The sequence below is a fragment of the Heloderma suspectum genome, chromosome 1, assembly GCF_057233095.1.
Source record: "Heloderma suspectum isolate Gila_16-S chromosome 1, 16-S_ref, whole genome shotgun sequence".
In the NCBI taxonomy this organism is placed as follows: domain Eukaryota; kingdom Metazoa; phylum Chordata; class Lepidosauria; order Squamata; family Helodermatidae; genus Heloderma; species Heloderma suspectum.
In genome coordinates, this window is record NC_139458.1 from 94015955 (window position 1) to 94077263 (window position 61309).

The 61309-nt window shown below is 44.2% G+C and overlaps 1 protein-coding gene across 1 annotated transcript; it reads left to right on the forward strand.

Annotated features, from left to right (window-relative positions):
• The first annotated feature begins 9505 nt into the window (after positions 1-9505).
• SLC1A2 (solute carrier family 1 member 2) lies at positions 9506-58069 on the forward strand. Its single transcript, XM_084851462.1, has 9 exons — positions 9506-9635; positions 22157-22309; positions 24357-24607; positions 41846-42008; positions 43737-43863; positions 47184-47417; positions 51831-52025; positions 52758-52892; positions 57799-58069. Exons 1-9 carry the CDS (start codon positions 9506-9508, stop codon positions 58067-58069), a joined length of 1659 nt encoding a protein of 552 aa, XP_084707588.1.
• The last annotated feature ends 3240 nt before the right edge of the window (positions 58070-61309 follow it).

Here is a 61309-nt window from a genome sequence, read left to right on the forward strand (position 1 = left end):
GGGGTGTATTCCAAATTCCTCATAATCCACTGTAGTTTTGTCATAATAGATCTATTCTCACACTGCAGAAGCTTTTCAGGGTGCACCTTTTCAAGCAATTCCAAATGCTGTTACTCATAAGAACATAAGGAGAGCTATGCTGGATCAGATCAAAAGCCAATGTAATCCAGCATTCTGTTCCCACCATGGCCAACTAGATGCCTCAATGGGAAGCACTGACAGGAGCACAACAGAACCCTTCTGCTTGTTCCCCCAGCAGGAGGCATGCTACATCTGATACTGGAGGTAATGTATAGCCACTATGACTAGTTGCCATAATGAAAAGGCCCTTTATGATTTTGTCCCATGAATACATTTCCTTTTTCAGAAAATCCAAGAAGGATAAAAATAACACACACATAGGTACCCTATTTTGCTTGTCCAGCTCTTTTGACATATCCTTTGGGAGTCTTTGATGCTTCCTTTCGATACACACACACACACACACACACACACACACATATGGAGAGATTGAGAGGGTGGTGGTGGGGAGACATTTAGTTACCAGTGTGTGAAGGGTGGGTTTCTATTGGGTTGAAAGTGTGAGCAAGGAACAAACACTAAGAAAGTAGTTTGCTGTTGAAATATAGAAGAGACTAGGGAAAACATGCTTCACATTGGGTGAAAAAGACTGGATCATTTTTAAGGCTTCCCCTCTGTAAAAAGCCCTTTCAGTTCCAACAGATGGCATACACTCATCAAATCAGGCTGTGCTGTGATCATATATACTGCTCCAAGAAACAGCTGTCAGAAAGGAGAAAGCTGCACATACTGAGCTTTAGGACCAAAAATAATGTGTGGCAAGAGATTCTGTTATGCTACATTTGATTTCTATAATCCTTTTAACATCTCACAAAAAGGTGGTGCATCCTCAGAAATGATGGGCTCCCCCCCACCCCAGTGTGTGTGTGTTTGCTTTCATATTCAAAAGGCTCTTAATGAGATTGCTCCTTGTATGTAATGAAAGCAGACTGTGCATAATGAGTCTGGAAGAGAGCTGCTACCATGGCAAGAAATCACTGTGATGATAACGTCCTTCCCTTACTTTTAGGTGGGGGAATTAAATATGTAGGCAGGCAGGAAAAGAAAGAAAGAAAGAAAGAAACGTTGAGAAATGAAGAAGTGTTGAGACATGGAGATATAGGATGAGGGCAAGAGAAGTGAGATTGAGGATACAATCCTATATCCACTTACCAGAGAGTAAATGCCATTGAATTTAAGATTTGTATAGAATTGCACTGTTATAATGTTCCAGTGAAAGCCCATATTGGGCAAAATGGTTAAAGCCAATACACTGGAGTGATTGTTCCTGTGTGTCCACTTCACATCTGTGCATTAGTCCTAACATAGAGCTGAGACAAATGGGCGATCAATCCTGTCAGGAATAATTTCTTCTCATCCCCACTTGCCCTGTAATGCAGACTATCTGAGACTACTCATGCTTCCTTGATTCCTCTGGCTCTAGTTTTTCAGGAGCCCTAATATAAGGAAACAGGAACACTGTGCTGCGTTGATAGAACGCTCTATGAAGCCAGTTAGAGCTTCATTATTGTGCCTCAAGCAGTTATGTCTTCTGTTACTTTCTTTGCCTTGCTTTGCCCCTTCCTGGGCCTGTATTCTGCCTGGTTTGTTTGACTGTTTATGCATTGCATAATTTATTTGTGCTCAGGACAAACTAGTACAACATAACATGGCAGTTAGGCATGTTTTGTTGTTTATTTGGTCAGTCGTTTCCAACTCTTTGTGATTTCATGGACCAGCCCATGCCAGGGCTTCCTGTCAGCCGTTGCCACCCCCAGCTCCCCCAAGGTTGAGTCCGTCACCTCCAGAATATCATCCATCCACCTTGCCCTTGGTCAGCCCCTCTTCCTTTTGCCTTCCACTTTCCCTAGCATCAGCATCTTCTCCAGGGTATCCTGTCTTCTCATGATGTGGCCAAAGTACTTCAGTTTTGCTTTTAATATCATTCCCTCAAGTGAGCAGTCTGGCTTTATTTCCTGGAGTATGGACCGGTTTGATCTTCTTGCAGTCCAAGGCACTCTCAGAATGTTCCTCCAGCACCACAGTTCAAAAGCATCTATCTTCCTTCGCTCAGCCTTCCTTATGGTCCAGCTCTCGCAGCCATAGGTTACTACGGGGAACACCATTGCTTTAACTATGCGGACCTTTGTTGTCAGTGTGATGTCTCTGCTCTTAACTATTTTATCAAGATTTGTCATGGCATGTATGCATATTAAAATTATACACAACATGCTCCTTACTGCTGTTTCCTGCCCCTGCTCCTAATAACATTGCTTCTGATTGGTTCCAGCAAGATATGGGCTGGATCTACACTTAATGCCTTTTTTCGCTTCCAATGAGGTTTCACCGCCCGCCTTTCACACTACGCAGTAGCCGCTTCGAATTGGAACTGGAATTTCCCACTTCCGTGCTCCCGCTTTCAATACCCTAATATCCCGGTATTTCCCCTTAATGTGCTCTGATTTTCCGCCTTCGCTATCATATCCAGTCGTAGTCCCCTCCCCCGCCTGTCCATATGCGGCAGTGTTTGTATTTCCCTCCTGTCCAATCACAGCTCTCAACGGCCCCATGTCTTCTTCCAGCTACTGATCGCATAGATTCCTCAGCAGTCCCTGTTTCTTCTGCAAAATATCATGCCTCAATTAGAAAAAAAAAAAACATCGTGGAGAAGCCCTGATTCTGCGAGGATAACGCCTGAATTTTTTGAAAAACATCCTGAGTGGGGGATAGGTGGGGGTAAAACTTAGTCTCATTTGAGAGGATACAACAACCCCCTGCTCAATGCAGGAAGCCTGATTCCCAGGCGGTTGCCCCTCCAACTACTGACCGGGGCCGACCCCGCTTAGCATCTGAGATCAGACAGGCACGTGCAGGAAAACAGCAGGAAAACAGCACAGCACTCGAGTGTGAACCGAGCTTGCACATTCGATGAAGCACTGCAACGGGGAAAATGGGTGAGTGTGAATAATCACATTTTAATGCGAGAGCGTTTAACCCAACGGGACACCGAATTCATTGCGATGGCGGGTGCAATGTAGATTGGCCCCGGACACCCCATATAGACACAGATCAATATGTCCGCATCAACATCCTCAAGTACCATTTACAATTTAGCCTCAACTTTTTCCTCATGGTAATGGGCTTATAGTCCAGGCTGGGGGCCCTGAAATTCCCTTTCCTTTGCTTTGGCTTTGCCCCTTGTTCAGTTTGCCCTGCCTGTTTCTAAAAAGTGCAGTGTGCCTAGGGCAGAAAAACCCTACAATACAAACATAACAAAATTGGCTGTAATGCTCATGGATTACCAGATCTGTACATCCTGATAATGCCCATGCGTATCATGTTATGATAAGCGTTATGAGCAGCACATGGAGGTAAGGCATGTGAGGGCAAACGGAGCATGCAAAGTTGTCCAAGCATGGTTTATATATTTGCCCATTTTATCTGATGCTCTGTTGGAGTGCTGTCTGTGTTTGTTTCATCTTATGAAACAGGAAGCAGTCATTACACTGAAATGGCAAACATACTGTGTAAAAATGAATGTTGTATTCTTGCAATGCAACGACTGCATGAATACTCAAAATTGCTAGAAAGAATCAGACTGGTATACAATTGTGCTTCAGAGTAACCCAAGCTGGAAAACATATCAAAATAAATATGTTGAGGTTCACATCAGTCATAAAAAATTATTCCGTCTAGCAGAAAACCAGTGATGCTGTAAGTGAATTAAGAGCTGCATTTGGGCCACGTCCTATAATAAATTGTTCGTCTAATATACATAACAAGAAGTAATTTATATTATAGGGATGCAATTCAATAAAGGGTTTTAGTAATGGCAAAAAGGGGTTTTAGAAAAATCCCTTAAAGCAGAGTAAGGCTTCTCGTCTGTTATATTGTTTGTTTTGGTGGGGCCAGGCATTGTTTTAATTCTTGAAAGGGACATACAGCTTAGACCAGACCAGTATGCTTCAGTGGTGTACAATCCCTGGTTCAATAACTAGCTGACATAGCCACAGCAATGCCAGTCTAGATTTTCATTTTCCTGGCTTCACAAACACACAGCCTAGCAATTCAGCACCTGCACAGAGAAAAGTAGGATACTCCCTTCCACCTACCCACCCCAGGCTGCAATCAATGAATATAGAGCAAAACATGCAATGTAAAATTATTATTTTATTTTTATTTATTCAGTTTATGAGTTGCCCTACAGCCGAAGCTATAAAATGTAACTTTACTTACTGTGACACCTATTATAGGAGGCAGCCTGTGGTTCACCAATGCGGCCCTGAACTGGATGGGATTGGAGTCTGCCTTAAGAGGTAAACTCGTAGTTTGCTCCTGGACGTGGCTTGGCTCCTGAATAAACAGGTGGTGGCTGTGGCCAGGAGTGCTTTTTTTGCACAGCTTCAGCTGGTGAGCCTTCCCTGTTCAGGGTGGATCTGACCACAGTCATACATTCATTGGTTACTTATAAATTAGTTCAATGTAACATGTGTTTCTTTATTAATTTATTTGAATTTCTATACCACCCTTCACTACATGAGGTTCCAGGCTGGGGGACAATATAAATAAAAGTCCTATTTTCTGTCCCTTTGTCACACGTGCACAGTGCGAGCCCAGCCTAGCCAAGAAATTACGAGGGCAATGTGTCAAACAGCCTGGCAATTTGGGCCCTTTATCTCCTGACTCACCATTCTAACAGGCTCTTTGCTAATATCTCTATATTGGAATAAAAACTCTATATTAGCTAATATCTCTATGTGTGTATGCAGCCCTATAAAGTGCACTCATTGTATGTAAGAGCAGTGTATGTTTCACCACAGATTCTTGTCATTTGAAACACAGACTCTCTGAGAAGAAGGGAGTGGATCAAACAAATCATCACAGTAATTATACTGGCTTCAGTAGAGTTAGTAGAAGGGAGCCGTTGGATGGGGTTTCCAGTAAGCAACCAAGAATCTCCTGGCAGCATCTGTAAGAAGCACAGACAAAAATGTAAAGGACAGTGCAAACATATTTAAAGCTTGTGTAATAAAATGCAGATGTGCTAGAAGAATCTTGAGCAGTCACTTCTTCATAATTCACATTGATTACAAGATACTACTAGGAATGTACAAACACTGGCTAATCCTGTAAGGAACCTCTTCCTTCAGAGAGTTCTACTTTACACGAATAGAACTCTCAGCACAGTCGGAAAGCCTGATAAGGCAGGGTCCATGATTGCACAGAAGGTTCTCCTTGCATTGAAGCAAACATGAATGTCCCTTTAAGACCTTGCCAGTTCAACACAGCAAGGTCGGAATGGGGGAGGTGGGGCAGCACACTTGGAGACACAGGGCTTAGGGTCAGTGTACATAGCCCATCCCAGTACACAGTTTAAACCAGAGATGGGCAACTTGTGGCCTTCCAGGTGTTTTTCCCTTCAACTCCCATCACCCCTAGCCTGCATAGCCAATGGTGAAGGATCATGTGAGTTATAGGCCAAAACATCTGGAGGGTCACAAGTTGCCCACCTCTGCTTTAAACCCTCACGCATTCAGGTAAATGCCTAAACAGGGCTATAGAGAACCATTTATCAAGTGGTATCTTGGAATGCTTGCAACCATTTGGTATCCATAAGAGATACCTTTCTAGAAAAAGGGTTTTAAGGAAGAATCTTCCTTCAATGAAAAAGGATGTAAGAATTTATTGACCCTGAAAAAGTTATTAAAAAAACCCTAATATTGTTTTAATTATGAACACTTTAGTGTTGCTGCCCTGCTCTATTTTTTCAAAGTATACTGGGTGCACTTGCTTGAAAGAAGGCTTTTTAGTCCCTTGGGCTCCTGCTACTGCAGCTGAAATGCCCAGAAAAACAGTCACTATCTTTCTGTACGAGATACCTTGCAGATCACGGTCTTCATATAGATTCTGCAATAAAAAGTAGGCCAGTCTGCAACTGCAAATAAGACAAGCTTTTGCACAAATGAATTTTGATACTGTGGTTCCAAAAATGAAAGAAAGCTTTTTTCAAAGCATAGACTTTTTTATTGAAGAAGAGGAATGTGCAAGGGGGTGGGGTTGCAGAGATGTGTTAATTATACAATGGTACATACAAAATGCAGATGGTGCTGATAGAAATATTTTAAAATGTAAGTCATCAATTTACATTGCACATCACTGGAGTGCAGCAGCTGTTATGGTTTGCATTTGGAAAATGTTAAGACTTTACTGCATGACTTTACTTACTGTGATAACCTTCCTAAGCCAAAGAGCTGGACCCTCCCTGGTGAAATACCTTGAGAGTCAGGCACTCCTCATTGATGGTGCTGTTGTTGGCATTTCGGGAGCATCTAGCTCATTTCATTCATATCTAGCTCATTTCAAGGCAGAAATGCCTTGACATCCTCTCTTTTGCTCAGATCCTGGTGATTCTTAGGCTGATAGGATGGGAGGCCCAAGGCACTCTCACTGTTCTGTAATTGCATTCTGTATCCGGTGCTCAGCACCAGGTTTGTTGAGGCCCTTGGCAGCACTTCCAGTGGGCCCTTCGGTGGTGGCGAAGGCCTCTCCCCTTGCAGGGTGGCAGCAATAGAGCTGGTGAAGTCCTGCCCAGGATAGTGGCAACAGAACTGTGAACCTCCCCACAGCTGCGGCAATTATTTATTTATTTATTAGCATTCATCTACCGCCATATCTGCTCAAAGCCATCAAGGCAGTGTACAACAATTTAAGGGTGCAATCCTATCGATTGTGCCCTCAACAATCAGAAGCCCCCAAACCCAGAGGTTTTCGATTATCCAAGGAAGGGCAGGAGGAGCGGCGGAGGCAATTTTGGCCTCCCCGTCCTTCCACCCTGCAATTTTCACTAGATGGGCTTTTTAGTCTATCCAGCAATGGCACTTTGGAGAGGGAGGGAAGGAGGCTGGAAAGGCCTCAGGATAGCTCATATCCTGGCCTCCCCAGTCTCCTCCCCTCCATGCCCACCGAAACGTCCCCTTTCCCCCGAGGGACAGCACCCTAACTTTTAAATACCCTGCAAAGAATTGAGGAGTGCGTTTTGCAGGCATGAGAGCTGTTGCACTGAGACTTATGCCTGAGCAGACTTACATAAAAGTGTGCTGTATTTTGTACGCTTTGTGGGAAAATGTCCAAACTGGTAAGAACTACATCGGGCCCTCCCACGGTGCTTTTTCTGTCCTTGACCCTGCCCTTAGCCCCTCGCACTGCAGGAATGTGGCCCCCGAGACGCTTTCCGAATTGGAATTCAGCCACAAGAAGGTTTGGCATCATTGTGCTATAGCAAGGGTTGTCAATGCAGTGCCTGCTGGTGCAGTGGCATCCACCAAGACCCCAACTGTGCCCGCCAGGACTCTTGTGCTCATTTCCACTCATGACCACCGCCCCTTCATCTCCCAATCTGCGCAGGGGCTAAGCAAGTTTAAGGAAAGTGGGCAGGGGTGGTGGGGAAGTCAGGCGGGCTGGGGGAATCCCAAGCAAGGGGCGGGGACGGCAGCAGTGTGGTGGTGGTGGTGAGGAAGGTGCCCTTCCGCCCACTTCTATTGAAGACAATGGAGCAATATCGCTCTACTGATGTGCACAGAAGTGGGCAAAAGAGTCCTCTGCCAAAAAGCAATGGGGGTGGGTGGGAGAGAAAGTGAGAACAACCAGAATTAGGGTGGGGTGGGGGAACAAAATCAGAATCTAGAAATGGAGGACAAGAAAAGTCAGAATCCGGGGAGGGGGGCGCTCCCAACATTGTGTGACTGGCCATATCCCCATGGCCATTTATGGTGGTACCTGGGACACTTTTTCAAAATGTCAAATGTGCTTGCAGGCCCAAAAAAGGTTGCCTGCCTCTGTGCTGGAGGATGACTGTGTGGCATAGGAGTACAAATCAGTAATTCGCTTGAGCTGTAAATAACCCATGAAACTAATGCTAATACTGTCAGGTGAAGTGGCATGTTTAAGCTGGCAAACTCATACTCTCCATTTTGAGACTCATTAAAAAGTTTTCAGTCTCATTAAAGTGCATATTTCAGCCTCATTAAATAAGTTAACATTTTGAGATAGCAGCTGCGATGAGGCAGATGGCACTCACTATTTAGAAGAAAAAGGAAAGAAAAAGAAGAGGCTATAGGACTGAAAGGGTCGAGGAAGTGGTTGAAGTGCCACAATGACTGGAGCTGGTTCCACATTACCCATGCAGGAAGAGCTTAGCTTCAAAGCAAAGGCTAAACTGAAACTGTTAAGGAAGTGGGAAAAGTCCAGAAGAGAAACATCGCCCGGCATTGATCTTCGCGTTCATCTGTTTCTTTCTGGCTTTCTTTTTGTCTTTCTCAACAGTGTGCACGTTCCCTAGTAGTTCCGTAGTGAATGCTTTGCCTGCAGAGATCGGATCTGTTCAGTCCCTCCTAGCTTTTCAGCTGGCTTTTTCAAATTTGTTTCAGTTAGTGCTTATGTGATCATACTGGTGGTACACTTCCCATGTTTTGCTTTCCTTTTTTATTTCAGTTTTGGGGGGCTCATATGTTGTTGTTTTTTACCATTAGATTTTAAATGCGTGGGCCGGGGCCTTGAGTTTAAATTTCCGTACAGAATCTGGGTGTTCTATGCACATCCTCATCCTCACTATTATTATTTCGCTATTGCTCTTCAAGGAGGGAAACCTATGCATAATTTCATACCTTGCCAGTAATATTGAGGTCTCCTGCTGTACAACACAGTGGTAAATCAATCACTTCCTCCTTTTTGTGGTAGAATCATAGAATAGTAGGGTTGGAAGGGGCCTATAAGACCATCGAGTCGAACCCCCTGCTCAGTGCAGGAATCCACGTCAGAGCATCCCTGACAGGTGGCTGTCCAGCTGCATCTTGAATGCCTCCAGTGTGGGAGAGCCCACCACCTACCTAGGTAATTGGTTTCATTGTCATATTGCTCTAACAGTCAGGACGTTTTTCCTGATGTTCAGCTGGAATCTGGCTTCCTGTATCTTGAGCCCATTATTCTGTCCTGCACTCCGAGATGACCGAGAAGAGATCCTGGCCTTCCTCTCTGTGGCAACCTTTCAAGTACTTGAAGAGCACTATCATATCTCACCTCAGTCTTCTCTTCTCAGGGCTAAACATGTCCAAGTCTTTCAGTCTCTCATAGGGCTTTGTTTCCAGTCCCCTGATCATCTTTGTTGCCCTCCTCTGAACCCTCTCCAGCTTGTCTGCATCCTTCTTAAAGTGTGGTGCCCAGAACTGGACACAGTACTGCAGATGAGGCCTAACCAGTGCTGAGTAGAGGGGAACTAGTACTTCCCGGGATTTGGACGCTATGCTTCTATTAATGCAGCCCAAAAGAGCATTTGCCCTTTTTGCAGCCACCTCACATTGTTGGCTCGTATTCATGTTGGTATAATGTGTCACACAGCCCCACCTCACAATGTTGTAATGTTCTTTTCTCTTTTTTTAGGGCCAACAACATGCCAAAGCAGGTTGAAGTGCGGATGCATGAAAGCCACCTCAGTCCAGTGGAGGCTCGGCCAAAGCACCTCTGTGTGCAGCTCTGCCTTTCGCTCAGAAAAAACCTGCTTCTTTCACTTACTGTATTTGGTAAGTAAAGTTGTCAAAAGTTTGATTGGACTAGCTCAGGAATGTAATCCTATCACAACTGGAACATATGCTCTTATATCCTGATATTCCACTGCCCGTGATCTTTGCTACTCCAGCTCCGCCCCTTCCACTGTCCAAAAGACTCCACCCTTTCTTCCTGGCTGCCCAGTATGCTTGCAACTGGTTCCCAAAACACTTCCATGGTGCCATCTGCCTTGCTTACTTCAAATTCTTCTTCTTTTCCAGGAAACCTTTGACACAACCCTTTGTTTCCATGCCCTACTGAGACATTGACTGGGTTCACACAGCACGATAACCCACACTCAGTGGTTGAGTGTGGGTTGTTGCTGAGCCATGGGTTTTTTTGTCGTACTTATTTATTTATTTTATTTATTATTTATGTATTTATTATTAAATTTATTAATCGCCCATCTGGCTGGTCACCCAGCCACTCTGGGCGATGTACAGCAAACAATAAAACAGTTTAAAACAATAAAATTCTACAATAAAAACATTTTCTAAAATACCCTAACCCACCCCAAATGCCTGCCTGAACAACCACGTTTTTAATGCACGACGGAAGCTCATTAAAGAGGGGGCATGACGGAGTTCCCTAGGGAGGGAGTTCCACAGAGTGGGGGCCACCACAGAAAAGGCCCTCTCTCTCGTCCCCACCAGTCTCGCTGTCCTGGCTGATGGGACAGAGAGAAGGCCATCCGAGGCTGCTCTTGTTAAGCGGCCTGTCTGGTGCTGCTGGAGGCGTTCCTTAAGATAGGCTGGGCTGGAACCATATAGGGTTTTAAAGGTCAAAACCAACACCTTGAATTTGGCCCGGAAAACAACTGGTAACCAGTGCAACTTCTTCAGCACTGGAGTGATGTGATCTCGCCGGCGGCTGCCTTTAATCAGGTGAGCCGCCATGTTCTGTACCAGCTGCAGCTTCTGAACCGTCTTCACAGTAACCCCACGTAGAGTGCATTACAGTAGTCTAAATGAGAGGAGACCAGGGCATGTACTGCCGATGACAGCAGACGGTTGGAAAGGAAGGGGCGCAGCCGCCGTATCAGATGGAGTTGATACAGCGCTGTCCGGCTCACAGCTGACACCTGAGCCTCCATGGACAGCTGGGAGTCCAAAATGACTCCCAGGCTCAAGACCTGGTCTTTCAAGGGTAGCCGTACCCCATTCAACACCAGGTCAACATCCCCCAGCCTCCTCTTGTCTCCCACCAAAAGTACCTCGGTCTTGTCAGGGCTCAGCTTCGGCTTATTCCTCCCCATCCAGCCACTCACCGTCTCCAGACATTTGGACAGGGATTCTACAGCCAACCTTGGTGAAGATTTGAATGAGAGGTAGAGCTGCGTGTCATCTGCATATTGATGACACCGCACCCCAAACCTCCTGATGATAGCCCCCAGCGGCTTCACATAGATATTAAATAGCATCGGGGAGAGGATGGAACCCTGTGGCACCCCACAAGTGAGTGGCCACGGGTCCGAAACCTCCTCTCCCAGTGCTACTCTCTGGTACCTGCTGGAGAGGAAGGACCGGAACCACCGCAATATGGTGTCTCCAATGCCCAACCCCTCCAGGTGGTCCAGGAGGATACCGTGGTCAACGGTATCAAAAGCCGCTGAGAGGTCGAGGAGAACAAGGAAGGAGCATTCACCCCTATCCAGAGCCCTCCTCATATCATCTACCAAGGCGACCAAGGCCGTTTCTGTCCCATGCCCAAGGGGTCTAGATAATCAGTTTCTTCCAAGTGTGCCTTCAACTGCATCGCCACCACCTGCTGAATCACCTTGCCCCAAAACGGCAGATTTGAGACTGGGCGAAAGTTGTTCAGAACTTGAGGATCCAAGGAGGGCTTCTTTAAGAGCGGTCTTATTACTGCCTCCTTGAGGGCTGATGGCATCATTCCCTCCTCAAGGGAGGCGTTCACCACCACACTGATCCCCTCACCCAGTCTCTCTCTGCAGCCCATAATGAGCCAAGATGGGCAAGGATCAAGTAAGCAGGTGGTCGGCCTTACAGATGAAAGCACCTTGTCCACTTCATCAGGAGGAAGAAGCTGGAACCGATCCCACAAAACCGGTTTGCCACAGGCCGCCTCTTGCTCACTAACTGTATCCAGAGCGTGCAGAGTAACACACCTAATCTGATCAATTTTATCTGCAAAGTGCCTTGCCAAGGCCTCACAGGAGGCCTTAGAATGCTCCAGTAGTTCAGGACCCACAGGACCAACCAGACTCCGGACCACTTGGAACAGCCTCCTGGGACAGCACTCTGCAGACGCGATAGAGGCAGCATAATATTCCTTTTTTGCTGCATTCACCGCCACGTGATAGGCTGAAGATACAGCTCTAGCCCATGCCTGATCGGGTTATCGTATTGTCTGCAAAACGTTTTCCACAGGGTGGCTTGTTAACCACGCAGCGTGGCTTATTTTTCTCCAACATGGGTTGTTGTTGGGTTGTTCAGGGCGGTTAACAAGCCACGCTGCATGGTTAACAAGCCCCCCTGTGGAAAACACACTGCGTTCAGACAACGATAACCCACAGTTCAACAACAACCCACAGTTTGACCACTGAGTGTGGGTTAGCATGTTGTGTGAACCCAGCCTTAGTCTGGAACTAAGCCCAAGTACATGCAATTGAAACTGCTCATATTGCTTCCCCTGCTCACTTCCGCCTCCACTTCCCTCCCCTTCCTCTGTCCAGAGCCAGCACCAGAATAGAGAGGCCCTGGGCAAAATCTTTTCCAGGACCCCCCTTCTCCTGGCCAGCCTCTCCCTGCTGCCCTGTTTTTTTCTGGCTGGTGGCTGCAGCTCCTGCTCCTCCTTTTTCTGCCATGCCGTGGCACTGCTAAAGGAAAGGCCCAGGTCAGCAGCTGGTGCAGCTCCATGCACACCACATTCAATTATGGAATGTTTTTTCTTTACTAACTTTGATTAGCAGTGTGCTGAACCAATTAGACGCTGTGTGTGGAGGGATGCAGCCAATTAGGGCGTCAGGGTGGCAGAAGAAGACCACCCCCTCCTGTTGACTGGCTTACGATGTGGCACTTTCGTTTAGTGGCACAGAACTCGGAGGAGCCAGAGAGCAGGAGCCACCACTGCCGCTGCTCCCCACAGTGCTGCCAGCAGCCTGTCTGGGGGCCATTTCAGGGCCGTCTTGAACTGTGGGGCCCCAGATCTGTGCCTGATACTCTGGGCCTAGCAGTTCCTGGAAGTATACATAGTAAGCTTCTTGGGGCAGGGATCTGTGCATTGCGACCTGTAAAACACCAGACGCACTGATGGCACTACATTAACAGCAACTGTAGCAGCACCCAACAACCACAACTGCAACAATAACAATATTGTTATCAGTCTGATAGAATCAGCCAAATAAGCCCTAGTAATGTTGCCAAATCCTGAACTGTACAGGACTCCTGTGGCATCACGTGGCAGATCTGCCCATGCTTTAGTCTGCCCTCCTATCGGCTTTTTGCCCTACAGTCCCAAGTCTCAGAACACAGGAGAGGAAGGAGACAGAACAGTGCTATAGAGAGACTAGCTGCTTAACACAGGAGCTTCTTCCCAGTCCTGTTGAGGACCTAAAAGTGCCAGCCCTTTTCTTTTCTTTTTCTTTTTTGCAATAGGATTTGTTCATTTGCAACCATTCTGTGCATATTGGCCTCCCCAGTGCATGTACACAATCCATTTAGTTCGGTGTAAAATAATTTTTAAAAAATGAGATGCAAGAGAAGATAGGAATGGCAGTTCATCAACAGAGGTGGCTTTTCAAGTTTCAGAGTAAGCGCTTCCTAGACAAGGCATTTATCGTATGCTAATGATTGTTCACTCAAAGAAGTTTGTGGGTCCCTTCTACCATGTCATCAACCTTCAGTACCTCTCCTGTCGTTTTCAAGCAGCAATCCCTCATTTTATAAACCACAAAAAATGCAGTAAGATATAAATTGTGCAGTGCCATCTACTGGTGGTACAAATGAAACACATGGAAAGGACCTGGCAAAAACAAAGGTGGTGGGGAGCACATGTATTGTGCCAAGTGTAAATCCGGAAAGACTCCAGAAGATGAAGCTGTGGTAAGGCTGCGGATTTTAGGGATGTACGAAAATTCCGCCATGGATCTCGGGGAGGCTGAATGCCAGCGCATTCGGCCCCCCGAAATCGGTGGCGGAATTGGCTGCCCCCCCGCCCCCCGGGACGAGACTTACCTGGGACAGATCTTCCTGGCGGCGGCGGCGGCTCCAGCGGCGGCCAGTCTTCCGACCGGCTGCCGCCACCACCATTTCCAGTTAAAAAAAAAGTTGTGATAGGCTACGTAAAGATTTACGTAGCCTATCACGGCTAGGTTTGTTTTTTTTTTAAGTGATAAACTACGTAAATCTTTACATAGCTTATCATGTCTGACTTTTTTTAAAAAACAAAAAACCACGCGTACGCAAATGGCGGCGGCCACGGCTCCGCTACGCTATTTGCGTTCCCCTTATTTTCGCTGTCTTAGTCTACGTAAATGTTTACGTAGACTAAGACGTGCCAAAATAAGGAACGCAAATGGCGGCAGCCGTGGCCGCCGCCATTTGTGTATGCACGTTGTTGTTGTTGTTTTTTAAGTCAGCCATGATAGGCTACGTAAACATTTACGTAGCCTATCACGGCTGACTGCAGGGACGCAAACAGTGGCAGCTGTGGCTGCTGCCATTTGTGTCCCTGCTAGCCAGCGGCCGGATGTCCGGCTGCTGGTGGAGCCAGCCGGCGGCTCTGCAGAATCCCTGCAGAGCACAGCCAGCTGGCCAGGATTCCGGTGGGGGAGGAACAGAGCGCCTCCCCCCTGGCGAGGATTCCAGGGGGAGGGACGGAACGCCTCCCCCCCAACCATAAACAGAATCCGCGAAAGGTAAGTGACTTTCGTACATCCCTAGCGGATTTTTGCTTAATGCAGAGAAGCCATAAGAGAGGGAAGAGATTTCAGTGGGGAACCAAAGTTCAGCAAGATTCAAAGGCCTGCTCTTTGATACAGACATGATTGAAATTGGAGGAACAACAATGTATTTAAAGACATACAAGATTCCCTTGTATATTTCACAATAACCAAGGGTATGGTTGTTCATAAGGAATAATCATGTGTTGCCCAAAATACAGGGCTTCCTGCCTAAATCATGCTGCTAACCATTGCATTTCACAAATGTTCCAAGAGTCATGACAGTAGTGGAGTTTGACGACTTTCTCACAATCACCAGCTACCTGTTTAACATCTCTGGCTAGATGAGCTGTCCTGAGAATGTACATTAGCAATCTCGGCATGAAACTTCTGTTCCTGTTTCACAAGAATCCTGTAGTGCAGGCTTCCCCAACATGGTGCCCTCCAGATGTTTGGACTACAATCTCCATCATCCCCAAGCTGCACCCCAGCTCTAGCAGCACTTCTGTCTCTGTTGTGGGAATACTGTAGCCCAACACACTTTGAGGGCACCAGGTTGGGGAGATGGCATCCTGACAGAATGCTCTCCCCACTGAGGTCTGCCTGGTGCCAACATTGCCACCTTTTCGGTAACAGGTGAAGACTTTACTCCCAGGCATTTGACAGCATATGATGGGGTGTTTTAGGATTTTTATTTTTTTTAAATCAGGTCTGGGTAGTTTTATTGTAAATTGTTTTTAACTTGGTTTTATTTATTTATTTATTTATTTATTAAATTTATTAATCGCCCATCTGACTGGTCACCCAGCCACTCTGGGCGATGTACAACCCACCATAAACAATTTAAAACAATAAAATTTTACCATAAATTTTTTTTTAAAAAATACCCTAACCCACCCCAAATGCCTGCCTGAACAACCACGTTTTTAATGCACGACGGAAGCTCATTAAAGAGGGGGCATGACGGAGTTCCCTAGGGAGGGAGTTCCACAGAGTGGGGGCCACCACAGAGAAGGCCCTCTCCCTCATCCCCACCAGTCAAGCTGTCCTGGCTGATGGGACAGAGAGAAGGCCATCCGAGGCTGATCTTGTTAAGCGGCCTGTCTGGTGTTGCTGGAGGCGCTCCTTAAGATAGGCTGGGCCGGAACCATATAGGGTTTTAAAGGTCAAAACCAACACCTTGAATTTGGCCCGGAAAACAACTGGTAACCAGTGCAACTCCTTCAGCACTGGAGTGATGTGATCTCGCCGGCGGCTGCCTTTAATCAGGCGAGCCGCCGCGTTCTGTACCAGCTGCAGTTTCCGAACAGTCTTCAAGGGTAACCCCACGTAGAGCGCATTACAGTAGTCTAAACGAGAGGAGACCAGGGCATGTACTACCGATGGGAGCAGATGGTCGGGAAGGAAGGGGCGCAGCCGCCGTATCAGATGGAGTTGATACAGCGCTGTCCGGCTCACAGCTGACACCTGAGCCTCCATGGATAGCTGGGAGTCCAAAATGACCCCCAGGCTGCGGACCTGGTCTTTCAAGGGTAGCTGTACCCCATTCAACACCAGGTCAACATCCCCCAGCCTCCTCTTGTCTCCCACCAAAAGTACCTCGGTTTTGTCAGGGTTGAGCTTCAGCTTATTCCTCCCCATCCAGCCACTCACCGTCTCCAGACATTTGGACAGGGATTCTACGGCCAACCTTGGTGAAGATTTGAATGAGAGGTAGAGCTGCGTGTCATCCGCATATTGATGACACTGCACCCCAAACCTCCTGATGATAGCCCCCAGTGGCTTCACATAGATGTTAAATAGCATCGGGGAGAGGATGGAACCCTGTGGCACCCCACAAGTAAGTGGCCACAGGTCCGAAACCTCCTCTCCCAGTGCTACCCTCTGGTACCTGCCAGAGAGGAAGGACTGGAACCACCGCAATACAGTGTTTCCAATGCCCAACCCCTCCAGGCGGTCCAGGAGGATACCGTGGTCAATGGTATCAAAAGCCGCTGAGAGGTCGAGGAGAACAAGGAAGGAGCATTCACCCCTATCCAGAGCCCTCCTCATATCATCCACCAAGGCGACCAAGGCCGTTTCTGTCCCATGCCCAGGCCTGAAGCCCGACTGAAATGGGTCTAGATAATCAGTTTCTTCCAAGTGTGCCTTCAACTGCACCGCCACCACCCGCTCAATCACCTTGCCCAAAAATGGCAGATTTGAGACTGGGCGAAAGTTGTTCAGAACTTGAGGATCCAAGGAGGGCTTCTTTAAGAGCGGTCTTATCACTGCCTCCTTGAGGGTTGATGGCATCACTCCCTCCTCAAGGGAGGCGTTCACCACCGCCTTGATCCCCTCACCCAGTCTCTCTCTGCAGCTCATAATGAGCCAAGCTGGGCAAGGATCAAGTAAGCAGGTGGTTGGCCTTACAGATGAAAGCACCTTGTCCACTTCATCAGGAGGAAGAAGCTGGAAGCGATCCCACAAAACCGGTTTGCCACAGGCCGCCTCTTGCTCACGGTTTTTAAACTGTTTAAACATTTTGATTGTTAACAGTTTTATATTGTGTTTTATTAGGCTGTGAATTGACCAGAGAGTTTTGGCTATTGGGCGGTATAGAAATGGAATGATTGAGTGAGTGAGTGAATGCTTTGTATTCACACTTTTCATGAAACCATTCTTCAGTTCTCAACTAAACTCATGGTAATTCATTCCACCAGAACTGCAGAAAAAATAAAATTCTTGGGTCTCTTGTCAGAGAGTTTCAGCTATTGGGCAGTATAGAAATGTAATAGATAAATAAAAAGAGGGGAAGGGGAGGGAAAGGCCCCTGGTCTTTCCTTACAAGCTGCTGATCCTTTTTAACTCTCTCCTTCGCTATACGCTAGGGACTAAGCCAGTGAAACAGTGATCTAGTTTTCTCAATTGCCTTCTGGGTATAGCAGCTTCCAAATATGGAGTAGTTTGACATTTTAGTGTGGTTCATTGGCTTCATGCCCAGGCTTACTTGATTGTGGAGGAGCTTTTTTTGTTTTTTTTTACTGTTACGGTACTGTGAGCCTAAGAGCCAAATGCATGGCCTTCACAGAGCCTGTCTTTATTCACTTGAGCTTGAATGGACAGCTGCACTATTAGTAGAAAAAGCTATGCAGAATGATCGTCTTAACTCTGTATATTCCTATCCCCAATGATTTTGAAACGGTGCATTTATTTTGACATGGGCTTTTGGCTCAGGTTGATCATTCCTAGATGACTGCGGGCCTTTTCCAAGAGGACCTCACAATTATTTCAGTTACATTAAAGCAGGACATCTTTATATTTGAATAGATGATAGACAGACAGACAGACAGACAGAATGGTATCCATTCAGTTACAGGCATGGTGCACTTCAAAGCCATTGCTCAATGGGCTTTGACTAACATCAGTTCTACACCTTGTGTCATATCAGGACAACCCATCATGGTGACTCTTTAGCCCTCTTGTGCATTGATACCTCGTAGCACTCAAAACGACACCTGTTGTGGTATTTTCAGTTTATTTTCAGTTACATTAAAGCAGGACATCTTTATGTTTGAATAGACAGACAGACAGGCAGGCAGGCAGGCAGGCAGGCAGACATACATAATGGTATCCAACCTAATCCTTGCAAAAGGGCAGGCTCAATGTCTAAAGTTTGCGAGCGCCTGTCATTCCCACACTCGCCATTTGCCCCCCCCCCCATGGTGACTCGGGAACTTCCGTAAATTTAATATTGCACACATGGCAGCCATAAGGGCACCATCTATGGAACATTACAGGCCTGTAATGTTGTATAGATGGGGCCTTTACAGCTGCCATGTGCTCAGTATTACATTTATGGAAGTTCCTAAGTCACCTTTTTTTTTTTGCAAAATGGCGACCACGGGAATGACAGGCACTCGCAGGCAGCTCAGGGTAGGTGTGGGAGGCTTGGCAAGTGCGGGGGGGGGGGGCTCCCAAGCAGGTCTGGGTGCACGTGAACCAGGGAAGCAGCTCAGTGGGCGTCCAGAAGATCTGGATGGGGTGGTGGTGATATCCGACCATCCATGCGAGGTAGCAGTGATGGTAGCTCTGGCTATTGCAGAGTCAGCTGGCAAGTTCTCAACTCATTTTGGTGTACCTTTCTGTCCATTAGCCAACCTTCCATTACTTCTTGGCAGTTCTTCCATCTCATACATGATCTCTGTCTTCTTCTGCCTCTTCTTTCCCTACCCCAGTCTCCTCTTCCTCTCAGTTACCTCAGCTATAACCCATCTAGATTGACAACTTATGCATTGCCAAAAAGAGAAGAAGACAAAGTAGGACATTGATTGCATGTGTTTTATATGTATATGCAAATTATATGCATATGCAAATTTAGAAACGATGACTATAATTAAATGGAAATACAGTACATCTCACCATAGTGGGGAAGATGGTGACCAGGTAACCTGTGTGCCTGCTGGCCAGGGACAGCTGTTGATGGGCAAATTCAAGGTCTCTGCTCTCCCTTCTGATGGGCCTTTAATCCTGGACTGGACAGCTCTTCAATTAGAGGGCATCATCAAACAGAGGACTGTCCTCTGACAGCCCTTCAAATAGAGGACTGTCCTCTGTAAAGTAGGACACATGGCAACCCCAATACTTATCCTGGTTTTCACATGTATCCCCAATGGAACCATGGCCTAGGAATGGGTGAGCCCTTGAATAATGAGCAAACTTCTTTTTTATAGTAATGGTTTCCCCACTATTTGTGAAATCCCTAGAAAATGTACTCCTCCCTCCCAGGTCTTCAGAGGACTTGGAGAAGGAGTTGGTTGTCTGACATTTAACCGCAGACATCTGGACAACTTTCTGTTTGTTTGCTGATTCCAAGTGCCCACACACATACTGATCCTTGTTTCCTGGCAAGAGCTGTCCAAGCATGATTGTGTTGATTACTCACTTCTTACTGTGTGCTGGTGGCCACACAATACCATGATTATATATGCGGGAAGGTTGGTGTAGTGGCAAGAGTGTTGGACTAGGAGCTGGGAGATCCGGGTTCTAGTCCCCACTCGGCCATGGAAGCTCACTGGGTGACTTTGGGCCAGTCACAGACTCTCAGCCCAACCCACCTCACAGGGTTGTTGTTGTGAGGATAAAATGGAGAGGAGGAGGATAATGTAAGCCGCCTTGGGTTCCTTGCAAGGGAAAAAAGGCGGGGTATAAATGCAATAAATAAATAAATAAATAAATAAATAAATTGGAGGTGAAGCTGGCATGCATGGGGACACTGGGGGTGGCATGTGGGGGCCTACTTAACCCCCCTCCCACGGGTACAATTTAATAATGCCTGAATAGGTCTGTCCTCAAAACCAGAGCCTTGGAATGCATCTAATGGGAATTCAAACCACTGCCATCACATGTTGTGCCAAACTAGATGGAGATCTGTGACCGGATCTGTTATGACTGTGTGTCCCATTGATAACTCCTAGGCACAGCATTGTAGTAACTTCTCTATCAGGCAGACATGTTGCTTGCTTGCCTGCTTGCTTTGTTCTGCACTGATATACACAGAGACAGCAGAAGGCACCAAGAGACTTGACATGGAACTGCCAGGTTTCCCAATCCCCTCAGCACATACGCTCAGGCAGTCTTACACTGGGCACCCAAATCAGTGAGATTTCTTTATTGCAGGGAATCCCACAGCAAAAGCTTAATGGTTACACTCTTCAGAAATCATATAGCTGATGGTCAGTAGCTACAGGCTGTATGTAATTCCAGAACAGTCCAAAGCTAAACACTACTACCGTGACTGAGATCCTCAACATGGTTTCTCCGTTTCCATCTCCATGGTTCTGAACACAAGGGAAAGGACTCTGGATTCCTGGGTACCTAACCCAGACGTTCCTTTCACGGGGCTCCAATCCCAGACATGGAAAGGGAATGATTCCTGGAATGAACCCATCAGGCAATCAGGGGATAACTTCTTGAAAGGCCTAAACAACCCATACCCATAAAGAGTACAACTTCGAAGCTTTTGTTGATAACTCCAGGCTACATGGTCAAGGCCCATCAAGGGAAGGGCATACCCACACACACAAGGAGTTCCAGGCCAGTGCTTTCACATTGGCAACTCCACGTTGCATGAGTTCTGGCAGAGGGAAGTCCAAAGGTCGTAGAACAAACCCAGCCTGCCGTACACTGAGCTGACTACAAACTCAGACAAACAATCCACAGCAAAAAGAGTTCAAGTCTATGAAAAGCCTCACAGTACTTTTCATGGCAAGTCCTTAACAATCCAAAGTTCCAGTCCATGTGCAGCGTGCCTCCAAAAGCCCAGACAATGATGGATCCAAACAGAAAAGGCTTCAGGCAATGAAGACGAGATGTTCCTAGCAAAGGCTCTTCGCCTTTGCATCAGCTTAAAAGGGAAGGCGTGACTAGGGATGTACGAAAGTCACTTACCTTTCCGCGAATTATGTTCATGGTGGGGGTGGAGGCGTTCCATCCCTCCCCCCGGAATCCTCAGCGGGGGGGGAGGCGATCCGGTCCTCCCCCCCGGAATCCTTGACGGCCGGCTGTGCTCCATGGTGGCTCTGCGGAGCAGCCAGCCAGGCCCAGGCCAGAGCCATCCGCAGCCGGATTTCCAGTCGCAGAGGGCTCTGGGTAAAAAAAAAAACGCGTACGCAAATGGCGGCGGCTACGGCCACCACCATTTGCGTTCCTTATTTTTTGCCGTCTTAGTCTACGTAAATATTTACGTAGACTATTACAGCGAAAATAAAGGGGAACGCAAATAGCGTAGTAGGTGCTATTTGCGTCCCTTTTTGATTCGCCGTTTTAGCCTATGTAAATATTTACGTAGGCTAAAATGGCGAATCAAAAAGGGACGCAAATAGCGCCCACTATGCTATTTGAGTTCCCTTTTATTTTCGCCGTAATAGTCTACGTAAATATTTACGTAGACTAAGACGGCGAAAAATAAGGAATGCAAATGGCGGCGGTTCTTTTTTAAAACCGGGATGTGATAGGCTACGTAAGTCTTTATATAGCCTATCATGTCTCTGTAAAAAAAAAAAAACCCAACAAGACTGCAAATGGCGGCGGCGGCGGCAGCCGGTCGTAAGACCACCTGCCGCTGCTGCTGCTGCTGAAGCCGCCGCTGGAGCCGCCGCCATCTGGAACATCCGCCCCAGATCGGTGTCACTGACCCCCCCTCCCCCGTGTGCCTTTCCCAGGAGAGGGGCCACCTGGGCACTGCTGCCTTGCTGCATGGAGGTGCCCCAAAGTGCCTGAGCAGCAGTGCCCAACCTCTCCTGCCTGCCTTTCCTGCGGGACAAGAAGTTTCCTGGCGTAACCCTGCAAATCTAGTGGCTCATCATGCCCGCCAGAAGCTGGCACCACATGTTCATTTGTCGAACTGCAGTGACTGATGACATCACTTATCTCTAGCTAGCATAATTACTTCTGTTGGGAAATGGTGTTTTTTTCCAGGATTCTTCTATTAGATGAATAATGAAGACTCACTTAATTACTCAAAATTCTTTCTTTTGTACCCTTCCTTTTATTTTATGTCTCCTTCTCCTTCTCCTTCTTCTTCCTCTTCCTCCTCCTCTTCTTCTTCTTCAGGCGTCATCATGGGTGCATTATGCGGGGCTCTCCTTCGCATGGCAGCACCTATTAATCCTGATGTCATCATGTTGATAGCCTTCCCAGGAGACATCCTGATGCGGATGCTAAAAATGTTGATTCTCCCTTTAATTATCTCAAGTTTAATCACAGGTGAGATTTATTGTAAACAATTAGGTTAATCTTTTGTGAGTGATTAAGACCTATAGTCATGCTGGAACATCTTCAAATTTAATAACAGTGGGGGTGTGTGTTTTTTTTTTTTAATATTTCAGGTACCAGCATTACCCAGGCTATGGAGATGACAATATTCATCAGTGCTCTATGCTCAGACTTTTAAAAACTGAGTCATTGCTTCTGAATGTTGCTCTTTTTCTATGGTCTCCTTTGTCTTCTAAAACTGTGATATTCCAGTGATTGACAATTCAGCTATGGCAATTATCGGATAAAGTAGGATCTTGTCCTAATAAACGTTAGTCTTTCAGGTTCCCCTTAATGCTCCCCCCCTTTATTACAAGGAACTAATATATACATACCTTCTTGAATCACACTGTGAATGACCCTTATGACACAGAAGTGAGATATCATAAAACTGCCTCCTCAAAACTGAGATTATGTGAAAGCATGATGGCCTCAGGCCTATGAGCAAGTTTAGAACAACTTTAAAAATAGCCATTTGTTGTTTTTGTACTTGGAAAAAAATGGGTTAAATGCAGTAGGAACGGAATGGGTTGGATCCAAAGAAAAGCACACACCAGATGGGCTAGTGGGAGCTGACTTCATTACCCCTTCGTCTCCTGACAGCCTCCCACCTCCAAGGGTTGGGGAATCCTGCTAAATAGGGTGGGCTATAGTGTGGGGGCTCAGGCAGAGGCAACATTTGCAAGGGGGAGCTCTGCTCACTGAAGTTGCCTCCACATGATTTTGGGATATCTCCCCTTCCCCCTCAGCACCTCCTGTCACAGCCTGGCCCATTTGGCAGATCCTCCAAGTTTTAAGGGAGCCTTTTGGGAGGACTGGGGAGCAATGGGGGAGGGGAAGTTTTGCTTCCACCAGCTCCATTATGAGCACTTCTCTATTAATCCAATCCAATGAGCTGAATCAATTAGACCTTCAGTTGGCACCAACCCCCCGCCCTCGCCGCCCCTCAGGTTGAAGTTAGCACAGTTGATTTTTCAGCATGCATAAGCTTGGGTTGTACTGGTCTTGTCGATAGTTAATGGAAAACAGATTGCAATTTTCAAGTATCATTATTTATAGACCATTTCCTCTCCTATTGTGCTTGAAAGAAATTGATTGTCTGGACAGTGAATTCATGCAACTTCAGTACATTTCCACTATAGTGTTATGTTGTGCCTGTCCTTCTAGGGGCGGGCTGTCAGGAGAGGAAGTGTCAAATATGTGTCAAAATTGCAGATCCACATATTTGCTTCCAGGTTTCACACATTTATCAAGACATGACACCCAGCCTGAATACAGATTGAACCAGGATTAGACACTATAAGGCCCGTGGAATACATCCAGTCCACCCAAGACTTCTTCTTTCCTGGAATGATAGGCTTGTAGACAGGCAATCACATAGTGACAGTGTAGAGTTGCCAGGACTATTGAACTATTCACTAGACTCACTGAAAATTCCTTGATGTAGTTAGCCTGAGTTTACTTTAACACAGGAAAAATGGTTGCACCAATCAATACTCAGGGAGTATCTGAACTGCAAAGTTAATGCTGCAATCCTATGCATATTTATCTGGGAATAATTTCCACTGAATACAGTGGAACTTAGTCTGAGTTAATACACATAGGATTGTGCTAGCCCCCCTCAGAGGTCAAGGGGAGGACAATTTCAGTTAATCTATGTTACATTTTTGGTGCAAAAATAAGGAGTCTAAGCATGGCACTAAAAGCCTGAGAGATTTAGGATATCCTGCTCAGGGATCTTTATCTCCCTAAAACACATTATTTATTTTTAATATTTGTTAATTATATTTTCTATGGGATACTCAAGGTCATATGCGGAAAAATTAAAACTGAAACCATTAATTGCAAAAAAACCCCTGGACTGATATTTTTTAAAAATCCAGCAACAAAGCATAATGTTGATTTTTAAATACTAATCATAATAACCATTCCTGGCAGAATCTGTAGGGCTGAGATAGACGATTGAGTATTAACTCCTTCAAATGCAATTTTTACACAGGTCTGTCTGGCTTGGATGCTAAGGCTAGTGGTCGACTCGGTACAAGAGCCATGGTCTACTATATGTCCACGACTATCATTGCTGCTATATTGGGAGTTATTCTGGTCTTAGCCATTCATCCAGGCAATCCAAAACTCAAGAAACAGCTGGGAGAAGGAAAGAAGAATGATGAAGTTTCCAGTCTTGATGCTTTCTTGGATCTTATCCGAAACTTGTTCCCCGAAAACCTTGTCCAAGCATGTTTTCAGCAGGTGACTAACAACTCTTTGTCTTCCACTAATAGCTGTGTGTGAAAACCATGGGCGGTATCCAAATGCATCATTCCGCAAGTGCAGATGATGTTGTGCAAATGCAAACTAGGTTCGGAACTATGCAGAAGGAGAGAATCCAACTAAAGTTCCATTAGCATATGTGTGGTTATGCAAGGAGTTGTGCAACTGCTTGTGCAAGTGTAATGTGCAACAGAAAGATTCAGTGGAGTTCCGCTAGCGCTATTTGAGTTTGCAGAATGACACCATTGGATACTGCCCCATGACGACAAAAATAAATTAAAAAAGTTAAAGTGTATTTGTAGCTATAAATGTAGCTATAAATTATATTGTTTTATAATGATTTGGGCTGCTATCATTAAAAAAAACCCCTCCAGAATGCCAAATAGCAATGCTTCTACTAGGTTATGATTTGATCAAACATCCTTTTCATTTTTGCTTTCATGATTGGTGAAAACAGCATCCTGTTTCCTTGTTGCTTTTGCCTGTCTCTTTGAAATTTTGTTTGTTTCCCTGGATCCTTAAAATCAGCCTTGTGGTGTTTTGCACAGCTCTATGAGTTATGATTAAGTCTAGGATGTGAACAAAAGGCACAGATACATTTACATTTTCCATGCTATTTGTATAATCCACCTAGACTTAATTGAAATCAAATAGACTTAGGGCGCAGTCCTATGGCCACTAGTCAGCAGCTAGATGGCCATAGGATAGGTTGCTTGCTGGGAACTGACCTCAGAGAACCAACCCCCCACTCCCTCCCATGCTGCCACGTAGGCAGCGCCAATTGGCCCTGTGCTCCGTGCTCGTAAGAGCAGCACAGAGAAGTGAAAATAGGGCGTTCCCGGGGATGGGCCAGGGCGGGGAGGTCGGAAATGCCGGTATGATACATCCGATGTGTTGTCTGGCCGCCGATTCCTGCGCCCTAAGGTCCTGCAGCTAGACAGCTGAAATCGGCTGTCTAGCTGTGAAAGCAGGACAGGGAGAGCGAGGAGGAGATCCACTCCTCACCTCCCGCCCTGCACTGGATAGGCAGTTGCCTCCAGGGTCGGAGGCGACTGTCAATCCACATAGGATTGCTCCCTCCAAGTGCTTAACTTGACTGGATCATGCTCTGTATTTTATTCCACAAGAACATTTATTTTTCATCTGTTTTTGCTACGATCTGCTCAGGGCTTGGGATATATATTCTTTTTGGGATATATATTCTTTTGTACCAAAATATTTGTACAATAACTGAAATGTTAGGCTGTTTATTTCCTTCAGCCCAGTACCTGAAGGATATGTGGACAATGTCACTGTGATCACTGTTGCACAGAGCACATCAACTGGATGTCTAAAAGAAAAGTGCCAGGAACGGTGCCAAGAACAGTGAGAGTAATTGGCACCAGAAGAATGACCAGACTTTGGTGGGTGTATCCACCTAGCTAGGACTGAGACATGTCATTGGATGAGAGATGGGGTGGGAAGAAAGTTTTCCTGCTGCTGCCTATTCTGGAGTTGCGCAGTGCATAAACACTTCAGGCTGTAGTCATATTTCATCAGGAAAGTATATTAACATGGCTTTCTCAAGGATGTATGGATTTTCTCCACATTGTACATGCTTTCTGCTCTACTCACCAGGTGAAGCATGTGAACAGTTTCCCCCCCAAAGCTAGGTTATTTGGCAGTTACATGGCCTATTTTTTAAACGAACAACTGCACAAGACCCATTGCCAAAACCTTTCTTAAAAATTCCTAAATGGCATCACTTAAAGGATTTAGAACAGTATGTTCTCTGAAGTTGTAGCTCCAGGCTATACCGCACGGGTTGGGAGGAGAGGCGGGGCAGGACCACATAGAAAGACAAATGTAAACTGCCACAGAAATAAGCTAGCTGTATGTTATTTCTTGCCTTTCAGGCAAATGTGCCTAACACTGGATCCTAACTATGCTTATCAAGAAGTAAGGTTAACAGATTTCAGTGGAACTTACTTCCAAGTAAGCACACTCAGAATCGTAATAGGAATTGACTGGTTTTAAAAGGGCATGTTTATTCAAATATCATCAAAAGAAGAATCACATGAGTAGACAGCATGTTCCCAAAATTAGAACACTGTGTTTTAAACACGAAACTCGCCTTCCCCTTTCCAGTAAATTGTGATTTATTGGAAGTGAGAATCAGCCCTTTGATTGGTAGAAATCTGAAGAATGGGATAATAGACTGAATGGGGAAGTAAACGACTAACTCTGACATTATCACTCCTTTTACAATTCTCCTGGTGGTTATGACGTTAAAGGGTATGTTTGTTCACAGTATCATCAAAAGAAGAGTGAAGAGTCACATCAATAGACTGTGTTTTCCAAAAAGTAGAACAGTGTGTGTTAAACACGAAACTGGTCTCTTCCTTTCCAGTTGATTATACTTGATAGGATGTGGGAATCAACACCTTGGCTGGTAGGAAGCTGAAGAATGGGTGGGGAATAAGCGACTAACCTATATTAGCACGATCGCTCCTTTTATAATTCTCCTGGTGGTTATAATGTTAATGTCTTCTGGCAAACAGTTCATTTCAATTGCTTCAATGTTTTCAGCCTCTTTGCCACTGATGTGAGCACCACATTTGAGCTTTTATTGTGGTTCTGCATTTGTTCCAGGACTGCTACTTAGCTATAGAAGGCAGAGAATTCCCCCCTCCTGAATTCTGAACAGATGAGATCATAGTTTATGAGCGAGATATTTTAATTTCGCAGTGGGGGTGGAGACTAAGCCCAATCTAGGGCCATGGAGAGGAAAGCCAGGGCTCAGGGCAAAACAGTCACGCAGTAGAATCACCGATCAGAGATAACAAGGGAGATAACCCTTTACTTAGTGCGCTTTGGGCAGGGACCGATGATGCCAGAGGAGTCCGTTTGTGCACTGTGCACCACCCCAGTTGCTCCCCCTCTTAAGCATTGCAGACTGCTTGTTCACCCACCTCTTGCTATAGCCCAGACAATGGTGGTGGTGAGAAGGGGGAGCAGATGTCACTGCCTACTTGCTTCCTGGCATTCTACCTGTCAAACAAGCAAGTAGTAGCAATTGTGAGAAAGAGAAGGAGCAGCTGGTAACAATGGCGGTGAGTAGGTAGGCTCACTGAGGGAGGTGGCCTATTGAGGATGTCTTGCCCAAGGGCCCCCCAAAACCTGGAGCCAGCACTGAGCCCTGGGGCAATTTGCCACCTTTGTCTCCCAGTCCACCCCTCAGCACCCCTGGCCAAACCTGGGAAATGGTGGATATGAGCTTTTTAAAATGTTCAGATAATTTAAAAGTCCACGCAGAAGCAGACATAAAAATAATCAATAGAAGACACCCCTGATATGTTTTGAACAAGAATGACAGCCAACAATCTTATGCACCCTAACCTGGGAGTAAATCAAGTGAACATAGTGGGATTTCCACCCAGAACAAACCTGCCTTCCAAAGCAATGCTTATCTGGCCCTTGGGGGGACAAAAACATTTTAATTAAGGTAGAAGTTTTGTCCATACTTTTGCTTGTAAAGAAAAAGGAACCCTTTATTTAAGTAGAATGGAAAGAAAATATGCCACTGTGAAGCTCTTACTTTGATTAGTGAAAATAATCAAAGAGCCATTACTTTGGACCTGCAGCAAGGTAAAGATAGAATAAAAGAGATGCAGATACAGCGAGAAATTGGCTCTAGTAACATACAGAAGGAGGCCTGGGTGCAAAGGGGCAAGTCAAAGTATGGTGACTTGGTGACAGGAGTGCAACTGACCTGGATAGCAGTGTAGAACAATAGTTGAAGAAAGATTAAGAGTTTAATGCAGATATTACCATGTCTCAGCACACACCGCAGAGGAAGGCCATTCCTGAGGGAGAGGGTTGCTTGTATTAAGATGCCTTCTGCTTCATCAAGACTGCCCTGAGCAGGTTGTTGTTTATGTTTGGAAAGGTGGACTTCTAGCAATGTTTATACCAAGGATTCAAAATAACAAACATGGAGGACCAAGGAAGAAGGATAGGAAGAATAAATAAAGCTTCCTGGGATTAGGGTTTAGCAAGGCTGGAACAAATTTCCCATGCTGGGTCCCTCTGGTCATCATTCAGGAAGTAATTGAACCAAGGTAGAGCTTGAACGTAGAGACTGCAATCTGGCAGAGCCTGAATGAGACTTGTCTGGAGATTACTCTTATCGCATCCATTTGCCTAGGGGAAGGGCTTTCCTAAACAATAGAATGACAACTAAGAACAGTGCCCGCTCCAGGTTTTTGAGGGCCCTTGGGCAAGACACCTTGAATGGGCCCCCTCCCTCAGTGAGTCCACCTTCTCACCATCTTGTCACCAGGTGCTATTGCTCCTCATCCTATTTCTCATCATGGCTACCACTTGCTTGCTTGACAGAGCCAGCAGTGAGCCTGAGGCTTGTGGCAACCCCCCGAGCATTATGAGATGTGTTAGACTGCATGCAGGTGCCACCTCCCAACTGCTGCCAAGATCAGCTGGCCAGTCCTTGTCACCTCCCCTCACCCATTAGCTGAGTACAGGTGTTGTATAGCTAGGAGGAATGACTGCAGAATCAGCAGGCCTCAACACAGCTTTTCTTTATTTCAGCACACACAGAAGTGAGGGCTTAGGAGAAGCCCCACTCACTGTTGCTGCTCTCAGCTCTACAGGAGCTGCCAAGGTTCAAAACAATAATGAAGCCACAGTACCCCCACTAGGATACATAACATTCCTCCCTGCTTAGCTATCTTAGTCTTCCATCAAGGAGGTACCCTTTCATGGCACGGTCTCTGCACTTGACTAGTAAGTCTAGCTTGCTCAGATGACACTCTTTCAGTAACTGCCATAGGTAAGGAAGGAGTATTGCTCCCATCACTTAGTGGTTCTGATGCTTCAGCTGGTGGTGAGAGAAACGCATCAGTTCCAGATAGATCTTCAGCAGCTACCTCTGCTGATGGCAACCCACTCTGACCAGAACACTTTCTCAACTGGTCAACATGGCGATGCCACACTGATCCATCTACACACTGGACCTTGTATGGCACAGGTACAGTGACCTCAATGATAGAGGAAGGAACCCACCTCGGTCTAGCACCATAGTTCCTAGCAAACCCTTGATCTTGTGGGGCAAATGAATGGAGAATAGGAGCTGAGAAGGTAACATCCAGAGCTTGCTCCCGTTTGCTTTGTAAGTCTTCAGCTAAATCTGGGTGGAGACGGTCAAGACAAGTTTTTAGATGCCGCCCCATAAGTAACTCTGCAGGACTGACTCCTGTTGTTGCATAAGGAGTAACATGTTGAGCAATGAGAAACCTGGCAAGGCGCGTTGGCCAGGTTCCTCCCGCAATGCGCTTCAGGGCATCTTTTATTGTCTGCACCATCCGTTCAGCTTGGCCATTAGCTTGGGGATGATGAGGTGCGGTGGTGACAGCCCAAAGAAAGTTCTTGTCCACAAATGATTTAAATTAAGCAGATGTAAAAGCAGTCCCATTGTCTGAGACTATAGTATCAGGCAGCCCATGGGCTGCAAATAAGTGGTGCACTGCCGTGATTGTTGCAGTGGCTGTTTGTGATAGTACTAAGATTACTTCAAGCCACTTCGAAGAAGAATCTTCCACAGCCAATACGTTTTTTCCTTGAAATGGTCCTGCAAAATCAATATGGATTCTTGACCAAGGCTTCTTGACAAATACTGCACTCATTTACAGTTTTTTTCAATATCTGAGTCAATACCGGGCCACCAGATGTAGCTCATGGCCAATGCTTTCATGCAAACGATCCCTGGATGAGCTGCATGCAGTGTGGTCAAGATGGTTTGATGATTCTTATCTGGAATAACAACATGGTTTCCCCACAGCAGACATCCCTTACGGGCAGACATCTCATGCTGATGGCATTTTAATGGCTTAAATTCCTCTGGCAGTTCCTCATCTGCCCATCCCCTCCATACCCAGTTTAAAACACGAGCCAGTACAGGAACTCAAGCAGTCAGCCTAGTAATTTGATCATCCTGAAGAGGTGGGTCAGGAAGGGCTTTGAGCATCAAGACTTCCAGTGGAGGAGGTACAACAAAATCTGGAATTTGAAGTGGTACCCGATTCAATCCATTGGTATTAGCTATTGCCTTTCCTGGCTTGTAGACCAGTGTATAATCATAAGCACTGAGCAGAATGCTTCAACACTGCATGCGGGGTGATAGTATGCAGGGAGTAGGCTTACCAGGAGAGAAGATTCCTAGAAGAGGCTTGTGGTCTGTTTCAAAAGTATGGCTATAGAGATAGTTGTGGAACTTTTTGACTCCCGCAATAACATCCAAGGCTTCTCTGTAAATTTGTGCAAAGTTCCTTTCAGTGGATGACATAGTCCTTGAATAATAAGCAATTGGTGTCTCTGTACCATCTGGACATTTGTGGCTTAGCACAGCACAAACCCCATAAGAAGAAGCATCAGTAGTAAGGATTAGTGGTTGTTTTTCATCATAATGTACAAGTACAGAATTTGAACTCAACAAGTGTTTGACATTCTGGAAAGCATTCTCATCCTGGCTGGTCCATTTCCATGGAACTCCTTTTCCCAGCAAACAACGCAGTGGCTCAGCAGTGGTAGCCTTTTGTGGAAGAAACACATGGTAGAAATTGAGAAGTCCCAAGAAGGCTTGAAGTTCCTACTTTGTTTTGCAGCAGGTGCATCGTGAATTGCACGTATTTTTTCGTCAGTGGGGTGAATGCCAGGAGCATCAATACGAAAGCCCAAAAATGTTATGCCGGAGGTTTCAATTTCATAGTTCTCCTTTTTTTACATGTGTCAAAGCGATGAAGGACTTTTGAAGTCATTCAGTAAGCTCTTCCTCTGTTGATGCAATGAGCAGGATATCGTCAAAATATAGTACAGCACCTGGAATTCCAGAAAGTAGGGTTTCCATGAATTGTTGGAACAGTCCAGAGGCCACACAAAAAAAATGAATTGTAGAAGCTTTACTCGAAATGCCCCTCAATTAGTGATTATTGTTTGGGCATCTGCTGTAGAATCATCAGTGACCAACTGTTGATATGCTTGGGCCAGATCAAGTTTTGCAAAGACCTTCCCTCCACCAAGAACAGCGAGTTGATTGACAGCAGGCACTGGGTATGGATGCTGCTTAAGTGCCTTATTCACAGTGCACTTGTAATCCCCACACGGTCTCTCCTTTGCATTAGGCTTTAATACCAGTACAATGGATGTAGCCCACTGGGTCTGTGTAACTGGTTCTAGCACACCTTGCTTGATGAGATGCTCAAGTTCTTCTTCAATTTTTTTTCCTGCAATGCAAAAGGCACATTCCTGGCTTTCATGCAAATTGGTGCAATAGATGGATCCAGATGGAGTGACACTGGCTTCCCTTTGTATTCTCCCAATTCTTCAGAAAATACCCTTGGAAATGTATTAACAATTGCTGCAAGCCGACCTGTAGAAAGGGCATGAACTCCTTGAACACCAATCCCTATTGAGGAGAACCAGTTTCTACCCAAGAGGTTTTTCCTCTGCCCCTCCAAAATTATAAGTGGAAACTTCCCCTGGAAGTAGCCATACTGTACATCTAGGGTGCAGCATCCAACGATATCGACCTTCTTTGCATTGTAATCACGCAGAATGCATGGACGTAACAACTTTGGAGCAAGGGTCCCAGAAAATATGTGCTTAAGGGTGTCTCTGTTAATTATGGATACCCCAGACCCTGAATCCACTTCCATTTTGCACTTCCGGCCACTGATTAATATTATTGCATAAAACACAGAATCATGAGGTTCCTTGCCACAGACCTTCTGAATGTGATATAACTGTTGATTTCCATCACCCTGTGGATAGTCAACCCCATGAGATGCTAGGGGCCAATCTACATTGCACCCGCCATCGCAACGAATTTGGGGTCCTGTCGGGTTGAACGCTCTCACATTAAAACGTGATTATCCACACTCAGCCATTTTCCCCGTTACGGTTCTTCATTGAATGCGCGAGCTCGGTTCACACTCGAGCGCTGTGCTGTTTTCCTGCTCTTAAAGACGGCGGCTCTCATTGGAGGATCAGAAACTCTTCCTGTTTCTGCTGATTCCATGCCCACCGCACGGCTGCCACTGCTGTAGCAGGTGGTGGTGGAGGAAAGAAGGAGGCACCTATCCTCTTCTCCACCTCCACCTGCTGGAGGCCAGGACGAGCGGTTGGGGGGTGTCTGCCAATGCTCTTTTCCCCGTGCCAGCCCTTGACAGCCTATGTGAGGAAGAGGGGCAGTGGCGGCGGCACCCAGCGTTCGCATTTGGGGGGGGCTGCTGGCATCTTCGAAGATTTGAAGCTTCACGTCAGTAGTTGGATGAGCAAGCTAGGGATGGACGAAAGTCACTTACCTGGTCCCGCAGCTTGCTTTGCGGTGGGAGGGAGGCGCTCCGTCCCTCCCCCCGAAATTCTGGGTGGCAGGGGAGGTGCCCCGTCCCTCCCCGCTGAAATTCTGGCCGGGGGGGAGGCGCCTCATCCCTCCCCACCGAAATTCTGGCCGGGGGGGAGCGCCCCGCCTCTCCGGTCACGAAAGTTCTTTTTTTCTCCTGCCGGGACGCAAATGGCGGCGGCCGTAGCTGCCGCCGTTTGCGTCCCTGGCCTGCAGTCAGCCGTGATAGGCTACGTAAATCTTTACGTAGCCTATCAAAGCTGACTTTGAAAAGAAAAAAAAAAGCGCGTACGCAAATGGCGGCGCCCATGGGTGCTGCCATTTGCATACGCGCTTTTTTTTTTCCAAAGTCAGCCGTGATAGGCTATGTAAAGATTTGCATAGCCTATCATGGTCTTTTTGGAAATCTAGCCGTGATAGGCTACGTAAATCTTTACGTAGCTTATCACGTTGTGTTTTTTTTCACCTTGGAAATGGCGGCAGCAGCAGCCGGTCAGAAGACCGGCTGCCGCTGCTGCCGCCAAACCGCCGCCAGGAGCCGCCGCCGCCAGGGACATTCGCTGAAGGTAAGTCCCATCCCGGGGGGGGGCGGACCGTTTCTCCACCAATTTTGGGGGGCTGAATGCGTTGGCATTCAGCCTCCCGGAGATTCATGGAGAAATTCTCCGACATCCCTATGGGCAACCACCTCAGAATCAGGCTTCCTGCATTGAGCAAAGGGTTGTTTTATCCCTTCAAATGAGACTAAGTTTTACCCCCTTCTATCCCCCACTTCAGCATTTTTTTTTAAATTAAGACGTTATCTTTGAAGAATTGTGGCTTCTCCGTGATATTTTTTTTTCTTATTCAGGCATGATCTTTGAAGATTCGAAAATTCGAAGATGTGAAGCTTCACATCTTTGAATCTTCAAATAGGGATGGCGGAGAAATTTGCCACAGACTCCAATGAGGCCGGATTCTTTAGAATCTGCCCCCCTCCCGGAGTCCATGGCAGAACGGAACTACCCCACCCCCACCCCCTGAAATCCCCCCAGGACAGACCCTACCTGGTGGCGGCTGGTCCGGGTCGTCATCTTCGTTCCGCAGCCATCCACTACCAGGCTGTGGAACAAAACGGTGTCCGTCCCCATTGCCATGATTGGCACAGTGAAGCCAATCACTGACTGGCTTTTGTGATTGGCTTTTGTGAAGCCAATCACAAAAAGAGCAGGGACGCAAATGGCGTCCCCTACACCAGACACCATTTGTGGCTGCAGCCCAGCAGCGGACAGAAGTCCGGCTGCGGGTGGCCCCAGCCGGCATCTCCGCGGATTTGCCATGGAGCGCAGCCAGCCAGTGAGGAGTCCAGGGGAAGGGACGGATCGTCTCCCCCCCCAGCGTGGACTCCCCCAGCGTGGACTCCCCCAACATACTGGTGAGTATGTTCCGTATACCCCTATATTCAAAGATCATGCCTGAATTAGAAAAAAAAAAATCACAGAGAAGCCACAATTCTTCGAAGATAATGCCTTAATTTTTTTAAAAAAGCCAAAGGTTTTTAGAAGGGGGTAAAACTTAGTCTCATTTGAAGGGATAGGATGACCCCCTGCTCAGTGCAGGAAGCCTGATTCGCAGGCAGTCGCCCATCCAACTACTGACTGGGGCCGACCCTGCTTAGCTTCCGAGATCAGAGAAGCGCGTGCACATCCAGCCCTTTGCTTGTTACTGAGGAAACATTGAGTGCTGAGGAAGCTATGCAATCAATAGCTGGTAGACGACATGGGGCCGTCGAGAGCTGTGATTGGACAGGAGGGAAATACAAACACCGCCATATATGGACAGGCAGGGGAGGGGACTACGACCAGATGCAGTAGCGAAGGCAGAAAATCAGAGCACATTAAGGGGAAATACTGGGATATCAGGGTATTGAAAGTGGGAGCATGGAAGTGGGAAATTCCAGTTCCAATTCGAGGCAGGTACTGCGTAGTGTGAAAGGCAGGCGGTGAAACCTCATTGGAAGCAAAAAAACCCATAAGTGTAGATCGGCCCTAGGTGGAGTGACTTCTTGTTATAGTTCCTTGGCCTTGTGCTGACAGATTTTGAGTGGCAGACTCACTCAAGGTGACCCCTCTTCTTGCAAACCTGCACTCAGCATCCTTGAATCAGCACAGAGAGTGCTGATGTGGTCCTCCACAGCCTGAGTAGGAATAGGTATGCCAGGGCTTACCTGCAGATTTTATGGAGGGTGCATTTCTTCTATTCTGTTGACCTTGCTGCCTAGAATTCTCAGCCTGCTTGCTCCAGATGGCATTTACATCATCTGCATCTCTCTTGTGTTCTGTACCATATAGTGTGATGTAGTCCCACTGGCTAATGCCTTTTCTTGAGCCATTGCAAATGTCAAGTTTGGGTCGGACAGGAGGTGTTATTGTAGTGCTTCATCATAAACCCCACAGACAAGGTGATCCCTCAACATATCCTCTAGAAAATCCCCAAAGTTGCAGTGTTGAGAAAGTTGATGCAGTTCGGCAATATAAGTGGCAATACCGTATCCAGGTTGCTGCATTTGTTTGTGAAATTTAAATCTCTGCACAATAACTGAAGGATTTGGTGAGAAATGTATCTTCAGTAATCCTGAAAGTTCCTCAAATGTCTTAGGTTTTGGGTGAGGCAGGAGCAGTGAAGGATCGTATTATGGCAAATGTCTGTGTCCCACAAACAGTTAAGAGTAGGGATGGACGAAACTGCCTTACCTGGTCCCGCAGCTTTTTTCGGTGTGTGGGGGGGGAGGCGCTCTGTTTCTCCCTGCCGAAATTCTGGCCGGAGGGGAGTGCCCCGCCTCTCCGGCCACAAAAGAAAAAAGTAAAAAAGAACCCAAAAACAACGTGATAGGCTACGTAAATCTGTACGTAGCCTATCACGGCTGACTTTGGGGGAAAAAAAAAAAGCGCATACACAAATGGCGGCGCCCTTATTTTCGCCGTAGTCTACGTAAATCTTTATGTAGGCTACCCGTGCCCAAATAAAGAACGCAAATGGCGGCGCCCATGGGCGCCGCCATTTGCGTACGCGCTTTTTTTTCCCCCCTCCCAAAGTCAGCCGTGATAGGCTACGTAAAGATTTACGTAGCCTATCACGGCTGACTTTGAAAATCTAGCCATGATAGGCTACGTAAATCTTTACACAGCCTATCACGTTTTTGTTTTGTTTTTTACTTTGTAACGGCAGTGGCGGCAGCCGGTCGGAAGACCGGCCGCCGCCACCAAACTGCCGCTGAGAGGGACATTCGCACGAGGTAAGTCCCATCCTGGGGGGGTGGCGGAGAATTTCCCCACCAATTTCGGGGGGTCGAATGTGTTGGCATTCGGCCTCCCAGAGATTCGTGGAGAAATTCTCCAACATCCCTAGTTAAGAGCACAGCTCGCTTTTGCTCAGCATTGGCTATCTTATTTGCTTCAAGAGAAGATGAAAGCTGTTCTGCATAAGAATCTCAGGAAGCAGGATGACTATCATCAAACTCTTTGATATGTCCAAGAGCAGCCATTTTGATTTTAATTCTTCAAAACACACACACACACACAGGAGTTGCTCAAGTTCTTAAGTGGGTCTAGCTGACTGCTTACCAGTTAGTTGTGTAAATGGATTCACAGTCCTTGTTGCCTGGATAGTTCTCAGGATCCCAGCTTTGTCGCCACAAAATGCATAGCTAGGAGGAATGACTGCAGAATCAACAGGCCTCAACACAACTGTCCCTTATTTCAGCACACACAGATGCCAGGGCATAGCAGAAGCTCTACCCACTGTTGCTACTCCGAGCTCTACAGGAGCTGCCAAGGTTCAAAACAATAACTAAGCCACAGTACCCCCCCCCCCCAGGATACATAACAACAGGCAACTCCACCCATTTGGGGAAGCTCCTCGTGTCCTTTGCTTACTAGGACAGGAGGATCTGTCAAGATTATGGGCCCTATTTCTCTCTCTCTCTCTCTCTCTTTCTCTCTCTCTCTCTCTCTCTCTCACACACACACACACACACACACACACCTTTCCCAACTGCCTGGTTGTAACAAATGACTAACTTAAGGTAAACAAGGTAGTAGAGAGTAAAAGTAAAGGATTATGCTACACAACGCTATAACTAAACTAAGAACCTAATACTGTAAAAGTTAGCCCAGGGAAGACGAAAGACATGCCTATTCTTGGCCAATGTGGATGGCATGAAAACATTCTTTCCCGGCCTCCTTAAAAGACAACCAGTAGATGGTTGGGGTAGACCTGAAATAAGAGAGGGTGGGCAGGTGGGTCGTATGGCCAACAGCCTCTGACTAAGGCCGGGCAGTGTGGGATGAGGTTTTTCATAGCCCCACCCCAAATTTCAGCCTCCAAATCTCATGATAAAGCCAACACTGTGGCTCTCATGGGATTTCCCCAAATCGCACAAGATTTCCACTGGCATGTGTCAGAGAGGATGATATTTGCATTTTCCCAATTACTGGGAAATCCAAGTCTTTAAAGAAAAGATAAGCAAGTATGATTTTGTAATATTTGCATTTATTCAAATTATATTCCTAAAAATATGCTAAAAGTCAAGATATTTAAGATATTTTATTTTAGCCATCTTCAGGCATTTTAGCCCTCATGCACTGAGGGAAGAGTGGGATCACACTAGCTAATTTCCTCCCTCCCCCCCCCCGCCCTCAGGTTGTGTCTCCAGGACCTGACACCACTGCCCTCTGTACTTTGGAGGGTGAAGTTCTGCAGTGGGGAACCTGCTCTATGGGTGTAGGCTCCCTATGCAGTGTAGAACCCTGGACATGCACAAGGGTTGTCGTGACGAGCCTATACTTGTGCAGCAGTCTAACCAATGCAGTTCTTCACTCTCCTGTGCGTGGAAGGTGTCAGGACTGGGGCGCAGGCCTGCGATGGAGGGAGCAGGACCAGTTTGCACATCCCTGCTCTCCCTTCATGTGCTTGTAATTGTATGAAGGTTAGAAACAGCTGAATAGCGCTGAAGTGAGGCTTGAAAGTTGAACAGTGGGGTTAAACTTGCTACTGTGTTTAATTCTAATCCACGCATCTCCTGCTTAATTTAAAAGCAAAGGAAATAATTAAGTCTCTCATTAGTAGTTAAGAGCTAAATGAAATATGAAGTCTCCTTAGGCCGGCCTGTGAGTCCTTGGATCTGAACAATTTAGCAGCTCCAATATTATACAATCTTAATGTGCAAACAAACAAATTGGCACAGTTTACAAGGAGACTGAGCCGTTTTCAGAGGGCCTTGCTCTGACTTAGTGCTTTGCTCCAGCTCCTGTGATTTTAACAGGTGCACGATAGTCAGGAATTCACCAGTACAGCTTTTTTGGCATACATATGCAGCAAGAGAAAATTCAGCTCCTGGAATTTTTGGATCAGGATCTGACAATCGATGTGGCAACCCTACATTTATCTAACACCGGGGGCGGAGACCAGGTGGCCCTCCAGATTTTATTGGACTGCAAATCCCGTCAGCCCTAGCCAGCATAGTCAATTACGAGGCATGGCGGGAGTTGAAGTCCAACAACAACTGGAGGGCCACATGTTCTGCATCCCTAATCTAAGCAAATGTTGGGGTATCAGTTTGCAAAGTGGGGAGGCAAACTGTATTCTATACACCTGAGTATCGCCTAACCAAAGTAGAAATGTTGGTAGACAGGCAGTTGTGGAGGTTATAGGTCTTCTTTCCAATCAGGACCTTCAATGCAAACTGTTCTCCCCTAAATATCTAACTATATAGTTGTTCTAAGGAATTACTGCAGAATCAGCAGGCCTCAAATGCAACTTAGCAGAAGCTCCACCCACTCTTGCTACTCCCAGCTCTACAGGAGCAGCCAAGGTTCAAAACAATAACTAAACCACAGTACCCCCAATAGTTTTGCAAAGTAGTTGTGTTAACGGCCAAACTAGACATGATATGAAATGCATCTTTGCACTTCATGAACTTCACATTCATGTTTTATAGAAAACTGAAATAGTAGCCCTGGCGGAGGGCCTGATCATCACTGGGACTACTGCAGGTGAGAAGGAGCTGGTGTTTGCATTTTTACAAGTTCAAGACACATTTTAAGTCAGTTCCAGTTTGGCTTTGAGTTTCAAACCAAAGTGATTGACAAGGATGCAGTATGCAGTGCATTATTGCCAGTATGAATTACTCAGTTCCTGCATTGAGCAGGGGGTTGCACTCGATGGCCTTGTAGGCCCCTTCCAACCCTACTATTCTATGACTCTATGAAATTTTAACATGTCTGGCAAAACTGACTAACTGAATCTGACTTTAAAGACTGAGGGCTTATTCAAAGCAGTGTATGGCAGCCACTGAGGGTGGGGGCCGAACTCGAGCCTGTGTTCACTTCTAGACATACCAGTACATTCTGGGCCAGTTGTACACACAGTTGCACACGGTTTATGTCAATTCCTGGTGGTATAGCAAAAATGAAATTCAGCATATGGTGGGTAAGCATAATTGGCTCAGTGTGTCCTAGTATGCCTGGAAGTCAACATGGCCTAGGCTTTTCCCACGGCCGCCATGTGCAGACTTGGTTATGAGAACAAACCCTGCCAAATCTCCATCCTTTTCCTTTTTTTTTCAGTAAGAGCGTCAACAACAACTCCTCAGTTACATTCAGCTCTCTGAGGTTCTCAGGGTCTTCATAATGCTTAAAAGATGTCAAAATTCTCAAGATAATAATCAACGAGAGAAAAATATGCAAGAATGTTGGCCTGCTTCAGAACTTCTGGTCAGGCCTTCAGTCATTGTCTGACTGCTTTTGCTTGCTGCATTTCAAAGCCACACATTTTTACAGGGTGGTGAACTTGTGCCCCTGCAGATGTTATACTACAAGTCCCATCATCATTGGCCATGCTGGCTGGGGCTGATGGGAGTTGGAATCCAACAACATCTGGAGGTGACAGGTTTCCCACCACCATTTTTAAGAATCAACACTGAATATCTAAAATGGATGGTGTAACTTGATTTTTTCATCATTCATAATGAAGGTATGACTGCCAGCTTAGCAGAAAGAACACACACAGTAACTAATTTTGCAACGAACTCACATTTACCTTTTGACTGAGCTGATTTCAGTGAGAGTAAATAAATTTTGAAAATATACTTTAGAAAGTATCTACTGCAGGCTTTAGTGGGCATGCACCTTCACTGTATATTAAGTACGTATTGACATAAAGCACCTCTTAGGACTAGTGTTTAAAAAACCAACTAGATTTAGACATTCTACCTGGGTTCCATCACTGGCTAGGCTTTTCATGCCGTTCTCACAATGGACTTTGTAGGTTGTACATTTATTGACCTTGCATAGAAAGGCTAGTATAGTATGTTCAAAGATCTGAGACAACTTTGTGAAGTACCACAGCAAACTTTAATTTATATTTTTGAAACTGATCACTTACAAAAGAAGTTCTCCTACCAAGTAAAAAAAAACCCTGCTGTGTACATTGATTGATGAAGAAAGCCTGTGGTTAGGGATGTGCCTTTAGTTGGGAAGTTAATTAAGAACAGCTTGTTAAATATGTTACACACAGTTTGTTATTAAGTAAGTGTGTACTAGTTATGACTGTTCATCTGTTGTCTAATTTTCTCTTATGTCAATAGTTCTTAAAACTGTAGGGCGCGCTTCTCTTAGGGAGGAGTGGAGAACGCCTGGATGGAGGGGACACAAACTGTAGGTGAGGGGCATGATGCTGAAGCAGGTGGAACTTTCCTCCTCTTATGAGTGCCAAAAGATATGGGTGGGTTGAATGGTGTTTAGCAGAGAATCCTCATTGCTTTCTGTTGATAGGGATAGCCCAGCTTCAGTGGTCCATGCTCTCCTGGTACTCTCCTGTTTGGATTGCTGCAATGGGGCTGCCTTTGAACATGGTCCAGAAACTTCAGTTGGTAGAGAATATGACTGAAAGACTGCTGGGCATTATGAACGTATTATACCAGTACTTTTTCATCTTCACTGACTCCCAAGCCATTTCTGAGCCCAATTCAAAGTGTTGTTTTTGACATTTAAAGCCCTTCTTGGTTTGGGACCTCAGCACCTGAAGGATTACCTCTTCCCACAGGTACCTACTCTTACTTCGAAATTATAATCCGAGGCCCTTCTTAGAGTGCCCCAGAGAGGCAACCTCCCCAGAGACGCCCATCTGGTGCCTACCTTTATATCCTTTTAGCACCAGGCAAATACCTGTTTATTTTCTGAGGCTTCTTAAATTGTGCTGTGGTTCTTAATATTGTTTTATCTCTTTATTCTTCCGCTCGCTGCTTTGAACTGATCTGTTTTGACCTTAATTGCTGTGTTTTTATTTGCTGCATTTGATTGCAATGTGATTCTTTAGTGTAATTAAAACAAAAACAAAAACATCTGTAACCACCCGGAGAACTTTCTATTATGAGGCGGTCTATAAATATCAAGCCCAAATATATAAATATTTGTGGAGGTGATTGTTCCTGCACTTGGATTTGCTTCTACATAATCCCAACCTGATTTGGGAAGAACTACTGGTTTATTCTAGTGATGTTTCCCCAATTGTGATTTTTAGGAGGGATTAGAGATGTTGTGTTTGTTTCACTTTCTAATGTCATTGTTAGATTAGCACCCCAATCTTGGCACAAAGCAACTGAGTGCACGTACACTAGTTCGTATAAGGATCTCTGCTGTGGAACAGATAGTGCTATTTTGCAGGAGCAAATGCCCAGAATACATTTAGAAGAAGAGCCCAAGCTCAAAGTTTGAATAATACTGTATTATGTAACAGGCTAATTTCCCTGTTGCATTTGCATCCTAGCTTTTTTATTCTTTCAGATTCAAACAGTAACCAAGAACGTACTTGTACCTCAAGAGATCAGAGAACCAGCCAATGTTACAGACTCCATCTTTGCCATGATGAATGAAACAGATGTGACTCCAGAACCCCAGCTGGTCATAAAGAAGGGCCTTGAGTTTAAGGATGGAATGAATGTCTTGGGTATTATTTTTATTTTATTATTTGTATTTATGGGACACCTATCAAAATCCCTAGGGATCATATGAACATTGGCACTATCAATCAATGAAAAGTCACCCCCCAGTTTTAATTGAATAACCATTAATCTGAATCAGGGTGGATAAAAATCGATGATTTTTTAAAAAATAATAATTTAAATTGATTTTTATATTTTTAAAAAATCATAAATAAAACACCAAATTGCTCTCTAACTAAAAAAATAACACAATTAAGCGTCATCATAAACATGCTAATCCTACACTTATAGTCTCATAACAATGAAGTCACCTACCAATCAAACATGGGCATTTTGTCTCATACAAATAGCTTTGCCCAGCCTAACTAGCCGCTCTTGCTTCTTAAAGGTTTGGGGCTTTTAGTTTCTCTAAAATCCGATGTGCAAAGACACAGGCTAGATAAGACTGTTGTTCTGTGCTTATGTGGTAGTGGAGTTGGGCCAGGCAAGGCAGAGCAGTTAGTTAAGACAGAAAGACAATATAGCAGAATGGATAAAAACTGATGCTATACATACATACATACATACATACATAAAAAAATTAGATTTTTTTTCATCCCAGTAGCTATCAAACTTTGCTTTGATCTATCAGTCCTGGGCATTTCATTTTTGTTTGCTACTTCGTTTTTTGCAAGGGCAAGGCTGGGCCAAGACAGAGTGAAACAAAATGGAGCAACACTAGAAAGACAAAGAGAAGACAAAATTGTTCAGTGTGCATCTTCCTCATACTAAGGCTGCAATCCTTTATACTTACCTGAGAGTAAGTCCCATTGTACTCAATGGAACCTATTGCTGAAGAGGCATGTATCGGATTGTGCTTTTAACCTCAAACTGTCATGGATGCAGGTCATAAGAAAGAATGTTTTAAAGACATTCCCACTATATGTAAAAAAGATAGTATGCAAAATATGTAGTGAGACAAAGAGATGCAAAGTCTGCTTGTAATTATGAAACAGTGTAAACAGTACTCTGTTTAGCTGTAAATTAATATGGCGTAGTGGTCAAATGTGCACCATTGTTCTGGAAATGTATGAAAAAGTTTCAAAGGGAAACTTGATTTAAATCACTGATTTAAATTCTTGCTGATTAAAATATTATATAAATCCACCCTGATCTGTATCTATTTATGATACCATTTTATCATCATAATAAGTTTATATATGCTATATTTACAAGACATAACACCAAACCTGTATGTGTTAGAGTTTACCTAGGAACACTCCAAATCAATACTTTCTTCACGGAAGATTATAGGAAAGTAATGGGTGGTATCCAAAGCAATAGTCATACAAGGGAAACTCCTACCCACTGCAGTGCCTTGTGGTCCTACAAAAGCCTCTCCTGGGGGTCAAGAGACATTCAGGAAGGGCACAGGATACAGGGGGTGAGGAGTGGGGATTGTAGTGGGAGGGGCAAATTAGGGGAAATCTTGCTCACGCCTGTCTGCTTCCCAGTTCCTCCTTCCCATTCAGCTGTCTGGCCAACATCCCAGACCTTTCCTAAGGGTGCATGGGACTGCAGTGGGGAAGAAGGGGTGGGAAATTCCCCTTGCATGAGCATTGGATTGGGTGCAGCCCAAGGGCATTTCAGTCATGGAGCTGATTTTAAGAGTGACTTCAAGAGGTTACAGAAATATCTTGACTTCATTTTGATAGAGCCTCCATACTTTTAATATTGTAGCTTTCTTTCAACAGGTCTCATTGGATTCTTCATTGCTTTTGGTATTGCAATGGGCAAAATGGGAGAACAAGCCAAGATGATGGTGGATTTCTTCAATATCTTGAATGAGATTGTAATGAAGTTAGTAACCATGATCATGTGGTAAGTTGAAGTCATCACCTACTGAGACACACCAAACCTAGGTAGAGATGTGGAGTGTTGGGGAAAAACTGGAAGAAATCAGGGTGGGGGGATGGTTTATTTTTCCATTCCACCACCACCCCTTTCTGTGTGCTCCCCCAGGCCTTCACATCTCTGAACTTGGGTATCGTTTTGAATCTTATCTACAATTTCTGCAATTATATATTTCTCTATATTGGTTTGAAACTACTGTAATTACCTCATGCATTTGTTTTCCAAATGTGCATCCTGTTCTTACTCCAAATTGCTCAGAGTGGCGTGCGTGAGAGTTACCCCATGTTATCCTCACAACAATGGGGCAGACAGAGGAAGCATGTGTGGGTGCTGGCCTGGGTCACCCAGTGGACAGCATGAGTTCTGCAGCCCTGGTCCATAAGGTATCCACTACACCACCCCACACCCCTGCTCATTCAAGAATCAAAAGAGGCTGTGGCTTTGTTTCTGTATTTTAACTTACTGCCTGATGCTCACAGATGTCCTCTACCAGTCATATTGCATTGATGGCAAAGAACTAGATCTTTGCATAGCCGCTGCCCTTTCACATTGCTGGGATCTATTCCCATACCCTAACACTGGTGTTGCAGTGGCCAGCGACACAGTCGAACAGGGGCCCGCCCTTTGCCCGTGATGTTTGTTCATTTGTACACAGGAACATAGAAAGCTGCCTTTTACTGAGTCCGATCATTGGTCCATCCAGTCCGGTATTGTCGAGACTGACTGGCAGCAGCTCTCAAGGGTTTCAGGCAGGAATCTTCCCTCACCTTACCTGGAGAAGCCAGGGATTGAACCTGGGACCTTCCACTTGAAAAGCATGTGCTCTATCACACTGAGCTATGACCCCTGTATAGCGGGGCACCTCTACATTATGCAGATAAGTAGATTCCTTTTGTTCATATCCATATAAATTCTTTCCAGTTATGTATGGCTACTCTCCAAGGAAAAAGAACCATCCCCTCCAGCAGCTTCAATGATTTATGAAACTTGTGAGCCCCATAAGAACATAAAACAAATCTGGGCATCTGGTTTGGATGCCTTATAACCTTTTCCTTAAGAATTATCCTCAGTGAATATTTCAGGAAGGAGACTGCATGGCACCTGCAGAAACAGTGGTAAAACCGTGAACGTGACATGCTCATAGAGACCTGATTGATCAGACGGAAAGCAGGCATTTCCCTGCCACCATCGTTTCAGTTTTCTTTCTGAAATCAATAGGTATCCAAAATAGGGGGGGGGGGGGAATAAGTTTTTACATTGAAAAAAAGTTAATGTTAAAAATAGGGCATTAATGAAAGCTTCCCCAAACTCTCTGCCTCCATTGGTTCCTAACTGGATGCTTTTAGCACTTTGACTTGGGTAGGAGCAGGGCTATTGGACTTCTCTGTGGAAAGTACAGACAAGCCAGCCATTCACCGTAATGACTGGGATGCCATTTTGAACTGCAGGAGGGGATGGATTATAGGAAACAAATGAACAAAAAAGCTTGCTTCTTCAATTTTATCAACCTGTATTACAAGTTTGTCACCAAATTTTGATGCACGTCTTTTTAATGCCCGGACTGGGTAGTGGCACAAGGAATGACAACGCGAGTAACCTGAAGACAGCCGGGCACCTATTCCAATCTGCCAGGCAGGAGCCATCACCATGCAGATAGGCGTTACAGGGGAGAGACTGGACTAAGCCTCAGGGCTCTTTCTATGCCCCAAGAAATTATCCATGCTCTGATAACTGTGCACTACTTCTGTCTTGCAACTGGTGGAGGCTGGTGCCTCCGCTTTCAGTGGGGCTGTGGATCCTTTCTGGGTTTCAGTCTGAGCCAGCCAGAACACTAAAAGAGCTATCTAAGGGGACAAACTTCATCCCCAAAGTGGGTTCAGCACCTTGTATAGCTCTTTTAGAGTTCTGACTGAAACCCAGCATGGATGCATGGAAATCAGAGTCACCAGCCCCTCTGGCTTGCAACCAAGGACTCGGAAGTGCTGATCTGTGAGGGACTAAAGGGGAGGACTGGGCTGAATCCCAGCGCTCATTTTCCTCCCCACAGATATAGCTGCTCTCCTAGGGGCAGCTGATCTGTTAGGATCCTGGAGACCCTGGGCAGAATCAAAGCATTCTCTCCCTGTCATGACCAGTGCTCTTCCAGTCAGATTCTTCAGCCTAAAGCAGTGCCATCTCAGTTCCCATCACCAGATAGTGAGGATATTCAGGTCTGGGACATTTTCTATCCAAAGGAGAAAGTACAGTAAAAATGGCATAGGCCTGTAAATAGACACACGCTGGCTATCTGCGACAAATAAGAATAAGCTCTTGGCAACCTGGCAGGTAAGCATCTGAAAACTTCGTTCCTTTTTTTCTTTCGAGACTTTCAGTAAGCTACTGCTGTTGGAGATAGTTATATGGGACCCACAGGAGGTAAAAAAAAAAATTAATGGGCTAATAACATATGTGAACTTATTTTCAAGGATTAAGAAGCTGTCAAGAATTCCACCCTGCTTTGCCACGTAATCCTTATAAGTGTGACATTGAGCAGGGGGTTGGACTTGATGGTCTTGTAGGCCCCTTCCAACCCTACTATTCTATGATTCTATGATTCTATGTGGTTAACTACTACAAGGCATTATTTATCAAGATTCTCTGTCTTCTCCTGTATGCGATCAAATTACTTTTCTGTGAATCAGAATTTGGGTTGTAGGGTCATTGTCATTTGGTTCCAGAACCACTTTTTCATAATCCATAGAAAGGTCCCAGCAAAAATATTTCCAACAACTAGAGATAAGGAGAAAAGCTGTGGATGCCAGGCTTAATCAGATATTGCTCCACTGACCACAGTGGAAGGATACAACTGGACAGAAAGCAACTCAGGATTAGCAAATCGAATGTATGAACAACTTCTATGTGGGCTGAAAAAATGTTCAGTTCTATCTATGTTTGGAGCATAGCCTTTTGTTGGCAATGTTTACATTGTGAAAAGATTACACAGACTGCATACGTTTTAAGCAAAAACTATGAATTTGAAATGATAAGGAAATGGAATGTGTAAGGACAAGGCTGTACCTTTGAAAGTTAAATCAATTTTAATCATGTGAACAAGCTCAGCTAAGTTTTTAGTGCACTGGTATACTCCTATCAAGTCCTTCTTACATATATCTCCACTGGGTTTTTTGAGTGGTGGGGTGGAGGGTTAAGGCCAGTAACTGCCTGCATGTTCCATTTTTGTTTTGAGCTAAAGACATCTTAAAATGCATTCCTGCATTTTTTTATTATTATTATGTTGTGTCTTCTAGGTATTCTCCACTGGGCATTGCCTGTCTCATCTGTGGAAAAATCATTGCTATCAAGGACTTGGAAGTAGTTGCTAGGCAACTTGGGATGTATATGGTAACTGTGATCATCGGCCTTCTCATCCACGGTGGGATCTTCTTGCCTTTGTTGTACTTTGTCATAACAAGGAAAAATCCCTTCTCATTCTTTGCTGGCATATTTCAAGCATGGATTACTGCTTTAGGCACTGCTTCAAGGTATTTGATATAAAATGCAGATAGTGACTAAAGATTTGCCAAATATTTCCCCCCCTTTCTTGGGATCATATCCCCCCCCCCCATAATGCTCCTAGGATTGATGCTGCTGCAGCAGGTGGGGGGGGAGGGTGAACCCTTGGCCTTAAAGGTAAGGCCACCTCATATTCAAAAGTAAGACCATCAATCTGAAAGTTCTTAGAATACCATCCCCCAAAGACTCGATTCAATTTTGATGGGTCTTTCCCCTCCCCAACAATTTGTTTAAATGTTGAACTGCAGGTTCAGCTCAGCATTAGTATTTACAGAGTTAACATTCAGTGCTATTATAAATACTTTGGGTTGGATCTAGAGAAATGCCAGTGGAAGATGGTGGGTAGAAGGTGAATTTCGCACAAGCATCCCCTGGGCTGCAGGACCCTGCTGAATGGGCTGGGCTGTGGCATGGGAGGCTGAGGGAGGCCCTTCAGTGAGTAGGAGCTGCATTTTTCAAGGGGTCTGGGGGACTACAGGAGGGGTCTCCAGTAGGCAGGAAAGTCACCTTCTGCCCATCCCCTTCTTCCAGTACATCTCTGGATCCAGCACGTTCATAATACTTATGCGGCAGTGTGTGTGTGTGTGTGTGAAATCCTCATTGCATGGATTTCAGCCAGAAAACTAGCATGCACCCCACCACACTGATGCTGTCACAAAAAGGAGATTTTGTGGGATGCCACCTTGAGCATCATTTTGGGGTGGAAATGTGGAATATAAATTAAATAAACAATACATTTGGGCATATTGGGGGGTAAAAATAAATAAATCAGAGTTTAGGTGGGCAATTGCTATTACCTTATCAATGTATCCATCAGACTATAGGCTCTACAGACCCAGAGTTTCCCTACTCCTTTACAATTTCCCTTATTCACACACGTACAACACTCAGTCACCCGGAGTTGGTTCACAGCATTGGCTGTTGTGTTTGAAATAATTGGCTCAGCTAGCAACCTTCCCTTCAGATGATAGTCTGCAGAGAGAGCTTTTCCAGGGCTCACCATGGACAAAATGGCACTACAAGCAAAGGGCATCATTGGTGTCTCACGAGGGATGTTGGAGAAATCCATAACAGAATTAAATGAGTTCAGATTTCTATAAATCCAACTATAAACCCACGGATTCCACAGCGGACTAGGTTCTCCTCAGTCACATGGATTCCATGGACTTGCATACTGGTGTTTTAACTTTCTGGAATTTTGCACAAATTTAGTTGTAGAAAAATACGTAAAATAAAAAAAAACAGCCAAAAATGTGCATTTCCCCCATAGGCTAAAGCATGAAATGCATATTTTTAGGGGGGATTTGCACGTTTGGGAAGGATTTCCACATTTTTGCAAGTGTGAATTTGCACAACTTCAGAAAATTGGGAAAATATCCAATTCCATCAATGAGCAGGCGACAGAATGAAAGGTGCCTGACAATCCGCGAAACGCAGAACGGTTTTTACAAAATCGGTACATCCCTAGTCCCACTTCATTTGTTCAAATTTTGAATAACTTACTTTTATTTCACTTGTAGTCCACTGATGACTTTGATGCACAATTTATATGCGGTATATCCCAGCATATAAAATGATGAATTTGCATGGAGATAGCCCATGATAGGCAGTTCCCCACCCCACAAAACCCAGTGTCAGTCACTAGAGATGTGAAGACCTGAAAAAAAAAAAACCCACAGAAAAATGACAGGGAGACAGAACAATGATGGGGGTGGGGATGTTTTTTCCATTTTAACACAGGGATTTTTGGAAAACATTTTTTTCTGGTTCCTCCCCTGCCCCCAGTTTTTATCCCAATCTTTCACATATCTATCAGTCACCTGCCCCACAATGTGGTCCTGGCCCCTAAATCTGGCTTCTCTTTAACACCAGTTACTGTGTAGATGCTGGGTTGTTTCTGGTTTACCTCTATTATAGACTCAGATTCTGAGATGTCCTTCCAGTTAAGCAATGCTTTCTGCTTTATCTTTCAGACAGGTTCTTCCAACTCTATCCAACAGGAAAAACTGTTTACTTTCTCAAGTTTAAACAGATATTCCCAGCTATTATCACCCCCTCCCTTTCTCAAGTATCTCTATTGGCTCTCTTTGTTCTCCAGTTCCTATGGCCACCAGAAGTAGTCAGCGGCCTGCCTCTTACTAGGGCCCAAATGTGGAGTGAGGTAGAATACACTTTACTGGGGCCTGGCTCAGGCTGCAACCCTATTACCATGAGGAGGGGAAATGAGGGTATATTCTTAATGGTGAAGTTATTTATGGAAACCTATTTCTCTAAACCTACCTTCCTAGCACCGAGCTATACATTACTCTATATTTTTTACTCTAGTGTAAGTGCACGTGGCCCTGATTCAGATTGAGACCACTGTACTGTGCGAGAGGAGAAATGACTTTTCCCACCATTATTTTCCCCCGAATCTTCCACCCCTGCACACACACACACACACACACATACACACACAGAGTATGGAGGTTTAAAAACAGAAGTAAAAGCCTTGATTGGCACCAACAGAGATTTTGCAGTGAAAAGGCCTGAAAAATAAAGCTTTAAAGTGAAGTTTGCAGCCACTTTGGTCCATTTGAATTAAAAAATTAATAATGATAGGATAATACCTTTAATAGGACCAACCAAAAAGTTACAAAATCATCAACAAGCTTTGTAGGACTTCTTCAGGATGGATGCTGTGTTAAACAAAAACAGCAAAAGGTGTGTGGTGGTGTGGATGTTTGGGGGCATGATAGAAAAGCCTCCATATGACCCATGGTGTAATTTCAAAAATATGGAAAATGAAGAATTAAAACAGGCACTTTTGTTTCAGGACTCACGAGATTGTATGTAAGGGATGGGATCGTAGTATGTGTGGGAGGGTGCCGTGTTACAAATTTGTACTGGGCCCAGTAAAATGATGCCTTGGTCCTGCCGTTTACCCTGCATTAACTCCTTGTACAATGTTCATTCACCACAGTATTGAACTTGCAGCCCCTGTTCTTGCAGTTTGATATCTAGCTCTGTCTATTTTCTCATATGGTTAAGGGTAAGTACAATACATCAAAGAATGGTGTGGTCAGCAACACACCAGGCAATGAAAGAATTGTGTATAGTCCTATCCACTTCCATCGCCTGAAAAAAACCTCCCCTGACACTGAGCGTATTGCCAAGGACCTCACTGAATCCCCACAAATTTCCCTCTGTGAATCCTTTTCTGTCAAACATAACCAGAGGTGTAAAGAAGAGACACAAGCAGCAGAGGAGGGAAGGCCACTGAGACAAGAAGAAAAAATGCCTTTCCTGTTATAGAGATCACTCCATGAGTTTATAATTGTACCCCTTTTAGAAATTTGGCAATCTCTATGCATTACTTCCTCATGTTTTATCTCAGCCTTTAAAAAATATGGGTAACTGGATGAAAAACAGGATGCCAGTACTAGTTGGTGGTACTGTAAGTACACTTTTCAGAAGATCAACATAATCTATGGATGTGATTTAATCACATTTAATCACTTCTAATTTCCATTTATTTCAACTGGAAATTGTTAACGTACATTAATTATTTCCCTGAAATCAATCAGACTTAAAAACACTTACATTTTTATGACTGGTTTTTATGGAAGGGCAGCCTATAAATTTAATAGTTACATACATACATACATACCACCATCATATCTACTTAAAGGAGCAGAGATTTGCAAGTTAAATCAACAACACAGCCTCCAAAATAGTTCTGCTCTTTACAGGAACTTCCCAAAACAAAAGAACAGCAAGATGAGAAGACAGTACATAAAGCCTTAGTCAAGCGCTTAAGGACATGGAATAGCACCACCTAGTGGTTAGAGTTGTTGCTCACTGGTAGCCGAGGCTGAGTTATCAATATTCTCTGTTGGGAGCATGTTATCATTTTCCAATGGCCTCATTTCAGAGTCATTAGAATTTCCTGGCAATTCCTCTTCAGAGACTGGAGCAGCTTGAAAAGTTACTGGTGTCTTCTACAGTATTTCTTCCACCTCTTCCTCTGCAGTATTTTCTTGGGAGTGTTGTTCACCCTCTGCAGCCAATTCATCTTTTTTTCTTTCAATAAATAGGTGTTCCACTTTTCTATGTATTAGAAAGGGGCAAGAGTGGCCTCTTTGTATCAGCAAGGATAGGTTGCTAAGTTACTTAGAGAGCAATCCTATGCCCCCTAGACAGTGTCTGAGGAAACATAGGATTGTGTGGTTTCTGGGATCTGAGGTAGGAAATTCAACTGTGGTCTGGGAGAGACCTGTTTGATGAATGTGTAAGGTGGCCACTTGCCATCCCAGAGTGTCAACAAAGCTATCTGATTATCTCATGAAGTCAGAACCTGCTCTCTCTCATTTTGCTGTCTTTCATTTTGCTTGGCTTTTCAGTGCTGGTACATTACCTGTTACCTTTCGCTGCCTTGAAGAAAACTTGGGCATTGATAAGCGTGTTACAAGATTTGTCTTGCCTGTTGGGGCCACTATTAATATGGATGGAACTGCCCTTTATGAAGCAGTGGCTGCCATCTTCATAGCACAGATGAATGGAATTGTATTGGATGGTGGACAGATAGTCACTGTCAGGTGGGTTTCTTGTCCTGCACTAGAGATGGTAAAAACCTGAATATTCTAGAGCTTGACTGTTCCCAAGCAGTTTGAATATGGGAATAGTTGGGAGCCTTCATTTAGGCTCATAATTCATAGCATCTCCATTATAAAAAGCAGTGAAAGTCACAATTGCCTGAAATTTCCCAGTTCCGTGTTAAATAACTATTTACACACAGTTGGACATTACATGTTACAACCTAGACATGGAAATTACACAGTTCCCTGTAAGGCAGTGATTGCTGTGTAGGAATTCGTAGCATGTGAAGTGACCCTAAACTGTTGTCTACAATCTTGTTTCACAGATCATGTTAATATGTTGAAAAGAGATTCTCATTGTACTTGATTGTAAATACAGGGAAACAGAGATCTATTCCAGTTAGCTTGGATTAATGAATCACATTTTTTTTTAATCCAAAATCTTTAAATGAGGGTGTTTATTGTGAGGAAAATGTTTTTGCAAAATCATTATTTTGTAACTCAAAAGACAGCTGTGTTAACAAAAGCTCATTGAATATACTTTAAGCTCAACCAGAAGGCTCTAAAATACAAAGCATTAGAGGCTGTACTGAATTAACGGGAAAAACTGCATTTTTATAGAGCTTGGAGCAGGTCACAGCCAGAGCCTAGGTTTGTGCAATTCCAGTATTCTTAAGAGAAATGTGAAGAGAAAATTCTAATTAAACAAGCAGACGTGTTTTAATGTTACAGCCTGACAGCTACCCTTGCCAGCGTTGGAGCTGCAAGTATACCCAGTGCAGGACTGGTAACTATGCTTCTCATCCTCACCGCAGTAGGTCTTCCCACGCAGGACATCAGTTTGCTTGTTGCTGTAGACTGGCTCTTGTAAGTAACATCAAACACTGTTTTGACCCTTTCTCAAAATCATGATTAACTACACACTCAGTAGTGGATTAGTGAGTAGTGGATTACCCACTTGGGTGTCACTTCCCTCATTATATGAGAAGCACTCTTGGGTCTCCACCAAATGACCAGAGTGCGTGCAATAATTTCGCATTTAAGCGAAATGTATTGTGAATTGTTTCCGATATCAGTTTGTAGAAAACGTATGCAAGCTGAATAATAAATTCTACTCATAGCTGCTGTGGCCAGTTTATTCCGCAATGCATTGTGGCCAGTTTATTCTACTATTTCAAATTTCTTTTCTTAACCTGGAATGGTGTGAAGTTGGCAAAATGGATAGAAACGTAGTCCTAATCCCGAACATATGTAACAGAACTTTGCATGCAATAGTTATTCCCTGAGGAAAATATGCCCACAAACAATGATGTGGATAAGTATGCATTTGCATCCGAATCTTAGGGAAGGCCACCCTTACCCAGGCTGTAGAGAGCTGCCAGGTTTGCACTGCATGTGTTGCTTGGTATGGTCATAGGCATGTATGTGCATGCACATGCCTGCACAAAGCCATCCATTAGATTACTGGATATGCCCAGGGTTTGCCTTGTGGCTCAGGATCCAATGTACATCTGTGCAGGCACAAGAGCGACAAAGCACATTTCATGCTTTGCACTCTAGTTCCTTGCCAAACCCCTAACCACTATATAATGTATGAGACTTCCTAAAGCCACCTACCATAACATATTCAATTGTTCTGTAGTTAGGATTATTTTTGCTGGTGTTTGGCATATTTCTATGCTTTCTTCCAGTTAACACATTCCAGGGTAGCTTGCATATTGGGACAATAAAATACAGGAGTAGTCGATAATTAAAACACAGTATTAACCTTAAAACTGCAGAAGCAACACGGCACAGAAGAATAAAATCCAGCTGAACCATAAAACTTTCACTTAAAAACCAACTGCGGTACACACTGGAAAGCCTGAACAAATAAGAGACTCCTCACCTGGCTTCAAAAAGACATCAAAGTTGATACCAGGCAAGCCTGTCTGGGGAAAGCATTCCTTATGCATGATGCCACAGAAGAAGCCCCCCCCCCCCCCCCAGTCCCCACCTGCCTGACTTAAGAAGGTGGGAGGATTCAGAGATCAGTCTCTGATGACATATGTAACATGCAGGCTTGTGTGGTAGAAGGCAGATGTTGTGACACCTGCTGTTACAACAGTCGTATTCCAAGCTTAGGGTGCAATCCTATGCATGTTTAGACAGAAAAAAGGCCTACAGTTCCCAGTATTCCCCAGCCAGCCATGCTGTCTGGGGAATGCTGGTTTGTAGGACTTTTTGATGTCTAAATGTGCATAGGACTGCACCCTTAATAACCCGGAACTCTGAGTTTTAGAGAAATGGATAGAAAACATCACTGCGGATGAGAAACCAGGTGGGGCTCAACAGCCAGCAGATTGCTGACAAAGGGAAAACATTATATTCTGTGTAGCAACTATATTTATATAAAACCATGACTCAAAGCAGGACTGTGGGGACCATGTTCATATTTCAAATACACTTTTATATTGGAGCAAAAATGAGCAAAGACTTGTAGCCAGCAGGAGGATGTTAAATATGTGTGTGTGTGTGGTTGTTTGTTGTCATTTTCAAGGAAATGTCATTTTCAAACAAGTCACTTGACAGAGACGCCCTCCCTTCTGCATGGGCAGACTCCATAACTCACCAGCAGAGACACACTGCAGGCTCAGCAGGCAGGTCGAAAGGCTCACTACTGTGTTATCTGATCTTTTAAAGTGTAAGATCACATAATGTTCTGGTGAAAACGCCTGTCCCCTGAAGCAATCCTGTGCTGAATGGTGGTGATGACATTTCCTTCTGTAGAGAAGGTCGGATAGAGAAAGAAGATCTCAAGGCGGCACATGAACCTCAGAAGACCTGATGACATGCAGTGGAGAAACTGGGGTTTTGCAGTGCAATCTTATGCATGTCTTCTAACAAATAAATGGGAAAGATTTCAAGCTGATTCACACAAACTTTCTTGAGGCTTATTTAAAACTAGTTTCACTCTATTATTTAAATAATAACGTAATGATCTATATAGCATATTTAGGGTATAATACTATAGGGTTTTTTTCATTTTACTTGTTTTATTTTACTAATATTGCCATTTTGCAAAAGAAAAAACTGACTGTAAGAAGTAGCAACTTGTCTATGGTCAATAGCTGTTCTTAAACATGTTATGATTGAAGTAGTCTAGATTCCAAAACATCTTACTTCGGGGGGTCAGTCCAGTCTGATTCAACACGCACTCATGTTATGTGAATAGTTTCACCAAGCATCCAGAATGAACGCTCATCACCAGCTATGTGAAGAAAGTGAGGCAACCAAATGAAAGGGATTTCTGGAAATAAAAGCACATGGCAAAGGTATGCATATAACCAGTCACTATGTGCTAATTAAATGAGCTGATAAAGTCAGCCTGGTTTGAATTACTGAATCCATTCCCCAGTGCCAGTCATATGAATTGTATTAGGGACATTCTGCTAAAGTTATTGAAAAAAAAACAGAGAAATATATTCATTTTGTAATTTAGAAGCAACCGACCATACAATGTAGAGGCCATAGATATATGATATGTCTGTTTTTGGAAGTATTTGTGGTATAGATGCAGGTGGATGAAATTTGGGAAAATGAAGAGTGTGACTTTTCAAAATCAAGATGACGAAAAACTTAAAAAATAGTTATTCTTCATTATCCGAAATCAAATCTTTTTTTAAAAAGCGATTCACAGCAATAGTGTATAAGGAAAGCTTCATCTATGGAGCAGCATAGAAATATAATAAATGAATAAAATGAAAGGATTCAAATATCTCCTATTATAAAAATGAATATTACATTATAATACAATAAATTAAATAAATAAATTATAAATAAATAAATAATTTATAAATTAAAATAAATTGTAATAAATGAATAAAACAAAAGGATTCAGACATACCCCATTTTATTACATTGCATAGATCTTGATTCAAAATTGCTGTAGCTGCAAAGTCCATCTCTATAAGTATATAAGAGAGAGTAGATCCATTTCATCTTATGCTCTCTGTGGGAGAGGAGAGATAAAGACGTAAGGTTTTCACAAGGAACTCTTTTTAATGTTTTCTGATCTCTTCTCCAAACTGAACAAAAAGTGGCATTTTAAAGAACAGCGCTATTTGTCCACAGATGGAATTAATTCAGCGTCATTAGTGGTAGCCAAGAACTGTAACTTTCCAAAGCGGAAATTGACAAGCTTAGCAAATGTCACAGAAAGGTCTCCAACACAGAGATGCTATGCCCTGAGAAACAAGAACAGTCTTGTGCAAATGGTTCAGATTCAACTTCTAGAACGTTTGCTGAAATGTAGAGCTACCCTTGCAAATTTACCATGAGCGTTTTATTTTTCTTCCCCTTTGGTATTGTGTAAAACTAAGCCTTTAGGTTTATGACCCCAAATCATCCAGGGAAACAACCGTTTTCATTTTAGCACCGAGGCTCAGCCCTAAAACATAAAGTGAAATACATTGTGGGCCAATGTAAATGGAATGGTCATCCTACAAAGGCTGTTTCAAATTACCCTTTGTGGCATCAGTCAGTGTCCAGCACAGCTTCAGCAGAAGGGGAAAGTTTCTCCATGCCACTGCAAACTTGCAAACCAACAAAAGACTGTTATGGCCTGGAGAAAATCGCCTGATATAGGAATAGTGAGTAACAGCACAAAAGAAGGGAGGCAGCCACTGTGGGAGCAATGTGGCTCTCTAAGAGATAAAGGTTTCCTCACCCCTATCAGAACTAGGCCAGCAGTAGGCAAATCTACTAACCTACAGGTTCCAGACTTGTTTCGAGTCAGTTGTTTGTAATGAATATTTCACATGCACACAGCAAGATAAGGGTTATATGCTGTGTTATTGTGGGTAGACCTTACAGCTGCCCCACCATCTGATCTCCATTTGGCAACTCTTTACTGAATGTGTGCAAAATGCAAAAATATCACCCTAGAAAAGCATTGGTGATCTGTGAGGAAGTTGGTTTCTGGGTGGTATCTGGGTGGTATCTGCTCTAACCGTGGTGCAACTGGTGAAGACAAAAGGGGAAGGCATTGTGTTTTTTTAATGCATCATTCTAAATAATGGGAATTTTGAAACCATCACATCAAGAAGAGAAATCAAGGACATAGGAAAATGACATTTTTATTAGCCTTTATAAAAGACTAACTGAGCAGGACCCTATTAGGGTGGGGGTGGGTGGGAGATGTCGCTGCTAGATACAGATTTAAAGTATGTCTATTGTGGCCCTCGGAGAGTGGCCATGCTATGGTCTACCCTTGCCTGTCCTAATGGGGTGGAGTTTCCCTTCCTGGAGCCAATCCTAGAGTAGTTGCACAGACTTAGGCCATATATACCTTGCTGCTTGGTGGGATTGGTTCATGTCTGTACATGTCTTCCAAGGGCCTGTTTTTCAATAGGAGAAAATCCGCAACCATATCGCCACTTGACCACACAGTTGGGCCTTTACACGGAGAAATTAACACTAAAGAACTGCAGGATCTTTCCCTTCATGATATTTCTCTGTACAAAGTGAACATGGGTTATAAGTCTCTCAGAGATTCTAAGAGTCTGTGGGAGCAATCAGATTGAAATGCTTGGAGGAAAGGTGGGATATAAATTACCTAAGGAATGTATACATTACTTAAGTAAAATAAATAATACAAAGCAGAAGCCATTGTGATACTAAGTTCTACTTTGACTTCCCATTTCTCATGCATGGTCATATTTCAGCCTTCTCCACTGCAAACTGATAAAGTGATTTTTCTCTGCTTCCATCTGTTTTTTTGTTTCCCTTGCAGAGACCGAATGAGAACATCTGTCAATGTTGTGGGAGACTCTTTTGGAGCTGGCATTGTCTACCACCTCTCCAAAGCAGAGTTGGAAAACATTGATGCCCATCACAAAGGACATGAAGATATTGAAATGACCAAGACTCAGTCCATTTATGATGACCTGAAAAACCACAGGGAAAACAACTCAAACCAGTGTGTTTATACAGCTCACAACTCTGTCATAATAGATGAGTGCAAGGTACCTTTCACATTTATGGATATTGAGACTTGCATCTAGCCAGTCATGCTTCATCTCCCCTTGTCTTTTTTAACCTGCATGTAGTTTTTTTTTCTCTTCATTTATCACTAATAACAAGGTGACAGCACTGACTGCCAGACATTAAGTATGCTGATGAGTTTAAAGATGTGGGTTCGTATTTTATTTGTTCTGTTTTTTGGCAATATTGTTGAAACTACAAATGCATGTAATGTTTACAAATATTGTAAACGTTGTTCCACAATGTGTTATGGAAGGCAGTGTGATACAGAAGGAATATGCCATCACATTCCATTCTGTCATTCATCTAATTTCCTGTTGACAAAAGAGGCTGTGATTCAGACCCACAGCAAGGTAGGAGAGCAGATTTTGTGGCAATCAGGGTAATTATAGTTGCCTCCAACACCCTTCTCCCAACTCACTGTCAACCAGAAGCTGTTTTTTCCTCCAAATCTTATTCAGTTAAGGGGGGGGGATAAGCACGATCCACACAGAAGGTCTCTTGTACATCCCCCCATTGGAATGAGCAGGAGATGGACAAAAGCTATTCATTCTAATGGGCTGATACAGGACAAGTATTTCCAAGTAAATACAGTTAGAATTCAGCTGTAGGAAGCTGAGGGAGAAAATATAGGCCACTTCCCATTTAAACATAGCTAGAGAGGGCAAATAAATGCACAAGGAAGGAAATTTCTTCTCGGGCTTCTCCCACACCCAGCTATGGGCTCTAGTAAAATATAAATCCAGTATTTTTTCAGAGTAATGCTTTCCATGATACACTGTACAGACACATGTGTTGAACTTCATCAGTATCTGGGAGCTCTTGCACTCACCCAGCATGTCTATGCTTTGTTTTCTTTGTCATTTCGGGTCACTATTACTATGCCAGTGTTATGGTTTCTATCTAATCCACTCTGTAAATAACTTGGTTTAAGAAAGGCCAATAACAGTAATTGTCTTGACCAAGAGAAAAGTGAGCTTCAGAAAATGCCACAGGCTGAATGGGAAACTATCTTGGATACTTTGGGTCTAAGGTTTGCCTGGTTAACAATGGCTATGTTTAGACATCACAAATGGAATTGCGCATTCCACCCTGCACTTTCTTCCTCTGGGGCAGTTCAAACATTTTTGGTTCCATTTTTGATTAACCACAGCTTGGTATCATTTGAATCTGACAAACGGTGATTAATCTTAACTGTGGTTTGCTTGAAACAAGCCAACTTAAAACCATGGTTTATGGCATGGCCTGTTTCAGCATACCACAGTTAACATTAACCACAGTTTATATTTAACTCCAAATTGTGGTTAATCAAAAATAGAAGTAAACACTTCCGATCTATTCCTCATGATTACACCAAAGGTGGAGAGGGGAGGGGGCAGTGCATGAGCCTGTGGATTGCCTAGGCTTATTCATATACCAGTAAACCATAGTTTATCATGATGTCTGAATGCTGGGTCTGACTGAAGAATTGAACTGAATGAATGCTTTCTTAGGCAGATCTCTAGCTGCAACTTTACCTAATGTGCTGTTGTTAAAAGGTTGACATAACCAGTTCTGAGTTTGAGTAATGTTTCAGCTGGATGGTAATGAAGCTCTCTTACCTGATACTGATATTTCTAAGACCCAGTGGAGAGACGGGAGAATGACTATTGATGTCTTTGAACAAGACTAGGTTTCTAAAATCACAAAGTTATGCCCTGAACTAAAAATATTGGGATTGAAAGGTTTTATACATGTGCCAGTTTTAAAGAAAGACACCATTAATAAGATACTATGACTAGAATTTCCATGTAAACAAGTATTTCTCTGAAGTGGACATGTATCAAACTTTTCTCACATCACATGGTTGGATATGATCATTAAGGTGTAAGAGAATTCCATTATTTTTTAAAAACAATACCATCAAATTGGTTCACCTCTAAGTCTCAATTATTTGAATGGAAGAGTTAAGCACATAGTTAAAACTTTCCCATTGAAATAAATGGGATTTAAAAGTGATTAAATTTGACTGGCTCATTCCCAATAAGTTTAAAACACAGGAAGCAGCACTGAATGTGAATATAAAAATTCACTGCAGTGGAAACTTTTGCTGCAATTCTGGTTAGTATTTTGTTACTGTTTCTTTGCCCCAGTTTCTAATACAATTACATGTAATTTCTACTTTTATATATTCTAAATGGCTTCCTAGCTGAATAGCATTGCACATCTAATGTATGTTTATAAGTGAGCTATATCAACCGTTATTGCATGAATTTCTTTTCTGTATTTTTTATTATCACATTTCACATTACTTCTTTTATGAACTAACCTACAATTTCAGCTCCAAATATGTGGTGTATTCTATCCTTTATAATGCATGTGTTTCCCTTTTAATTATCTAAGAAAAAGGCTGGCTTGTTTCAAATATGGATGCATTCCGTCATGTTTTCATGCCCCAATGCTTCCATGCGGTCAGTTTGTCCATCTTGTGGAATATCAGTCCTGGCTTTAAATTTTCATGTGAAGCTGAGGGCGGTGGCATGCAAGGTAAGCTAGGAAACAATGGGATTCCATTTAGAATTAGATGAAAGGCTCCCTTACTATGTAAAGGTCCAGTTCATTTCTGTCCAGTCAAACAAGTACATTAGCCATTTTTGGCTCATCCAGCCATACGTAGTGCATATCCACTGGAAAAAATATATGCATGGCAGGATGTCTTTGTTTTTTTAATGACTGCTGAGATGTTGCTTACTAGCCAGTATTTCCCATGGAATGAATGACCATTTTTGGTCTCCCTCAATATTTATGAAGTTTTGAAGTGTGAACCTTTAACCAAGACTCTGATATGAGTCATATGACTGTTGTAGTTTTGTAGGTAAAGTGCAGTCTTGTTAAGAATTGTTTGACTTGATTGTAACTGCACCTTTATCTTATACAATCAGACACAGTACTGAATATTTCCCAACTTGTCCTTGTGGAGAATCAATTCTGCCATTTACTGTTTAGCTTTTTTGAAATATGTGTGCATGTGCATGTATGTACATTCGCATATATATATCTATATATGCACATTGGGCTTATAGACCTAATATTTATTTTCTCCACATTCTGCTTTGTGGAGAGTGTACAATTGTAATATTGAGTTCTTCCTACAGACTGAGAAAATTTGAAAGGGCAGAACTGATTCAGTACAAAATTAAAAAAAAATGTATGTATATTCTCACACATGGATTTAATGTAAATCTTGTAAATACTCCAATTTGTTGTTTAAATTCCTGACT

Bases quoted from the DNA above. Each gene is read 5' to 3' on its own strand.
- SLC1A2 (XM_084851462.1), top strand. From the start codon at position 9,506: ATGCCAAAGCAGGTTGAAGTGCGGATGCATGAAAGCCACCTCAGTCCA. The intron at 42,009-43,736 runs GTATTATTTTTA...TTCTTTCAACAG, and splicing joins GGATGGAATGAATGTCTTGG to GTCTCATTGGATTCTTCATT. The intron at 47,418-51,830 runs GTATTTGATATA...TTGGCTTTTCAG, and splicing joins GCTTTAGGCACTGCTTCAAG to TGCTGGTACATTACCTGTTA.